The 58066-nt window shown below is 38.4% G+C and overlaps 1 protein-coding gene and 2 pseudogenes across 1 annotated transcript; 1 reads left to right on the top strand and 2 right to left on the bottom strand.

The window, feature by feature from the left end:
* Positions 1-16961: 16961 nt before the first annotated feature.
* Positions 16962-53685, bottom strand: LOC114615382 (vomeronasal type-2 receptor 26-like). Its single transcript, XM_028761121.1, has 6 exons — positions 53471-53685; positions 52220-52517; positions 45845-46654; positions 28795-29007; positions 25629-25752; positions 16962-17854 (listed from the first exon to the last, which is right to left on the bottom strand). The coding sequence occupies exons 1-6, from the start codon at positions 53683-53685 to the stop codon at positions 16962-16964; spliced, it is 2553 nt and encodes an 850-aa protein (XP_028616954.1).
* LOC114615426 lies at positions 21401-21516 on the top strand (annotated as a pseudogene).
* Positions 53686-55478: 1793 nt separating the features above from the next.
* LOC114615398 lies at positions 55479-57790 on the bottom strand (annotated as a pseudogene).
* Positions 57791-58066: the final 276 nt, after the last annotated feature.

Genomic DNA, 58066 nt, shown 5'->3' with positions numbered 1-58066 from the left:
GTACTTGGGCTTTCTGGCCAGTCTCAGCTTGCTTATTGCTTTTCTGGTGAGAAGGCTACCTGACACCTTCAACGAGGCAAAAACAATCACGTTCAGCATGCTGGTTTTCTGCAGTGTGTGGATTTCTTTTGTACCAGCTTACCTGAGCTCCAAAGGCAAAACCATGGTGGCTGTGGAAATTCTTTCAATTCTGGCCTCTAGTGCTGGCTTACTGGGCTGTATATTTCTTCCCAAATGCTATGTGATCCTTCTGAATTCGGGTATCCCTTTTAAAAAAAAGTTCTTTAAATGACTTCCTTCTTAAGACAAAGGAAGTTATTGTGATTTGCGTGAAATGCACTATGTAAGAATATTCAAAGGAGTGGTATGAAGTCAATGCAATTCACCAAACAATGGCAACTGCTATTTAATCAAGTGAACCTGCTATCCTTGGCACCAACTAGTCACAGTGAACGAAACCACCACAGGTTAGATAATTGCCAAGTGGAGTTGATTTTGGTTTGTCTACTAGATGTCCCTTTAAATTACATTTTCCTCATTTTTTAAACATAATGTAACAGTACTGGGAAAGACTAAGTGTAAGAATGAGAGTAAATCATTTGAGTGGAAACAAAAGTAACAGATGTTTAAAAACGTGCCTTTTCTCTGTTAGTCGTATGCAGGTTGGCTCTTTACATTCAACAAAATTAATTGTAAAGTAATCCTTAGTTCTGTAACAAAATTTTCATGGTCCCTGCTTCTCCCTTTTGAAGGCCTCATAAGCAAGGCAATGTAGGATGCAAGTTGGAGAGTTTTGCATGTGTTTTGTGCTCTTTTCTATGCTTAGGTAGAACAACATGAATGTGAGCTCAGGGAGAGTCCCAGGGGAATCACATACATGTTTACCCTGAGGATATACAACACATCAGTGGAAAAGAGGATCTCAGGAGACCGGAAACAGCACCCAAAAGAAGTTTTTTACTCTGAGTTAGGAGTTTCAAATTGTCTTCCCATAGTGAAAGCTGATATCATTTATACCAATTGGATTCTACCCTCAAGGAGGGAATGTGTATGATGGTAGATGTGGGCATGGAGAAGAGGTATAAAGCCAGGGATTCAACAGGACATGGTGAATCATGGAATCATGCATCCTAGACCCTGTGGCTTTTCAAGTATTTTCTTATATCTAGCCAAAAGCTTGCTTTAAAATTGATTGCCAGGTTCCAAGAGGAAACTCAAGTTGAAGCTTACAACATTGAGAGAAATCACTGCTACCATGGTCAAAATCATGCACAGAAATGGCAACATGGCCACAGTGGTTTTGTTTATGTCTTAGAACAAGATTTACTTATATCGTCCATACTTTTCAACTCAAGAGTGTTTGTACACTATAATGTTAAACACGGTTCTACTCTATGATCAAGAAACATATAAGGTATTCTTAGTCTACTTTGAGTCTCAATTATTGCTTAACTTTCATTTATTTAAACTTATATTCTATTAGACTGCATTCATTCTGTTCGTTCATGAAAAAAAGCACAAAATATTTCATTGAAATCTGCTTTGATATGGGTAAAATAAAGTTTGTTACAAATGTATTTCTTGATGGATATAGAAACACTTGTATTCAAAGTGTCTGAAACTATGTACTCGTGTGGTCTTAACATCTTAAAGAGGAAGACACTCCACTCTGAAAAGTTCCCTTGCAGACTGATACAGGTATGAGGAAATCCCTGTTTTCTAGAGACAGTTTCTCTCTTAGAGCTGTGTACCATCATGTTGCAAGCCAAGCCAACACTGACAGACAGAATACTTCCAGGACAGTTCTAGGTAGTTGGCAGGAATCGTATATCCAGGTTGACACTTATCTGAAAGATTAAGTAGCTGGCCATCAAATATATGTTGCTAAGTAAATGTTCAGAGATTCAAGTGTGCTGTAAATGGGCAGACTTTGGCAATCACTGTATGGTTAAGGGAGACTATTCATTATCCAGTAATCTCTTTAAAACAATACAAATTTATCACTTGATTTTGACTCGTAAGTACATATTTCCCTTCTTCAAGCATGTTTCCTTCCTTGCAGTTCTCCAGAGGGAAGCCTCATTGTAAGGTTTGTGTTAATTTCATTGTCCTCTCTGACGTATCATTTTCCATTCATAAATTATTCTTTGTTAAATTGTCAGTTTTAAGTCTTATGTAAATATGGCACACTTGATGAATTCTGTGATTTACTGCATTTCTTAAGCTTTCTTTAGGAGTTCATGCATATAGTGGTCTATAATGTAGCTATATATATTCAGTCTTTTCCACTGATGAGTATTAAATTTCTGTACATAAATTTATTTCAATAAGCACCAAATTCTCTTCATGATACAAACTGTAACATCATCATGACAAAATTAAAATAAGCTTTATTTGTGTATACATCAGAACTGAATCAGCAACTGTCAACCCTAAGAAAGAATTTGGGAGACTACATTTGAGACATTTTCTGTTCCCTTTTTTATAGGACAACACCACAAGGTGGGAGATCTTTTCATGCAAGCCTGGTTACAGAAGCAAGACCAGGCATGCAGACATAAACCTAGCATAATTGTCCTCTGAGAGTCTCCACCTAGCAACCAACAGAAGGAGATTCAGGGACCCATAGCAAAACATTAGATGGAGCTCGGGGAGTCATATGGATGAGTTGGGAGAAAGATTTAGGGACTGAAAGAAGATAGGGTCTTTACAAGAAGACCAACAGAGTCAACAAATCTGGAACATTAGGGCTCCCAGAGACTAAATCAGAACCAGAGGGAGCAGGGCCTGGACCTAGGCTACTTGCACATATGTAGCAGATGAGGATCTTGGACTTCATGCTGGTTCCCCAAAAACTGTAACAGGGGCTGTCCCTGAGGCTGTTGCCTTCCTGTCTATCTATAGATCCTGTGCCCCTAAATGGAATCCTTGTCTGGCCTCAGTGGGAAAGTATATGCATAGTCCCATAGTGAAGTCAGGAACTTCTGGAGTGTGTGTTGACATGTAAAGGGTGGCTTCCACTTTTCAAAAGAAAAGGAAAATGGGGAAAGGGAAATGCGCTTGCATGAGTGGAAACTAAGAGGTCAGCAGAGGCTGATATTGGTTGTAAAGTGAATAAATAAATTTGATAACATTTTTACTAGTCATGTACTATATACTTACATATACTATATACTTATACATCTATATGCTTATATACTATTTAGCATTAATATCAGAATTAATGTTTACCATTTATATAAAAATACTTTGAATTTATTCACCAACCCACATAGATGGTATGTTCTGAGATATTGTTATCTTCTTTTGTGTGAATGCAGTGAAAGTGATGATGGAGATCCACCAGTGGGAGGCAAACTGCCTTCAAGTCATTATCAACACTCAAAGTAGGCCTGCACATGCACATGTGTACAGTGGGGCTGAACCTCAGATAAGACAAGAGATTATCTTTCGCATTAGTTAATCCCCAGAAAACTTCCCATACTTCAAAAGCAATGCTGCCTATGTTAATGCTTCTTAGTGAATAAAAACTTGCAGTATTTATCAGATCTCAATTTTCATACAAATTTCAAGTAGACATCATGAAAAAGAGGCTAAGTACACACCACACGCACACACACACACACACACACACACACACACACACACACACACAGAGCATTTTCCCTCTTTCTCACTTTGTAGCACTTGTATCCTTCCATCCCTCTCTCTAAACTCCTTCTTCAGCACTATATGGTTCCACATGGTTCTGTTTTACTTTTCTGGATCTTGTGGTGACTCCAGGTTATAAACTCACAACTACAGATATAGAGCTAAGATGCACAAGGAAAAGAGAAAACTGTTGCTTTTGTCTCTTTTGGTCTTGGTGTCCTTGCTCAGTATGTTTTCTAGTTCCATCTACTTACCTGCATTTGTGTTCTTTCTATTGTGTCTTAGCTATGACATTTCCTCCCCCTTTTTATAAATTATTTTATTTATTTATATTTGAAATACTGTCCCCTTTCCTGGTCCTCTCTCTTCAAACACCCTCTCCTTAGCCTCAAAGAGGCTGCTCCCCTGCCCACCAAACTACTCATACCTCACCCGCATGCCATCCCCCTTTGCTGAGACAACAAGCCTTCACAGGACCAAGCACCTCCCCTCCCATTAATGCCAGCTAAGTCAATCCTCTGCTATATATGTAGCAAGAGCCATGGATCCATCCATATAAACTCTCTGGCTGGTGGTTAAGTCTCTGGGAACTCTGGGATCTCTGGTTAGTTGATTGTTGTCCTTCCTATGGGGTTGTAATCCTTTTCTGCTTCTTCAGTCCTTCCCCTAACTCTTCCATTGGGGTCTCTGGGCTCAGTCCAATGGTTGGCTGTCAGTATCTGTATTTGTCTTAGTCAAGTGTTGACAGAGCCTCTCAGAGGACAGCCATACCAGATTCCAGTCTACAAGCACTTTTTGACACCAGCAATAGTGTCAGGGCTTGGTATCTGTGGATAGGATGGATCTAAAGGTGAGCTGGTCTCTTATTGGCCTTTCCTTCAGTCTCTGCTCGATTTTTGTCACTGAGTTTCCTTTAGACAGGAACAATTCTGGGTTAAAAATTTTGAGGTGAGTGGGTGACCCCAAACTCAAGTGAGCAGCATATCTATCTACTGGAGGTGGTCTCTTCAGGTTCTAGCTCCCTACTGTTGGTTATTTTAGCTCTCATCCCCACAGGGTTCTGGGCACCTCATGTATCTATGGTGTCTGGGACTTTCTATTGTTCTCCCCACATTCCCAACCCCCACCCACCATTGTTACATATTTCTATCCATTCTCCTGGATCTCTAGACTTTTCTCCTGTCTCTTCCCATACCTGATTCTGCTACCCCTTCCCTCTCCTATCACCTCTCCTACCCAGAACCCCCTTCCCTCCCTCTGCCTCTTGTGATTATTTTGTTTCCCCTTCTAAGTGGGATTGAAGCATCCATATTCAGACCTTTCCTCTTGTTAAGCTTCATATAGTCTAGTTGTATCCTGGGTATTCTGAGATTTTGGGCTAATATCCACTTATCAGTGAGTATATACCATGTATGTGCTTTTGGGTCTGGTTTACCTCACTCAGGATAATATTTTCTAGTTCCATCTATGTGCCTGCAAAATTTGTGATGTTCTCATTTTTAGCAGCCCAGGGGACCCTGAAGGGATGGTAGGAGCTTTGCTTGTTCCTGGGCACCAGGCCCCATCGCTAGCCGCAGCTCCCCCCCACCCATAGATTTGTGGCCATCAGTCAGGTAAGGACAACACTGAATGCCCTTCCACATGTAGATAAGGGATCTCTAACATCTCAGACCAAGACAATAAGAAAAGAGATGTGGCCTGTGGTCATATAGGCTCAACACAAGAGATATCGATGCTAATGAGGTACCTAGAAGCCTGGAAGGCATAGCCGATAAATTTCCATTCCCAGATATTCCTTTCTGCAAAAGGTATTTAATCTCAGGCCCACTCTGAGAAGTGGGGTATAATTTTGTGTTTCCATTTTCCACCATGGCAATAAATGATTCAGAACCATGGACTATCTCTATTCATCGAGATCAGCCTTGGAGAGCCATGGAGAAGTTCTCTGCCTATAGAGTCTCTATTTAGTCCCTGGTAGAAGACCTCTTTGCACTCTCAGCCACAAATGCCACCAAGTCTGCCACTGCCTGTCAAGCCAAGGACTCTCCTCATGGGATCAACCAGAGCTTCTCTTTTACTCTGTTCCTGTCAGTATGTATACATGAATATACTAGCCCTTGGAGGCCAGAGTGTTGGATCCCTAGGAGCTAGAGTAAAGACAGTTGTAAGCTGCTTAGTGTGGGAGCTCAAAATTGAAGTAAGATCCTCTTCAAGAACTATATGCATTCTTAATTTGAATCCATCATTCCATTCCTATTAGTTTCTTATATATTTTTAAATATTGTACTATGTAGAACTACATATGTCATAGATATTTTATATGATTATATATTTAAGTGTATTGTAAACTGAAGGTCACACAAATAAGACATATCTATATTAAAAGATATAAGGCTGGCTGAATAATTTGAACTTCTTGATTGTGGAGCATTTGAACTGTGGCAGATATAGAACCAAATATTCATGGGATATCTTTAGTCTTGAGAGCCATACATGGCTCATCTCTGAGTTTGATTGCATATATATCATTTCAAAAATCAGTAAAACCTTATTAATAGACCATTGTCTTCTAACATCTCTAAAGCTAAGAGTGTTAGCAAATAACATCTGAAACCTGTCCCAGGATTTCCCCTGCTTTGGTGTAATAGGTCGACATGGTTTTCATAACAATATATTTGATAAATGCCTTGATTTGATTCATGTTTGATGTTTTTGTCATTGTTATCCTATTTTTCATTTAATTACTTCCATGTAGTAATACATTATCTGAGGGCAATTTGAATTCCTGTATCTAAGAGGATATATTACAAGAGAAAGATGAACACAAATATTTGGTTTCACAAGACACAAGGTTATTCAGAAATAAAGAAATGGAAATCTACATTTTGCTAAGCTTTAACAAGATATGGATAATCCTGGGGGTGGCAAAAATGTACAATTTAGGAAATAAACACAAGTTACTGCTAATAAAGCACAGGAACTTACAAGGGCTGAGCAGAGTGTTCTTACAGGAATAGAGCCCTTGAAACCTGAGAGTTTTGAGGGGACATGGAGGGTGAAGCTCAGCATTATGGCTTCATTTAGAGAAGGAAAGTAGATAGGAGACTAGCATAACATCTTGCTTTTACTACATTCTGATTTTCCAAGGTGTCATATTGGATTTGTTGTTGTTGTTGTTGTTGTTGTTTTACTTATTCACTTTGCATCCTGCTCACTGCCCTTCTCTTGGTCATCTCCTTGCTCCCCCCATTGCCAAAACAAGCCATTCAGTCAAAGTAAGAATCACTACTGGAGGAGTGAGGATGATTACAGGAAAGACAGAAAGAAGATGCAAGAGACAGATATAGGAAGGCAGCTGGTTAATACCATGCCAGCAAGCAAGCGTATTTTCTTAGTGTCTTCTAAAGGCAAGCAACATAAAGCATGACCAATTTCAGGAAGATAAACAATGACCACAAATGCTTGTATGTTGAGTTTATAGTACACAGTATCTATGTTTGACTAAGTACATTTCCTTTAGGACAGTCTCTCAAGGACATATGCATAAGCTGAGGAACTTGGCAGGTTTTAACACATGTCTTAATTAAAAAGAAAGACAAATGTTGGCAGGCTCATTCATAATTAATTATAAGCAAGAAGTCAGTTAATGTTAACTCTGGAAGTGCTCCCTACTTGTCCCCCCTTTTTTCTATACAAGTCAAAGCTGTCCCAGATATTGGTGCAGAAAGACTGTGCCTGTCTTACCTGTCCCCTCAAAAAGTTATGGACCTTACCTGTCATCGATATATGAATCCTAGCATTCATGCCCTGTCTTATGTTGATCCACCTCTGAGAATCTTACCCGGTTTTTACCTTTTGTTTTGTTTTTTTGTTTGTTTTATTTAAAAGATGCACTTAATCAGTCATCAAACAGAAAAGCTATTTTGGGTTGCCATCTGAAAACACAGCTTGTACCTATCATTGACATTCAAATAATCTTATATCCGTGGCCTGTCTTAAGTTAAGGTTTTCAAGATGATCTTATCTGTAACTGACTACCAACTTCTGCTAAGGAAGATCCTGGAGCTTGAGTGTGTTTAACTCTGCTTTGACATCTGTATAAGGTCTGATCATTTCTCTCAAAAGAACAGGTAGTCAACATGCCATAAAAAAGATAATAAAGTTAAGTCCCTCTATATCCAATAAGAGAAAAATGATGGAAAAATGGCCTATAACTTTTTCAAAATATTATTTTCAATGTTAGTGGCACTAAAAGACAAAGGCTTTGCATTTCTTAAACTTACAATGTTCTTATACAGGGCTAAAAAATCTAAGGAAATATTATAACTATGTCAAATACCTTGAAGGTGCCTATTTTCTCTGGTCTAGCTATGTTGACTCTTACTATACATTTTTGGAGTTATACAAATCCAGAGATATCAAGCATGACATTCCAAATGGCTTCTGACTTTCATTCCTTGTACCTAATCTCTCATGATCTGAATTATATCATATAATATGTCAATTCTTTATTCTATCCATCTATCCAAATCCTCTTGTATGCTCAGGGCATTGGTTACATTTTCAACAAGATGATTAACAAAACTAGCTGTTTGTATCTATTGTGCTAAAGCTAATGCAGAAGTAGCATCACTGGATATAAGAGTTATAAGAGCAACAAAATCAGCAATGATCATCCCAACCATATATTTGTTTCTTGCCAGAATGTGATCTAATTCTTCCAATATTTGTAGGCCTTTTTCAAAATACTAGGGTTCAGATAAATTTACATAATAACCATAATAAAAGCTGATTGATGTACTACCATTACATATTGATCATTATACAGTGCAGAAACACAATTGAAAAAAAGAGCAATTAAAACAAGAAACACTGAACTCATTATCAAAGCAAAGCAAAGGTAAAATTCCCAATTAGTAAAACAATAAGCTGAAGTAACACAGTATGTCACATTTACCTTAACCCTAGAACCTGTTCCATTTTTATCCACAGAAAACACAATATTATACAAGGCAGCTGCCAACTTCCAAATATGTCTCTGAAAATAACCAGAACCACCACTCTAAATGCCCACTGTCATTTCCTTTTGTCCAATATTGGGTTGATTTCTAGGCCAGTCCATAGTTGAGTTATAATAACTGGTCACATTAAAAAATAGAAGAGGATCATTATAACAGCTTATCCATTTGATTGATTTTCCAAAGGCTGGTTTCACAATCTGTGTGTTCTCTGTCCCACAAGGTCTAAAAGTCTAAGGCTGGACAGCTTTTCCAGTATGGGATGTAGGCATCCCCACCTTAATGCTTTGCACTAGTCTTAGAGATATTCTTTTTCCAAATCTGAGGCTACATAGAAACACATCCAGCATTAGTACTGTTTCTAATAGAACAAGTAGGTAGGCCCTGACTCGGAGCAGTGTAATTCACCAACTTAGAATTTTTTTTTTATTCTTAGGCCATAGCAATCTTAACAGCTGGGTATTGTATTTTTAGAGGTCATAAGTACTTCTTGCCTTGATCACACAGAAGGATGTAGCAAAGGCGGGTCAGGAACATATGTCCAATATAGATTCCCTGTTGCCATCTTTGTCTCACTATCAGCATGACTCACAAATTGCTGTGGCACTGTACTCCTTCAGCATCCTGTGAAAAAACTCAAACATGTCTTCTTCCCTGTATTAATACTGGATGGGGATTGTGCCATGTGTCAGTAATTGGGGCTTTCCATTTCACCTGTGCATAAGTATGCCAAGTTGTAGGATGGCATGAATACCGAGCAGCAGAGTCCCTAGGCATCCAAGTTCAAAAACTTCAAAATAAAATTTTGTGGTGAAGGAGTATACAACTCCCTGATTTTTATTTTAGGCAACTGATTTCTTAAAGCTCCATGGGCTCATTCCATAATTCCTTGTCCTTGTGGACATGTGAAGTTATGTATTTTATATAGATTATAACTTATATGTTTTATATTTAACTCCCATTTAATTCATATTTATTATATATGAACTATATATAATTATATTTAATGTATAACCTTTCATTTAAAGAATACAATTAATAGTTAATGCATATGTTTTATATTTACTACATATAATATATTGATGTATTTAAATCATTTTCAATGTATATAATTTATATTTAACTTGTATAATTTATGTTTTATGTGGGTAATTTATATATACACATGCATGTGAGAGCATTCATATAGTTATCATTTTAATGTTCATTTCTAAAGTGTATGATATATGTTAATTTATATAAATTATATTTGGGGCCATCTGCTGGACTGGATAAGAACAGGCGGGTGTACTTATCTGGAGTTCATTTGATCTGTGACATGCAGGTTCAAGAGTTAGGACTCTTGATTCCCTGAAGCTTATGTGAACTTTAGTTTGCAAAAGGCTGTACATTAGTATTTACCATGGTACTAAATACATATTTTAGAAATATATTTAACAAGTATCTGTTGGACAACAGAAGTAGACTCATGCCTTTGAGACCTAGTAAAAGCTGTAAGTTAAAAGATGCAGCAAAAGGCACAAAGCATGTTTTCCTCAGTCCAGAGGGCTAGATATATAGATTGAACAGAGATGTTTTTGGCATGATGAGAAACACTTTTAAGTTTATATTCACAAGGCAACCAAAGGGAAATTAAAATTTTGAGCTTGTGACTAAAATGTAAACTGCCAATGCTCCATTAGCTTATCAATTTTTATCTATGTTAAAACTCTGAACTTTGGAATAACAATAGCATGTGGGGGCATATGAAGCATTTCCATTTTTTTGTATCTTAAATCATTACTTGTATCTCTGTAACTTGCATTTATATACTTTAAAACATCTTTGTAGACTCTCCAACATTTATAACTTGCATTTACCAACATTAAACATCTTTCACCTGAACCATAAGTCATTGTTTTTTAATCATCATCCAAATTCTTTTACATCCTCTGACCTTCATCACTTGCATTTATCAACCTCAAACATGTTCCATAAACATTATCTTGGGAGGGCTCTGATCAGCTATGCTCAGCTACCTGGCATGAAAGGAGGGGTCTGCTGGAGCCTTGCCAAAGCTCAGGTGAACTGAAAGGAAGGGGGAAGGTGGATCTTAAGAGCTTTTTGATATTGTAAACCTCTAAAACTTTTTTTTTTTAAATAACAAATTCTGTAGAATAGCTTGAGGTCAGGGATGGTGATTTCTCTTGAAATTCTCTTATTGTTCAGGATTGTTTTGGATATACTCATTTTTTTGATTTTTCATATAAAGTTGATCATTGCACATATAAGGTCTGTAAAAAAATTGTTTTGGAATTTTGATGGGAATTGCATGGAAACTGCTTTTGATATAATGGGTATAATTTTCACTATGTTAATCCTACCTATCCAGGAGCATGGGAGATCTTTGCATCTTCTTGTATCTTCTTCAGTTTCTTTCTTCTGAGACTTTAAGTTCTTTTCATTCAGATCTTTCACTTGCTTGTTTAGAGATACAATATGTTTTATATTATTCCTGGCTATTGTAAAGTGTGTTGTTTCCCTAATTTCTTTCTCAGCCAGCTTATCATTTATATAAAATGGAGGGGTACTGATTACTTTGAGTTAATGTTGTATCCTGCCACTTAGCTGAAGCTGTTCATCAGCTGGTAGAATTACTTGGGTTGCTTATGTATACTATCATATCATCCACAAATAGCAATACTTTGACTTCTTCCTTCAAGTACTGTATTGAATAGATAGTGAGAGAATAGATAAGGGAGGGCCTTGAATTCTCCCTAATTTTAGTGGAAATCCTTTGTTTCTCTCAATTTTGCTCGATGTTGGCTATTGGATTGTATAGATTGTATATTGTATAGATTGTATATTGTATAATGCTTTGATTATGTTTAGGTATGCACCTTGTATACATGACCTCTCTGATACTTTTGACACAAAGGGATGTTGGGTTTTGTTGAAGGATCTTTCAGTATCTAATGAGATGATCATGTAAGGTCTTTTTCTTTTAGTTTGTTTATATAGTGGATTATGTTTTTGGATCTTCGTATATTGAACAATCCTTGTGTCCCTGGGATGAAGTTTACTTAATCAGGATGTATGTTGTTTTAGATGCCTTCCTGAATTCAGCTTGCATGTATTTTATTGAGTATTTTTTGCTTTAGTGTTTATAAGAAAATTTGGTCTGAAGTTGTCTCTTTGTTGTTGTGGTTTAGGTAACAGGGTGACTGTCACTTCATAAATGAATTTGGCAATGTTTCTCTGTTTCAATTTTATAGACTAGTTTGAGGAGTGTTGGTATTAGCCCTTTTTTGAAAATCTGGTAGAATTCTGCACTAAACCCATCTGGCCCTGGGCTTTGTTTGGGAGACTTTTAATGCCTGTTTGTATTACTTTAGGGGTTATAGGGCTGCTTGGATAGTTTACCTGATCTTGATTTAACCTTAGTAAGTGGTATGTATCTAGAAAAGCATCCGTTAAATTAAAATTCTCCAATTTTGTGGAGTACAGGATTTTCAAGTAAGACCTAATGATTCTTGGAATTTTGTCAGTGTCTGTTGTTATGTCTCTCTCTTCATTTCTGATTTCTTTATTTTGATACTGTCTCTCTGTTTATTTGGCTAAAATTTTGCCTATCTTGTTGATTTTTTCAAAGTACCAGTTCTTGGTTTCATTGATTCTGTGTATTGTTTTCTTTGTTTTTAACTGATTGATTTCAACTCTGATTTTGATTATTTCCTGCCTTCTACTCCTCGTTTTGTGCTTGCTTCTTTTTTTTCTGGAGCTTTCAGGCGTACTTTTTAATTGCTGCTATGAGAACATTTTAATTTTTCCATAGAGGCACCCAGTCCTATGATCTTCCCTCTTAGCACTGCTTTTATTGTGTCTCATAAATTTAGGTATGTTGTGCCTTCATTTTCATTCAATTCTAAAAACTTTTAAATTTATTTCTCTATGTATCCCTGATCCAGAGATTATTGAGTAGATAGTTGTTCAATTTCCATGAATGTGTAGGCTTTCTGGAGTTTCTGCTGTTATTGAAGTTCAGCTTTAATCCATAGTGGTCAGATAAGATACAAGGCATCATTTCAATTTTTTCATAGCTGTTGAGGCTTGCTTTGTGACCAACTATATGGCGAACTTGGAAGAAGGATCCATGAGGCACTGAGAAGAAGATGTATTCTTTGGTGTTTGGATGAAGTAGTATTATAAAAACAATTATTGTACTAAAAGTAATCTAAGATTCAGTGGAACCCAATATAAATTCCAGTGACATCCTTCACAGTATCATCTTAAGCAACATTAAAATAAAGGTAACATTAAAATACATGTATTAATATTATGTGTAAATTCAATTTTTGTAATTGTAAGACATATACAATGAAAATGGAATCAAATCTGGACAGGAGAACTAGAGGACTGATAGGAGGAAAAGCTGAAAAAAAGGGACTGAGGTCTTGAGGAAAACCATGTTCAACATGAATATGTGGTTCTATGAAGATATTTTAAAAAAGATACAGTGTCTGCTGTCTCTAATTCAGGGCTAAGGAGCAAGGGAAATACAGAACATACGTGCCCTGTACTTGAACTCCAACTGAAATTCATAAGGCTTCCCATTAAGATAGAAGCTGATGTCTGAAAAATACAGGTCGTATTTTACCAAATGCTTTTATTAGAAATGAATATAGAATTGTATTAAGAGATTTGGATGCTAAAGTTATTCATAGAGATAATCGTATGTTTTTTTCTCAAATAGAATATAAAATTGAATTTAAGAGATGTTAATTATTGAATAATATTTATTTATTTATTTATTCATTTATTTATTTATTGTTATATCCTGTGATGTAGCAGATAGAGACCAAGGAAAACAAAATGTTCAAGGATGAAGCCAGAGAACAACCATGAAAAGGAAATATTAGTTTAGATATAGAGGAAGCCCAGAAAATTCAGAAAGGATAAAAAAAGAAAACTAAATTTATATCATTGTGCAACTGTAGAATTTCCCAAAAAGTATAAATTACAATCTGATTATCATGTCAGCGTAAGTTAAAACAAAATGTATTTGTAATTACAATGTGATAAAAGTTAAGTGTGATGGCTAATTAATTTGTACAAATTATATCATTTAGATGCTGTAGTTGAGGCCCCTATTATTGAATATATTTTAGAAATAATTTTAGTAGGTCCTGAAAAATCAATGTTTCTTCCTACAATAATGTTTATAAATTGAAATTCTAGATAATTCATATGTACATATACCAGTAGACTCATCTAGAAATAGAAGAAAATTCACTTGCAATAGAAAAATGATAAAAGTCCTAATTCCTATCAAAAGGGATTCTGGTGCTTGTTGACATAATTTTATGTAGAGAGATTTAATTTTCATCAGTAGAAAAGATTGAATATAACTACATTCTAGATCACTATATGTGTAAACTCCTAAACCAAGCTTAGGAAAGGCAGCAAATCACAAAATACATAGGGTATGACATATTTACATAAGACAAGAAACTGACAAACTTTAGCAATGTATAATTTAGAAATAAGACTTAGTATCTAAGACAGAGCAATGAAATTAAGAAGACGCTTACAATGAGGCTTCCCTCAGGAGAATTGCAATGAAGGGAACATGTTTGCAGAAGGGGAACAGATGGCTTCAACTACCCTTATATTTCTTAAGGAAAGTGGTACAAAATGACTGTTTATATAGTGAAAAAATTTAAAGAATTTATGAGAGTTTATGACATTATTCTTCCATCTACTTATAAGTCAAAATCAAGTAAGAAATTTGTATTAAGAGAGATCACTAGATAATACATAGTCTCCATTAACCATGTAGTGAATGCCACAGTGTGCCCGTGTACAATACACTTGAATATCTGAACATTTAATTAGAAACATATATTTGATATATTGATAAACAGTTACTTAATCTTTCAGAAAAGCTCCAACCAGGATGTGAGATTCCTGCCATCCATCTGGAACTGCCCCTGAAGTATACTATCTGTCTCTCAGTGCTGTGCTTGGCATGCAACATGATGGCACATGGCTCCAAGAGAGAGACTGGATCTAGAAGACAGAGACTGGTTTCTCTCTACTCATGCTCTTAATCTGCCTGGCAGTCATTCAGAGAGGATAGCCTTCTTCTTTAAAGTGGTACGACTTCTCTAGTGCGTAGTTCAGACAATGTCAACACAAGTGTTTATATGCTCATCAAGTACATTTTGAACAAACTTTATTTTACCCATACTAAAGCCAATTCCAATGAAATCTTCTGTGCTGCTTTTATGGCTAAATAGATGCAACTCAGTCCAATATGATCTAAATTTAAAAACATGAAAGATAAGCAATCATTGAGAATCAAAATACCCTCAGGATACTTTATTCTAAAACATAAACAAAACCGCATTGGTCATGTAACCATTTCTGAGCATATTTTTGTTTACAATACAAATGTCATCTCCCCTTTCCCCATTTCCCCTCCCTAGAACCCTTATCCCTTCCCTCCTCCTCCTTTATGCTTTTTACCATTTTATACCATTTTAATCATATGTATGTATTAAGGTCAGTTCTAGGTTGAGGGACTAGCAATACATTAGATGCAAATAGTCAAGGAACAAGCAAGACAATAAACATAAATAGTCAAAGAAAAAGCAAGGCATTAAACCCAATTATGTGAACACTCCCGTGATCACTGTTTCTAAGGGATTACCCAGATGAACAAAGTATCTGAGCCTACTTCCCTGTCCTAACACAAGATAGTTTTTATGTCTGATGCCTACTTCCTTGTCCTAGCCTAAAATTTAGAATCCTGTCTGAAATTACTTTTTTTGTTCTAGCCTAAGATTAAGATTTTTACCTGAAATTATTTCTTTGTTCTAGCCTAATATCAGATTCCTGGCTGAAGCCTACTTCCTTGCCCTTGGCCATTAACAAGACTGAGCCTGTCTTAGGTCATTCTGGCAAGAATGCCTTCCTTATCCATCATGGAATATGCATTATCCAAAGCAATGCACTTCTGTCCTAGGTTGATAAGGCTCTGTACAGAATCTTACCCATCCTTGACTTGCCAGCCTGTTAATTTAATAACTTTGTCTGTGGGTCCATTTTCAGGTTGAAGCCATGTACTTTAGCTGCCAACATGTTGATGTTGTTAAAGAGAAGCTTTAAGATGATGGGCAGGAATAAAAGTATTCCCAAGACAAAAAGGGCTAGCATGATCAAGCTATATATGCCATTTTTGAAGCTTGACAAAAATAAAAATACTGACCTCAGGCCATGGGTAATTTTATCTGCAGTATCTACTACTTCAACGTCTGAGCATATTTTTGACCAAGGCTGCCACCCATGAGAAGTCCTCCCACTGTTGCCAAGCACAATTTGAATTTGACCCTTGGCATGATTTGGCAATCATGTTTAAAGCAAGTTCTTGGCTAGATAAAAGAAAATACCTGAAAAGCCACATGGTCTAGGATGCATGACTCCACCATTCTCCATGTCTTGTAGACTCCCTGGCTTTATACCTCTTCTCTTTACCCAAATCTACCATCAGACACATGCCCTCCTTGAGAATAAAACTGAAGGCATGTGAATGATATTTGTTTTCACTGGGTGAACCTGAGGAAGACAATGTGAAACCCAAACTGTAGTAGAGAACAGCACTTCCCATGAAGGCTGTTTGCTCATGCATGAGACCCTGTATCCACTAATGAGTTAGATATCCTCAGGGTAAACATGCCTGTGTCTCCCCTGGGACTCTTTCTAATCTCTCATCTATGTTGTTCCACCTGAGTATAGAAAAGAGCACAAAACTCTCCTGAGACTCTAAAACTTATATTCCATATTGTCTTGTTTGTCAGACCTTTCAAAAGGGAGAAGCAGAGACCATGAGCTTTCTGCCACAGAACTCATGGTTACTTTAAAATTAATTTGTACTGATTATAAAGAGTCGCCCTGAATAAGACTAACAAAGAGGAAACACCTTTTTAAGCATCTGTTAATTTTGTTTCTAAACAAATTATTTTCTCTCACTTTATCTTTTCCAGTCCTCTTACATTATGTTAAAAATAATGAAAAAATTATGATTTACAGACACTCACAGAAAGATATCTCTAGTTGGCAACTATCTAACCTGTGTTGGCTTTTTTCACTGTGAGTGGTTGTCTCCAATGATAGCAGGAACATTTGATCAAATAGCAGTTGCCATTATTTAGTGAAATACATTGACTTCACATTACTCATTTGAATCTTTATTTCTATATTGTTCATTTCATGTTTCAAATCACAAACAAGTCCTTTGCCTTAAGGAGGAAGTCATTTAAAGAACTCCTGTCTTGAAAGGCCACCTGACCTCAGTAGGATCACATAGCATTTGGGAAGAAATATACAGCCCAATAAGCCAGCACTAGAGGCCAGAATTGAAAGAATCTCTACAGCCACCATGGTTTTACCTTTGGAGCTCAGGTAAGCGGGTACAAAAGAAATCCACACACTGCAGAAAACCAGCATGCTGAATGTGATTGTTTTTGCCTCATTAAAGCTGTCAGGTAGCCTTCTTGCCAGAAAAGCAACAAGCAAGCTGAGACTGGCCAGAAAGCCCAAGTACCCCAGAACACAATAGAAAGCAAGGGTAGACCCTTCATTACACAAGAACATGATTTGCCCAAACTCTGACTGCATGTCAACATCAGGGAAAGGGGGATATGTTCCCAGCCAGACTGCACAGATGCACACTTGAATGATGGAACCACAGCAGACTATAGCATTTGAGAGTCGGGTCACCATCCACATTCGTAAGGTGCTTCCTGGTTTGATGGCTTTGAAGGCCACAACCACAATGAAGGTCTTTGCCAAGACTGCAGAAACAGCAATGGAAAATGCAACCCCAAAAATCATTTGTCTCAAGACACAGGTGACTGTGCTAGGTTGGCCAATGAATATTAATGAGCAAAAGAAACAGAGCATTAGAGAAACTAGGAGGAGATAACTGAGATTTCTGTTATTTGCTCTGACAATGGGTGTGTTCCGATAGTGGATAAATAATCCTAAAATCATGGCTGAAAGGGCAGATAAACAAATGGCCACGGAGACCAGAACAGCTCCCAGAGTATCTTCATGAGACAAAAATGTCATAATTTTAGGGAGACACTGATTCTTCTCCTTATTTGGATACTGATCTTCAGGACACTTGATGCATTCATCCATATCTGAAAGGGAAGCAGATTGGTTTGTTACATTCCACCTATCACTCTCCAGATGTAAGTATGGGGACATATATCTTTTGCAGAACAATTGTTGAATTTTCAAAGAAATGCTTGTGGTTTTATTCATTGAGTCATAATACTGAAAAACAATAGATAAATAAGTGATTGTTTTTCATGAGAGAAAAATACAGATACACCGTATCCATTTTATATTCAAAAAGCAATTGGACTTGAATAATATTAGAAAATCAGAAATCTAGAAGTGATGTTGAGAGGAAATCAGACAATATGAAAGTTATATTTGATTACATATGAAAGAAAAAAAAGATCATGTTGAGGCTTTTAGTTTTTTTCATTTTGTTCCTTTGTTTATTAAATATTTTTTTTATTTGAGAATATTATATATGTATATCATATATTTTGATAAAATATACCATGAATTTCTTCCATCTGCAACTACCTCTCTCCCTCAAACAATTTTTTTCTGCCAAGTTTAGTTGTTTATTTTTCCCATTAAGTTCACTTAATACTGCCTTTATGCATATCAATATAGGGCCATACACAATATCATGTGAAGCCTATCAGGATCACATATCTGAAAAGACAAATGAACAAACAAACAAACAAACGAACAGCTGACGATTTTTCTCTAGCAGCTATCAAGTGTCAATAGAGTCTATCTAGAAGTGAGTTTGTTGATCCTGTTCTCCATCCATTCTAGGATTTTGTCTGACTTTATTTGTATTGATCTGGGAGTTTATGTGCTCAAGGACCCTGTCATGTCTGACAATTTCTGCTTCCCTATAGATGTCCTCTCTCTTATTGTTGCAGTCTTTCTGCCTTCTCTCCCTCAATGATCCTTGGTGCTTTTATCCATGCAAGCTCTTGGTTGTTATTGTGGAAGGTGCCAGGAGACATCTAGAAGAAGCTAAAAACTTGCAGGTGATCTTCTTAGATGGTTTTAGCATAGACTGTAAAGTAAACACAAATTTGTCCTTCTAAACAAAACCGAAGAAATTACATATGAGGAAAGATTCCTGCTATTAATGATTTTTCTGTTATTATACATACACATAAAACACATATACACGAACACACACAAACACATATACATCACCAAGTATTAGGCCTTTGGTGGAGATTTCTGGAGATTAATGAAGATGTACTCTTCTGTAGTGATTCTATATAGACAAATAGATGATTTCTTAACTCTTGATGATTCTGTAAGAATTACTAAATTTAGACTGGCAATTATTTAGCCCCATATAATAGGACTGCTATTAAGTCCTCTCTGATATTAAAACTTCAATGAAAATTCTGATAGCCTTCAAGTGTCATCAGTTAATTGATTCTGAGATAGAAAGCAGGCATTTATAACTTAGAACACATTCTCAGAGGTTGTAAAACAATAAACCAAGGGTCATGAAAAAGGAACTAATGATTTAGTGAAAGTACAGAAGACAAAATATTGATTGGGTTTATCTATATAAAATGTCAATAATAACTTAGTTACAAAAATTATGGAGTTTATATTTCAATAAACTTATAGTGCGAATGACAGATAATGAATATTGAGTTCTAATGGATAGCTATGTAAAAAAAAATCCTTGTTGTAAACTTATAATTCAATTTATGATTAGAATTTATATTTGAACTTTTAATGAACTTTTGTAAGAAAAAGTGATGGTTGGAAAAAACATTGGAATGAATACCTTGTAGGCCACATTGACATTAAGGCAGGAAGAGAGAGCAAGATAGAAAGGAGAGAGACAGCAGAGTAGAATAACTTAGAAATTAAAAGGGAAGTTAGAAATTAAAATGGAACTTAGAGATAAAGAAGAACTTTTGAAGAGAATATTTTTGGAGGAGAGAATTTTTGGAGAAGAGCTTAGAAGTAGAGATTTACATCACTTTTCAGAGTGTATCTTTTTCTTCCTGAGGCTTTCCCTAGCAGGCTGGTTGTCCTAGCCTCTAAGTTACTGTAGATATAAGAAAAAAGGCTACTTTAATTAATTTCCTGCTGTTTTACTATGAGGTGCTAAATGTCAGAGGCTGCAGTTTCTGGCCTCAAGAGGAACTGAGAGAGGCAGGCCAGCTACCACTGCAAAGTAACTTAGACATAAAACAGGGAAATGTTTTATTATTAAAAAGCAAGCCTAAATACCTCACAAGAACAAGTCTTGCCCCTCCATGAAACTCTTTCTCACCTCAGCTACCTCCAAGAGAGAACAAGACTGCCAGAGCTGGCCTCTGACAGGAAGTCCTAGAAAGTAAACTTCTTAACATTTACTGAAATTTATGTTTAGAAAATGTGCCATTTCTTTTGTTTCTTTGATTTCAATTTTACCAAAGGATGTATCATTGTTTTAGAAATAATGCTGAAAGAAATATATTTTAGGTAATAATTTTTCTTAAAATAAAAATGCTCACTATGATGACTTTCTTAGTATCTTTCCTTGATTGAACTCTGATTAGAAATTTATTAAAGGAAAAATAATTTTGTATTTTACTATATATATATATATATATATATATATATGTATATTTAAGTTACCTGAGTTTCCAGTTTCCTGAACTTTTACAGAACAATTTAGTTATTTTCTACACATACTGTCTTTAAGAAAGAACACAGTGTAAAGGTAAGTCTTTGAATATTTAAGACAAATGAGGTGGAATGGGAAGTTTTATTCACTAAGCTTAGATGATATTCACTCTGAAAGACACTTGAATGGGACCCATCTTTTAATTAGAAAAATAATTACAGCAAGGCACCATACTGCACACCTGTAATTCTAGCACTCAGGAGGACTACCAGCCAGCCTGGTTTACATACCATATTTCTGGCAAAACCAGAGAGATTTTACAGTGAGCCCTTGTCTCAAAAGGAAAGAAAATAATACAACAGAAAATAAAATAAAACAAAACAAAAGAAAACAAAGGAAGGAAGGAAGAGAGGAAAACAATTGTGTATTCAACTATGAGTTTATATGTCATAAAAAATTTTCTAAAAATACCAGTATAGTATTGATCATTCTACAGTGTTAATTTCTCTTTCAAAGAGTAATTCTAACCAGGTATTTCCAATGGTATACATACACAGGTTGTTTTCAGAGATAGTTGTTTCTTCATGGTCATGATCTAAACTCAATGAGCTATCAGTTCTGCTCATTACCTCTTTGATTTTAAAGATATATCCTTCTACACATTAAGCTACACATTAGTGGCTTGAAGAAAAATGGTCCCACTGGGACTCCACCGCAGTGGCCCTAAAGTTTTCCCAACATTGGTAGATGTAAGACTATGAAGAAAAAGAGATTCAGACATATATATTTAGAAGCATTGAGCCTTTTGTGGTAGATCAGAAAATACTGCTATGGGGTGAAGAGGGAAAGATTCCCACAGCATATTAGTTAAAACTAAAGGCACCTTAAAAATATGGTATTCCTAGAGAGTATGAGGTAGATATATTTTCTTGTCTTTATATCTATCAATGCATTACTTCTCTAAGAAAATGGTGGTATTTGAACTTCATCAGAGTACAGAGCAAGGCTTGCTCCTATAGGGGTTGCAAGTGTGGCTGCTGTGTCACATCTGCATCAGTAGGTGGCAGAGAGGAGAGACCAAAGGCTACCTTCAGTGTTCTGACCTATGATTAGCCTAACACTCCTTGATGAAAAGAGAGGTTGAGAGACTGCCCTTCCAGTGTTACAGAGACTTAAATGGTTCTCAGGTCCTGGAGCAAGCAAGAGACTAGAAGGACCTTTTCTAGGACTGAAGGACCCAGTCCTGATGAGGAGGGAATTCATGATGTCCACCAGACTAGTGCTATCTTGCCTAGACAGTGAGCTAGCTTGAGGACACTGAGATGACCATGAGTCCTGCATTATGCAGGCCTGGGGAGGAATGGCAGACTAAGCCAGAGACAATGCTTGCCTGGCACCATAAAGCACAAGTAGGCAACAGCTTATGAGACCACTCCTAAGATGACTTCAGACGCTCAGAGACCCAGGGTACCACAAAGAGGAGAAATTAGGTGATAGAGAAACGGAAGAGAAAGAGAATAAATGGCTGTGGAGACAAAGAACTTGCGGGGTGCTGGGCTGGGAGAAGCAGCTGGGTACCTGGTTGAGCAAGTCTTGAACCCAGGACCTTTATCTGGACAGCAGGTGTTCGGCTTTTGCCCCCAGGCCCTGGTTATTTTCATTCAGCTTCGGCCCTCCACAGCCCCTCCCAAAGAGAGGTCTATGACTATCAGTCACAAGGAACAGTGCCTCAGGCTCTCTCACATGTATATGAGGTATCTCCAAGCTCTCAGACCAAGCCAATAGGCGTTGTCTGCTGCCAGACCTTAACCCACCCTGAAACTGTATATAAGGACTCTATTCTGGAGAAGTAAAAGGTATGTTTGAGAATCATCCTGGTGTCCGAGAGTTTCTGTCACAAGAGCTGTAACACTAGAGCTGTAACACTTGGGGAGAGATCTCCTCTCCTGGAACCTTCCTGGGGCACCAAGCTGCTTCCTTGACAGCTAGCTGGCTTCCTATCGGCCCAGTCTGGGCTGGATCAGCACTGAGAGACAGGCCTGGCTGGAGACCAATGGACAGTGGAGACTCCGGCAGAGGCAGCGGCAGAGATGGTAGCAGACCTTCCCTGCTCTCACTCTGTTTTCAGCAAGGAGATCATCATGGGACACCCTCCAGAACCAGGGACCCACAAGAACTTAGGCAGAACTGGAGACTTGAGGTAGTGAGAAACAGCCATCAGGGTCAAGGTGTTGCCACCTAGAACTATGATTGTGTCCTGGCCTGTGCAGCCATTGGCGGCCATATCCAGTTGTACGTCCCTGCTGCAGCAGGAGTCTGTTACAAAGACCAGGCTGATATCCCTGGTCTGAAGAATTTCCTAGGGACATGTTTGTTTCTAATGGCTGTGTAGAAATGGCCCCACCCCTAACCTGGACATTGTGGGAGTGCTAGCCCTGGGATCATGAAAACAGGAGAGCTAACTCCAGTTGCAGCTATATGCAGTACTCAGGAGTGTGGGCCCTGCAGACATCTAGAATTACAGGCAAATGATGTACCCCACCGTGGAAGACCTGGCCCTATCTCTTGTCTCTGCAATGGGGTAGATGAGGGAGAGATACACTTCTCACCTTTTGTCCTTCACCAGCTGCAGCACTCAGGAGAAAGATCCCTGTACCACCTGTGGGCAGCACAACAGAGCTGACCCTGGTGGTGGAGTGTGGGGCACAGCTGAGCAAACCCCAAGGGCATGAGCATGGCAGAACTGGCAAGCACTTGACTGCCATGCATTGACATGGGTAAGGGAGAGATGTTCTCTTCATTGCCTCTTATGTCTTATGATATGTAGGAATGCTGGCCCCAAGGTCATCACAGCAGAAGAGCTTTCCCTGCCCTTACCTGTTGCAACATTCAGGAGAACAGGCCTTGTGCCTGATCAGCACAGTAAAACTACCCTGGATGTGGGGGTTGCGGTTGAGCTAGCTCCAAGCGCATGAATGTGGGAGAGCCAGTTCTTCCTCTTACCTGCTGACCAGTTGTGCAAACCAGGAAAGACTCCCTCACATCCCTCTTGTCCCATGTCATCTATGGCAGACAGAAGAGCTGGTACTGGGATCATGAGAATGGGCGAATTGGTCACATTCCTCACCAGTTACAGCACTTGGGAAAAATAGGCCCTAAACATTACAAGGGCAGCAGGTTTAGACCTGTCCTTTCTAGTAGGAGTTGCTGTTATGCTGGCCCTAAGAGCATGAAAGTAAGAAAGTTGGTGTTTTGATCAGCTCTGATAGTTTTCAGGCCCAGATACATTGCTTTGAATTTGCTCACTCCCACCTCTACCCCACTATGAATTGTTGGAGTACATGAAGGGGCTGGTCCTACATATCCAAAAGTACAGGATCTCATGACACTGGACAACAACAGGATATCTGAGAGGGGTCCCAGTGAGGTTCCAGTGTTAGTAGAGTAACAGAACACAGAGGCTCAGAGCAGACCAGCAAGTCTTTGCAATGAACATCAGCAAGCACAGATGAGTGGACATAAGGGTATAACATGGGACTCACTGTGAAGCATTACAGCTTCCACAACAAGACCTTTTGTTGTTGTTGTTGTTGTTGTTGTTGTTAGTGGTGGTGGTGTTGATGATGATGATATTGATGTTGTGGTGGGGGAGGTTACAAGGGTAGATTGGACACAAGGGGGTAGGAAGATGATCAGGATTGGTTTATATGATGTGAAATTCAGAAAGAACCAATACAAAGTCAATAATAATAACAATACAAGTATAAAGAATAAGTACTTGGTAGTGCTTGTCTCTAAGTCCAGCACTCAGGAAGTAGTCGGGATGACCACTACTTTGCTACCCAAAAAAGCAAAGAACATTATTTTACATAGACTTTTGTAAGTAAAGATTTCATTCGGGTGATTAAAATGGGTGTGACTAAGCACCTGCTTTGAAATAGATGTTACATGTGAGGTAATGATACAAAAAAACTGGAAGGCCCCATTGTTGCTTTGCTCTGGGGAGAATTTGCAATTAGAAACATTTTGAGGAAGAAGTGACAGCTGGACAGTCAGAGGACAGTAGAGAGAGCATCCACATATAGCACTCACAGCCCTGCATATCACATCACTCATCCTTTGGGATCTCTCAGGGCTTCGTTGTACAGTGACCTCATGCAAGCTTATAGTATCAGGGAATACAAAGTGAGAGCTCTGGCAAAAATCAAAGTAATTCCAAAGTAATGGTATTAAATCACAAGGCAAATATAAAATTTACTGTTTCTATTTTTCACCATAGGAAGTGTCTCAATCACTGATCTCAGGGTACCAGGGACTCAGTGTACCAGATTCCCAGAATCCCAGAGTCCTAGACTCCCATGGTCCCAGGGTCCCATGGTCACAGGAAAGGAGTGCTGTACCTGCCATCAATGTCACTCTGATATAATGTTTTAGCAGTTTCTCTTATTTGACAAGTCTATACTTTGTCTAAGCTTTCTCAAGGTTGTATGATCCTAGCAATTTATGTAGTTTCTCTGAAGTATAATTTCCTTGTAAATAAAATGTTGACTATTATTAGTATTTATTGTAAGCATGAAATAAGGTCATGCTTTGTAATACATCTCATAGTTTAGGGTATACCGGGAGGACTAATTTTTTACAGTTTACAGAAAGCACTCACTTTACTCATTAGTACAGCTACAGCTGTAATAGATACATTAGTGAAAATCAGGGATACAAAGAAAAGAAACTTAAAGTCAATGCAGCTGTGCAGAAGACAAAACTTGGTAAGATACAGGAGCTCACTCCAATGGTCTTAATCACCAAGGAGGATGAGCCTGGAGGATTGTTACAACCCAGGAGTTTGAGACCAATGCATACAGCGTATCAAATAAAACAAATAAACAAACATCAGTAACAAAAACGTCTGAGTCAAAATCAAGAATTTTTGGTTTTTGTTTAGTTTTTGAAGACAGGGTTTCTCTGTGCAGCCCTGGCTGTCCTGGAACTCAATCTGTAGATCAGGCTGACTTCGAACTCAGAGATGAACATACTGAGAGTGAGGATTGAAATATTTGCAACCTCTACCCATCAAGAACTTGTTTTAAAGTTAGATACATAAATGTAACTGTGTCTACAGGTGATGCACCCCTATCCCATCATGCATCATTTCCACATTCAGAATCATTTCTAGAAATGTCCACACTCAGAACCATTTCTAGAAATTTCCACATTCAAAATTATTTTACAAATACCTGTTTCATTTGCAATCTCTCCATCTGGACATGGGAGACAATCAAAACAACAGAATGGTTTCCCTTCAACAGGTGTTTTCCTAAATCCAAGTGGACAACTTTGACTGCAAACAGATACAGGAGTCTGTACAGGGGACACAAGAGAAGGGAAGGCAATCAATACATGATATTCAGTATTAGCATCCAGATGGCAGATTTCAGCAGGTCTTCTGTAGACTATAACAACTAACAACTACCATGCTTTTAGAGAGTGTGAACACAAAGTGTCTCTCTCTCTCTTTCTCTCTCTCTCTCTCTCTCTCTCTCTCTCTCTCTCTGTGTGTGTGTGTGTCCTCTCTCCTTTCTCTCCGTTTGAATGCTTGCTTTATTTTATTTCATTGAATTGCTAATTTTTATCTAGCATATTTTATGATATTTAATACAGTTTTAAGTTTGCATATATTTTGATTATATTCTCCTTCCCCTCCTCCAAGTGTATTCAGATCCTCTCCTCATCACTACTCATCCAAATTTAAATTCTGTCTCAGAAAACAACCCAAAATCCACCCAAAACAACTAACCACCCAAAACCTAGAAGATAAAAAATAAAAGCATAAAAAGAGAAAGAAAGGAAAACAAAACCCCAAACTGTAACCAAATAAATGTGTGTGTGTGTGTGTGTGTGTGTATTGTGAATTCCCTTCTTGTGATTCCCAACTACTAGTGAACATGAGACCTGCCTTGGCATGGTTGATATACCGAGGGTCTTCCATTGGAGAAAACTTATTTGGTCTCTTGAAGACCATAATGTTCCCCACAACTAGATATCACCTCTTTAAATCACATAACAGAGATGCTCAGGGTGAATGGTTCCAACAATAAAGGGATGAATGTGCATATAGTTTTAAATTTAAAATCCAGAAGTACCTGTCGCAGGATATTTAATTACACTGTGAACACACACAATCAGATTGTGTTATTTATTGAAAAAAATCTGGTTTTAGTTGTGGTATGACTCCGACCTTAGAACACATCTTTAATCCCAAATAAAAAGGTCAAGTTAGTTTGCAGAAGGAAGCACCCATGTTTGAAAGTAAATTCAAATTGATGAGTAGACAAAGTGACAAATCAGAGAAAGATTTGACATAATGAGTCAGAGATAGGATACATCAAATTCTTGTAAGAATAGACAGGAAAGAGAGGCAACTTGCTGGGGTCCTAGCTCCTACAGTCAGGTACTGAGGTGGGACACAGTGATAGATGAAAGATAAAAGTTGAGGACCTTTGGGCATTAGCTCTCTCTTCCTGGTCTGGGTTCCAGAAATTGATGGCTTCATGTGATTTAACTCTCTCTTGTATTCTGGGGGTAGAAGCTGGCAGTTTTTGGCAATTAACTTTATTTTCCTCTTCCTATGGCAAAAGTTGATGACGTTTTGAAATTGACTCTTGTTGACAGTAGCAGAGGATTAAAACAAACACACATTGGGAGAAGCAGAAAGGGACTACACCAAGCTTTTATTTTTGCTTTCAGTTCTTTATAGCTTTTTAGTTAAATAGTCTTCTATGTTAGAAAAGAATTACCTCATACAGAAAATGTTAAACAAAAGGGAATTACAGCAGAAAAGAGATTGTAAATTCAAAGTGGTATTTTATTATATGAGCTCCTTATAAGTTCAAAGCAACAGTTTTATATGGCCTTGCTTTTTCACAGTGAATACCTGTGGCCAATTTCTTGGATCTAACATAGAATAAATATCTGTTCCTTGATCATTAATTTGTTCCAATCCTCTGTTTTTTGTCTTTTTTTTATGCTAGCACAATTAGTCCATGAAACATGAAGGTTTACAGAGCTCTATTTGCAATTTTTATTCCATAGGGTACTTGAGAATACATGTATCAAGCTCTATAAAATCATTATCAGCAATTAGGACATCATCAATTCATCTAAACAGCATTACTACATGAAAGTCCATTTTCATATTGATTCTACGGTGAATCTGCCCAGCAGATTAGGTAAGTACCCAGGAAATCATTAAGCTATGTAATAGTGGCAGGAAAAAAAGGATGCAATCCTGAGTCAAAGTCTCTGTGGTCTTTACCTCTCAGAGTGTGCCCATTGTAGCCACACAAAAATGTGGGCTATCTCCAGAAAATTTTCTTGCTTACCATAACCTTTCCTAGATGTCTTCTGTTAACAATGTAAGGGAACAGTACATGAGGCATGGGGGTAGTAGACAGAGGTGTGGGGGTAGTGGGTAAAGGTCAGGCTGCAGAGAGAACAAGCTAGATGCAGGAAAAGACAGAACCAGCTAGAATTTGAAAAGGAGCCAAAAGATTTGAAGATATTGCCAAAATTAGCATGAGGCCAAGCAGAGCAAATTTAATAAGAAACTGAGAGAAGTCAGATTGAACCAGTCAGCTTAGAGAGGAGTTATTTTTAGAAATAATACCTTAATATTCTGATAGCTGAGTTGAATCATCCAGCCAGAGCTCAAAAAGAAGTACAGAAGGCAAGCTTATTCAGCATTAAGTCTCAAAAGCTTTAAACATTCGAGGCATAGAATACACTGTAAGGAGTCTAGAAGCTTCCAGAAATAGGCCTAGGTTAGCTAATAAAGGCAGTAAGCCTTGGAGATGACAATTAAACATCAAGAAAATAAAAGTTATATATACAAAAACCCATTTGCAGAGACTATTTTTGTCCACATGACTTTATTTTATTTCTGTACCAGAGGCAGTTACTTCCACTAAAGACCTGATCTCTATGATCCATCTAGAAAACTTCCCATGGTGTTGCCTTCGTTTCCTTTCTAGGTAGCCATGGGTATAACTGATCATTACAAGGATAGACCATCTGAAGAATTAGTCCAAAATAAATCTGTTCGTCTTTCATTGATTCTTTTTTTTTCCATGGTTATTCCAACACTCCTTTAATAAATCTAAATATATTTTTAATTTATATTAAGTGTCCTTTTTAAATATACTGTAACTATGTTGCTTGATTTACTAAAATGTTTTTTGTTTACAATTAAAACTGCAGGCAGAAAGTTCTGGTATTTCGGCATTGAAAAGGAAAATGTAAGGGCACTCTCAGCCTGATGGCACTCAGCATGTTAACTGTTAACCCTGTTCTCTGATGAATTCCACTCTGAGAACAGCAAACAGCTCTGACTTCAAAGATACTCACCTGACTGTGGTGTTCACCCCAAGTTATGTGTTTGTAATTTAGGGAAAAATGTTGAACACTGTGAGATTCAAAGACAAACTCGCCAACCTTCACTTGAGCTTTCATACCGCTCTGCAGAGACTGGTAATTAAAGATGTCAAACTCAATTGGTGAGCCTTCCTTGTTCACGTCGGTGTTTCTACCAAGTTGACCATTTTGTAAGAATGGATGCAGCTAAAAGAGAAAATATCATTTAAAACTTGCACTTTAAGTCACTAAGATGCAAAGAAACCTGGTTACTTTAACTGCCCTCTCTTTCACTAAGTGTATGTACCTGTGACTTTCATTATTTTTCTACTTATTATAGGGCTAATACATGCCAGAAGAATGGCTTTATGTAGACATTAGCATAGTCATACGCTATTTATCAACACTATTACCACTATTCAAATTTGAAAACTGAGCTTTTCTCAATGGCTCAGTGATGAAATGAGGAATCTAGCCATCAGATTCCATTTTTTATAAACAGCAATTACAGTTTGAATGTGGAGTTTAAACATTTTGCATAATAGCTTTTTAGGAATAATACCCTTTTCTTTCACTTGTGATAATTCCAATAAAATAAAATTTGCAGCTTTTAAACATAAAGGTTATAAATAAGGAGGAACAGGAAAGCAGGACACACGTTATTTAGAAATGGAGAGAACTGTGTGTTGGAGAGCTGCAAAGATGGATGGGAGTCACAGAGAATAGATTGGGGGTAAGTTAACTAAACTTAAAGATATACGAAGAACTCACATTAAAAGCTACAACATTAAGCCAATTAGAAAGAAAATATAATTTAAGAAGAGATTGAAGAGAGGTATTACAGTTTATTATGTAAAAAAAGAGAAAAATCCCTACAGCAGATGAGTATACATTCAAAGTTAGTTAGGAAGCCCTCTAAAGTTCTCAAGACTATGCAGGTTATGATCACTGCCTTTGATTACCCATAACAAGCAGATAGAAAGACTCTAAACAAGCAGATAGAAAGACTCTATTGCTGAAGACACCACATACCCAGGCAGCAAGATACAGTAGTGAGGCTGGAACTAAGCTGAAAATTTCCACCTTGTCATTTGTTCTGGTTGTTTTTGTTATCTGTCTGTCTGGCATTGTTCATAAAGCCAGAAGCTACACTTTAAGATTCTGGGTAAGAAAGTCAGGAGAAGCCTTTACCAACAGTGGACCTTACATCCTATAATACCAACTTCCCAGACACAATGCACATACTGGAGTAATGTTAGCACAATTTTTATGGGGATAAACAACTGCTTACTGACTGTATTTGAGGGCTTCTTTACAAGAGGAATTCATGCCCATTACTGCAAACCTCTTAGAGGTCCATGTCTGGAGAGATTAGAGGTCCTATGGATGGGCCTACTACATCTGTTTTGCTAAGAAGGCATATTATTAACTTGCCTCCTACATATTTACACACATAGAATAGTGCTATTGTTAGGTTGTATCAGAGAACTTTCTCTTTGCCTACAATATCAGTGCTTGAGGAAAAAATGACTATTGATTGCTCATATTGAAATGGGTCAGCCATGTGACTGTTCCCAAAGCACAGGAGATACTGTGAAACAGGGGATCGAGATAATGCAGGAAAAAGATCCTGGGGAGGAGGTCCATGAAATGCTGTGTTTTAGGTGTAACTTGGTCATGGCATTCATGAGCATATGGCAGCTAAGTTTGCCTGTACAGAACCAGCATAAGATTGAGCCAATAAAAATATTTAACCAAAGATGAGGAAGGGGGATAATGAGGTCCTCACATGGACAAATTAACAATGAAAGGATTATGGGGGAGAGGAAGTCATTGTTGTCAAAGATTTTGTCACTTTTGAGTTCCTTCTGCTCCGGTGTGTAACTGCATACTCATGCCCATATGGAAGGTCCTGTGGATCATAAATCCCATGGGTCATAAAGAAAAACAAAACAAAAGACATGAATGTAGGTAGGGGCATGGTGGGAGGCTGGAGGATCTGTGAGGATAGAGAGAGACAAGAGAGAGAAGAAAATGGGTGTGAACAGAAGGTATTGTGTACTTGTATGATTGCATGTAGCTGTCAAAGAATAAATTACTTTAAGAGACCATGTAGGATCCATATAAAAAATATCTACCTCTAACCTTGTAGTTTAAAATAAAAAAGAAAACAAACAATTCTCTGATGAAATAAATTATTTACTTTTAAGGTTGAATCAGCAAAATCATCTTCTGAAAGTGAAGAGGAAATGAATACGATCTGAGATAAAAATACACAAGAGTAAAATTTTTGTCATGTCCCAGCTTTGTAGGAATGTTGAAGGAAACTTTCAGAGAAAAGGATAATTATATAAGCTAGAAAATGAAACTGACACTTCCAGTTTACATCTGTGTCTGTGATCTGACCCTGTGTTACAGTCCTCAACATCCCAATCCTGCCCAGAAAAAGTGTGTCTCCCAGGCATGTTGACAAAGCCAAACTTACAAATGAGACCGCCACTACAGACTGAATAGTTGTTCCAAATGAGACTTCCCTGAACCCTCTGGACTCAGGAACCACAGCACAGCTAGGGACACAATACTTCTGGTTTCCATCTATGCCTGGGAGACTGACCCTGTGCTATAGCCCTCTGCACCCATATCCCACACAGAGAAAGCTTAACCCCAGGGAATGCTGACACACCAAGTCTCCCAGGCTCACAGAAGGGACAAGCTCCAGTCAGAAACAACAAGCCCAGCAGACACCAGAGATAACAAGATGGCAAGAGGCAAGTGCAAGAACATAAGCAACAGAAACCAATGCCGCTTGGCATCAGCAAAACCTAGTTGTTCCACCACAGCAAACCCTGCATACTCCAACACATCTGAGAAGCAAGATTCTGATCTAAAACCATATCTCATGGTGATAATAGAGGACTTTAAGGAGGACATAAGTAACTCCCTTAAAGAACTACAGGAGAACACAGGTAAACAGGTAGAAGCCTTAAAGAGGAAACATATTAATTCTTTAAAGAAATACAGGAAAAAAACAACATAACAGGTGAAAGAATTGAACAAAACCATTCAGTATCTAAAAATGGAAAGAGAAACAATAAAGAAACCAGAAAGAGAACTATCCATGGAGATAGAGAACCTAGAAAACATATCAGGAGTCATAGATGCAAGCATCACCAAGCGAATACAAGAAATAGAAGAGAAAATCTCAGGTGCAGAAGATACCACAGAAAACATTGACACAGCAGTGGAAGAAATTGAAAAATGCAAAAAGCACCTAAATTAAAACATCCAAGAAATCCAGGACAAAATGAAAAGATCAAACCTATGCTGATAAAATTATCCATGTCTTGAGGTCAGTATTTCCATTTTTGCCAAACCTCAGCAATGGCATATATAGCTTGATCATGCTAGCCCTTTTTTGTCCTGGGAATAATTTTATTCCTGCCCATTGTCTTAAAGCTTGTCTTTAACAACATCAACATGTTGGCAGCCAAAGTACATGGCTTGAACCTGAAAATGAACCCCCAGACAGTTACTTAATTAAGAGGCTGGCAAGCAGAAGACATGTAAGATTCTGCACAGAGCCTTACCAACCTAAGACAGAAGTGCATTGCTTTGTATAATGCATATTCCATGACAGGTAAGGAAGGCATTCTTGTCAGAAGACCTAAGTCAGACTCTGTCTTGTTAATGAAATAGAAAAGGAGGAGAGGCGGAGAGCCTTTGGGGCTGCTTGGCAAGAATCTGACATGGGCCAAGGATAAGGAAGTAGGCTTCAGGCAGGAGTCTGACATTAGGCTAGAACAAAGAAGTAATTTTAGACAGAAATCTAAATTTTAGCTATAATAAGGAAGTAGGCTTCAGACATGAAAATGACTTTGGACTATGACAGGTAAGTAGGCTCAGATATTTTGGTCATCCTGATAAGCCCTTAGAAACAGTGATCATGGGAGTGTTCATCTAATTGGGTTTAATACCTTGCTTGTTCTTTGACTATTTGTGTTTATTGTCTTGCTTGTTCCTTGACTATTTGCATCTATTGTATTGCTAGACCCTCAACCTAGAACAGACCTTAATACAGAAAACTTGTAACCTAAAGACAGAGATGCTCATAAACATACAAGAAACCTACAGTAAGCCAAATAGATTGGATCATTAAAACAAAAAATCTGCCATCATATTACAATGAAAACCCTGAATGCACAGAACAAAGAAAGAATATTGAAAGCGGTAATGGGAAAAGGTCAAATAACATATAAAGGCAAACTTATCAGAATTACACCAGACTTCTCAACAGAGACTCTAAAATCCAGAATATCCTGGGAAGATGTCATACAGACAATAATAGAACAAAGATGCCAGCCTAGGTTACTATACCTAAACTCTCAAATTACCAAAGATGTCCAAACCAATGTATTCCATGACAAAACCAGATTTACCTGGTATCTTTCCACAAATCCAGCCCTACAAAGGATAATAGATGGAAAATACCAACACAAGGAGGGAAACTACACCCTTTGAAAAGCCAGAAAAGCAATCTTTTAACAAACACAAAAGAAGATAGCCACACAGACATAATTCCACCTCTATCAACAAAAATAACAGAATGCAAAAATTACTGTTTCTTAATATCTCTTAACATTAATGGACTCAATTCTCCAATAAAAAGACATAGACTAACAGACTGGATACATAAACAGGACCCAGCATTTTTTTGCATTCAAGAACCACACCTCAGTGACAAAAACAGAAACAACCTCAGAATAAAAGGCTGGAAATTTTCCTCCCAAGCAAATAGTTGCTAGAAACAAGCTGGGGTACTCATTCTAATATCAAATATAATCAACTTTCAACCAAAAGTTAGCAAAATAGATTAGGGAGTAAACTTTATACTCATCAAAGGAAAAATCTACCAAGATGAACTCTCAATTCTGAACATCTATGCCCAAGTGCAAGGACAGCCATATTTGTAAAAGAAATGTCACTAAACCTCAAAGCACTCATTGAAATGCACGCAATAATAGTGGAAGATCTCAACACCCCAGTCTCATCAATGGACACATCATGGAAGCAGTATATAAACAGAGATAAAGTGAAATTAACAGAAGTTATGAACCAAATGGATTTAACAGATATTTATAGAACATTTCACCATAAAACAAAAAGAATATGCTTTTGTCTTAGTCAAGTTTCTATTCCTGCACAAAACATCATGAACAAGAAGCAAGTTGGAGAGGAAAGGATATATTCAGCTTACAATTCAATATTGTTGTTCATCACCAAAGGAAGTCAGGACTGGAACTGAAGCAGATGAGGAAGCAGAAGAAGATGATGCAGAGGCCATGGAATGATGTTACTTACTGGCTTGCTCATTTGCATCCTTATAGAACCCAAGATGACCAGCCTAATGATGGCACCACACTTGATCATAAATTGAGAAAATGCCTTTACAGCTGGATCTCAAGGAAGCATTTCCTCAAGGGAGGCTACTTTCTCTGTGATAACTTCAGCTTGTGTCAAGTTGAGACACAAAACTAGCCAGTTCAAACTTCTTCTTAGAACCTTATTGTACCTTCTCAAAAACTGACCATATACTCAAACACAAAAGAAGCCTCAACCAATACAAAAAGATTGAAAAAATCCCATGCACCCTATCAGATCATGATGGAGAAAAGCTTGTCTTCAATAACAAGAAAAACAACAGGAAGCCAACATTCATATGGAAGCTGAACAACTCTACTCAATGGTAACTTGGTCAGGGAAGAAATAAGAAAAGAAATTAAATACTTTTTAGAATTTAATGAAAATGAAGTCACAACATACCCACACTTATGGGACACAGTGAGATCAGTGCTAAGAAGAAAACTCATAGCTCTGTGTGTTTCCACAAAAAAAGAAAAAAAAAAAACTGTAAAGAGCATACAATAGCAGCTTAACAGTACATCTGAAAGCTGGAGAGCAAAAAAGAAGCAAATACACTGAAGAAGGGTTGATGGCATGAAATAATCAAACTCAGGGCTGAAATCAACCAAGTAAAAACAAAGAGAGCTATACAAAGAATCAACAAAACCAGTTTCTAGTTCATTGAGAAAATCCACAAGATAGATAAAACCTTAGCCAGTCTAACCAGAGGGTACAGAGTCAATATCCAAATTAACAAAATCAGAAATAAAAAGGGAGATGTAACAAAAGAGAATGAAGAAACTTAAAAAATCATCAGATCCCACTACAAAAACATATACTCAACATAACTAGAAAATCTAGGTGAAATGGATGATTTTCTAGACAGATACCAGGTACCAAAGTTAAATCAAGAGGAGGTAAGCCATTTAAACTGTCTTATAACCCCTAAAGAAATAGAAGCAGTCATTAAACTCTCTCAACAACAACAACAACAACAACAACAACAACAACAGCCCAGGATGACATAGTTTTAGGGCAGAATTCTATCAGATCTTCAAAGTAGACCTAATACCAATACTCTTCAAACTATTTTACTAAAAGAAACAAAGGGAACACTGATAAATTCATTCTATGAAGCGATAGTTAAGCTGACACCTAAACCACACAAAGACTCAACAAATAAAGAGGACCGACCAATTTCCCTTATGAATATCGATGCAAAAATACTCAATAAAATTCTAACAAACCTTATCCAAGAACTTATCATAATGATCATGCAACATGATCCAGTAGACTTCATCCTAGTGATGCAGGGATAGTTCAATATAGGGAAATCTGTTAATGTAATCCACTGTCTAAACAAACTCAAAAAATTTGATCATCTCATTAGATGCTGAAAAAGCATTTGACAAAATACAATACACCTTCATGTTAAAAGTCTTGGAAAAATCAGGAATTCAAGGCCCAGACCTAAACATAATAAAAGCAACATAGGGCAAACCCATACCCAACATCATATTTAATGTAGAGAAACTTGAAACAGTTCCACTAAAATCAGGGACTAGACAAGGCTGCCCACTGTCTCCCTATTTATGCAATATAGTACTTGTAGCTCTAGCTAGAGCAATTAGACAACAAAAATAGATGAAAGGGATGCAAACTGGAAAGGAAGAAGTAAAGATAACTATTTGTAGATGATATGATAGTATTCTTAAGTGACCCCCAAAACTCCACCAGAGAATTTCTATAGCTGATAAACAACTTCAGCAAAGTAGCATTCATCTACTCAAAAGATAAATGGACTGAGAAATAAATTAGGGAAATGAGACCACTCACAATAGTCACAGATAATATAAAATATCTTGGTTTGACACTAATCAAGCAAGTAATAGATCTGTATGACAAGAACTTCAAGTCTCTGAGGAAAGAAATCGAAGATCTCAGAAAATGGAAAGCTCACGCATGCTCATGTATTGGCAGGATTGACGTAGTAGAAATGGTGATCTTACCAAAAGCAATGTTCAAATTCAATGCAATTCCCATCAAAATCCCAACTCAATTCTTCACAGAGATAGAAAGAGCCATTCTGAAATTCATCTGGAATAACAAAAACCCAGGATAGCAAAAATTATTCTCAACAATAAGAGAACTTCTGGGAGAATCACCATCCCTGACCTCAAGCTTTACCACAGAGCAATAGTGATTAGAAACCACATGACATTGTTACAGAAACAGACAGGTAGATCAATGGAATAGAATTAAAGACCTAGAATTGAACCCACACACCTATGGACACCTGATCTTTGACAAAGAAACTACAACCATCTACTTTCAAACAGACAGCATAATCAACACATGGTGCTGGCTCAAATGGTAGTCAGCATGTAGAAGAATGCAAATTGACCCATTCTTATCTCATTGTACAAAACTCAAATCCAAGTGGATCAAGCACCTCCACATAAAACCAGATATACTGAATCTAATAAAAGAGAAAGTGGGAAAGAGCCTTGAACATATCTGCACAGGAGAATTTTCCTGAACAAACACCAATGGCTCGGGCTCTAAGATCAACTATAGGCAAATGGAATCTCAGAAAATTTAAATGCTTCTGTAAGGCAAAGGACACTGTCTACAGGAAAAAACAGCAACCTACAGATGTGGAAAAAAATCTTTACCAACCCTACACTCAAAAGAGGAACAATACTTACTATACACAAAGAATTCAAGAAATAAGACTTCAGAGAACAAATAACCCTATTAAAAATGGGGTACAGAGCTATACAAAAAATTCTCAACTGGGGAACCTCAAATGGCCAAGAGGCACTTAAAGAAATGTTCAACATCATTTGTCATTAGAGAAATGTTAATCAAAATGACCCTGAGATTCCACCTCATACCTGTCAGAATGGCTAAGATCAAAAACTCAGATAACAGCAGATGCTGGTGCTGGTGGGATTTCAAGAGGGTACAACCACTCTGGAAATCAATTTGGCAGTTCCTCAGAAAACTGGAAATAGTTCTCCTTGAAGACCAAGCTATACCACTCCTGGGCATATACCCAGAAGATGCTCCAACATATAACAAGGACACATGCTCCACTATGGTCATAGCAGCCATATTCATAATAGTCAGAAGCTGGAAACAACCCAGATGTTCCTCAACAGATGAATGGATACAGAAAATGTGGAACATTTCTACAGTGTGATACTACTCAGCTATTAAAAAAGAATGATTCCATGAAATTCACAGGCAAATGGATGGGACTAGAAAATATCATTCTGAGTGAGGTAAACTAGTCACAAAAGAAACCACATGGTGTATACTCACTGATAAGTTGATATTAGCCCAAAAGCTCAGAAAATCCACAATGCAACTCACAGAGCATATGAAGCTCCAGAAGAAGGAAGACCAAATTATGAATGCTTCATTTCTATTTAGAAGGGGAACAAAATAATCATAGGAATTAGAGGGTGGGAGGGACTTGGGAGGGAAAAAGGAGTGGGGAGAGAAAAAAGTGGGAGGAGATGGGAGAGATGTAGACTGGGTCAGGAAATTGAACAGAGGTGTGTAGCAATAGGGCATGAGGAGCTGGGTCTAGTCAACAGAAAGTCCCAACACCAGAAAAACAAGGGGCCCCAAGGACCCAACTCCAGTCAGAAGAGGAGAAGAAAGAAGAAGAAGGAGGAGGAGGAGGAGGAGGAGGAGGAGGAGGAGGAGGAGGAGGAGGAGGAGGAGGAGGAGGAGGAGGAACTCAATCATTCAACAGAGGATGCCAAGAATAGGCCATTGTCCTTCACAAACTTAAAATGTTTCTTCATACCAATGGAAACAATCAAGTAAACAAATGAAGAAATGTCCCAGAGAATGACAGAGAAGCTTTGAGAATGACACATTTAATATAAGACTACATATGGAATATAGTAAAAACTAAGAAAAACTGAGAAACCATAAGAGAAATCATACAGCTCAGTATGTGCTAATGGAATAGCAATTCCCTAAGGATGAAAAATATATAACCAATAAAGATATGAAAAAGGTTCAACATCCTTAAGCACCAGGAAAATTCAAATTTTAACTTAAATTCCATCCCACAGCCCAAGGATTCATTATTAGCAAAACCACCCATTTCTTGATTCCTGTGGAAGTACCCTGCTCAACCAAGGCAAAACCTGGCAAAACTTCAGGTATACTAGCTGGTCACAGACTGCTGCCAATCTCTTAGTGCTCTCTCAGCCTCCTGCCAACTGTGCCTCTCCTCTTTATCACCATATTCCGGCCCCCAACTTCAACAGAGACCCAATGCTGAAACAGAGACTATGATAGCCACCAGAACACCATGTAGTCCTCAACCTATGGACTGCACCCATTCTGTCAGTGCCTTCCCATTTTACACAATATCTCCTTTTCCCTCCTCCTTTCCATGCTCGAACCCCCAACTCTAGCATAGATACCATGCTCAACAAGAGACCATCAGAGCCATCAAAAATCCAGTCTACAATTCAAGCAGAGAATCTCTACTCAACCACAGGCAACATAAACCAGAAGACCAGAAAGGAATCAGTGACCAAGGTACAAAACACCCATCCCAGAAATCAGCACTTAGACTTACAACTGTCCCAAACACAGCTGCCTATATGTCAGTGTGAAAACAATCATCAGTCAAGGCAGTATGTCATCATGAGAGTCTATTTATCCTACTCCAGCAAGCCCTAAATATTTCAACACAGAGGAAGCTCAAAAATATGACTTTAACTTGATAAAGACAACTGAGGTCCTTAAAGCAGAAATGAATAAATCATTTGAAGAAATCAAGGAGAAGACAAAAAAAGAGAGGAAATGAATAAATCCTTTAAAGAAAGCCAAGAAAAAACAACTAGTTGAAGGAAAATGAATAACTGCACAAGACCTGAAAATGAAAAGAAACAATAAAGAAAACACATATTGAGTAAATTCTGAAAAAAAAAAAATCTAGGTAAACAGACAGAAACTCCAGACACAAGCGCCAAGGACAGAAATCAAGAGATGGAAAAGAGAACTTCAGGTGTTAAAAGTAGGATACAAGAAATAGATACATCATCCAAAAAATGCTTAACCTAAAAAATTTTCTGAGAAAAAAAAAATTCCAGGAAATATAGGGCACAGGGAAAGACCAAATATAATAGAAGTAATAGGAATAGAACACGGAGACGATTCCCAGGTCTAAGGAGCCAAAAATATTTTTAACACAATCACAGAAGAAAATTTTCCTAACCTTAAAAAAGTGCCTATAAAGTTACTAGAAGCATGAAGAACACCAAATAGATTGGACCATACAATAATCAGGACACTTAAACATATAAAACAAAGGAAGAACAATAAAAGCTGCAAGGAGAAAAGACCAAGTAACATATAAAGGTAGATCTATTCAAATTGCTCAAACTTCTCAGTGGAGACTTTAAAAGCCAGAAGAGCCTGAACAACTGCACTGCAGACTCTAAGATATCACAGATGCCCAGATTACTATACCCAGCATAACTTTAAATCACCATAGATGGAGAAAAAACAAGATATTCCATGATGAAGTCAAATTTAAATAATATCTATTCACAAATCCAGCACAACAGATGGTGTTAAAAGGAAAACTTCAACCTGAATAGGTGAACTGTATCCATAAAAACACAGGAAATAAATAACCTCACAGTAGCAAAACCAAAAAAAAGGAAGTCAACATACAAACACACACACACACACATACACACATATACACAGGCACTCACACATACCACCACTGCCAGCACCTAATAAAAATATCATTGAAAAATCTCAATATCAGTGGATTCAATTCTTTAATAAAAAGATATAGGCTAACAGAATGGATCTGAAAACAGCATTCAACCTTCCACATAGCATGTAAAGAAACACAACTCAACATCAAATATAGTTGTTATCTCAGAGTAAAGGACTGGGGAAATGTTTTCCAAGCCACTGAACCTTAAACTCAAGGTAGAGTAGACATTCTAACATCGAACACAATAGGCTTCAAATGAAAATTAATCAAAAGTAATGAGGAAGAACATCTATAATCATCAAAGAAAAAATCTACTAAGATGATGTGTCAATTTTTAACGTTTATGTCACAAACACAAGGGTATCCAAGTCTGTTAAAGAAATACAACTAAATCTCAACTCACGCATCGACCGCACACATTCCTCGTGGGAGACTGCGATACCCCACTCTCACCAGTGGGTGCATCATGGATGAGTCACTGAGGCAACGACTCAATGAATACTGGAACTAACAGACGTCATAAACAAGATGGATATAGCAGTAGGAGGAGAGCTGAAGGAGATAAAGGGGTAAAATGAGAAAATGTAAATTCAAGATATCATTATTTATAGATGATATAATAATATATATAAGCAACCCTCAAAATTCTACCATGGAAGTCCTATGACTGATGAACACTTTCAGAGATGTGGCTGGGTACAAGATTAACTCAGTAAGTTAGCAGACTTCACATATACAGATGACAAAGAGACTAAGAAAAATCAGGGAAGCAACACTCCACAAGAGCCACAAAAAAATGCAAAGTATTTTGGAGTAGTCAAATCAAGCAAGCAAAGGACTTGTATGATAAAATTTTAAGTCTTTGAAGAAAAAAAAAGAAGATATCAGAAGATCGAAAGATCTCCCATGCTCATGAATCAATAGAATTAACATAATAAACAGTAAAAGAATTTCCAGAGGTATCACCATCCCTAATTTTAAAGTGTACAATGTGCTATAGTAATAAAACCACATAAAAGAGATGATTGAGCAATAAAATTGAATTTAAGACCTAGATATAAATCCACACACCTATGGATACCTTAAAGTGTCCATAAAGTCTTTTATAAAAGAGCTAGAAATATAGAATGGATAAAAGAAATCATCTTCAGAAATGGTTCTGTCTAACTGGATGTCTTCACGTTGAAGAACGCTAATAGATTCATGTTTAACGCCCTGTTCAAAACTCCAATTGACAATCACAGCATTAAAATCGACACGCTGAACTTGATGGAAGAAAAACTAGGGAAAAGCCTTGAACATACTTATAACTGCTTGTATTGTTAATGCTCATTATGTTTCTCCCAAAAAACTGTTTAGGCAAGAACACCCACACACACATAGCTTCTGGAAACCTGCTCCAGTTGGTTCTGATTGTTAAATTAAGATGCTGACAGCCAATGGTTGAGCAGTGCAGACAGAGCTGAGACTTATAGGATTCTTTGGCTAGGGACAGGGAGAAAGGAGGAGAAAGATCCACCATGCTGGGAGAGGTAGAGAAGTAGAGACGCCATGCCTGAGAAGGTTCAGGACAGGGGGACATAACCACCAGGTAGCAGCCAGGGGATTGTGGCCCAAGAGGACTGCCCAACTGGGTCCAGGGAAGCCAAGGTAAAATACAAAATGTAATCAATGATAACTTGGGATTTTCGAAAGGAGGTGGATTAGCCATATAGAGGTTAAGAAATGGCCCAGCTATTGAGCTGTTTAAGGCATATTACAATATAAAGGTTGGGGGTATGACTTTCATTCAAGAACTCAGAACGTTGGGGTGGGTAGCTCAGAACATGCTGCTGTGATTTATTTCATGATTTTAATTCTACACATATTGGCACAGGAGACAACTTCCTAAATAGAGCATTGGTAAGGCAATGAATAAATGGGATCTCATGAAACCAAAAAGCTTCTGCAAGGCAAAGGACAACTTCATTAGGACAAAATTGCAGTCAAGAGAAAGGGAAAGGATTTTTACCAACTCTACATCTGACAGAAAGCTAATATCCAAAATATATAAAGAACTGAAGATACTGGGCATCAACAAACCACTAATCTAATTTTAAAAATTAGGTACAGAGCTAAACAGAGAATTCATAATAGATGAATATCAAAGGGGTGAGAAACACTTTATAAAAATATTCAACATCCTTAGCCTTTAGGGACATGAAATTCAAAACTACTTTGAGATTCCATCTTACACGTGTCAGAATGGCTAAGATCAAAGATACAAGAGACAGCTCCTGATGGAGAGGACGTGTGGCAAGAGGAACACTATTGCAATGATGGGGGGAGTGCCAGCTTGTACAGCCAGTACAGAAATCATTATGATGGCTCCTCAGAAAAGTGGGAATTAATCTACCTCAAGACTGACCTATACCACTCTTGGGCATATGCCCAAAGGACATTCCATCCCACCTCAAGGACATTTGCTCAATTAATTCATAGTGGTTTTATTTATATAGCCTGAAATTGGAAGTAATTGAGATGTTTCTCAAATGAAAAAATGGGTAAACAGAGTGTGGCACATTTACCACAATGGAGTACTACTCATCTGTTAGAAAAATGACACTACGAAATTTGTAGACAAATGAATGAAACTAGAATTATCAAGAGTGTGGCATCCTAGACCCACTTTAAAAAAAAAACATGGCAAGTACTTACTTATATGAGTTATTAGCTGTAAAGGATAAATATATTACAATCCACAGACCCAGAGAGGCTAAGTAACAATGAAGGCTCTAGGTGGGGGTTTGGGGGGTCACATACCTGGAAAGGGAATCTAGAATAGATTTTGTGGGTAGAATAGGAGATGGGAAGAGATGGGAACAGGAAGAGAAAAGTTTGGGGAGAGAATTTCAGAGGGAGAGAGTACAGAGAGTTGGGGGAGACAGAGACAGAGAAACAGCGAAAAAGAGTCAGAGATAGAGAAGGAGACAGAGAGAAAGACAGAGATGGGGGGAGCTTTGAGAATATAGGGACTTTTCAGTTTACTCTCTTGGCTTCGTCTTGGGGTTGAAATATGATCTCCTGCCTCTGTCTCCATGCCTAATGCTTGCTGCCATATCTCCTTGCCATGATGAACTCTTGTCCCCTGGAACTGTAAGCCAAACCCTTTCTCATATGTGTTTACTTGGTCATGATGTTTTGTCACAGCAACAGGAAAATAATAAACATACACACACATTTGCACAAATATGCACACACACATACATAAAAATTGAAGACTCGGGAGTAAAGGCAGACCTGTGTAGGGGAACAAATGTGAGTAATACAAGTGGTGTATTAGTTATTGTTCTGTTACTGTGATAAAGCACTATGATGCAAGCAACTGACAGAGGAAAAATTTATTTGGGCCTATGGTTTCAGATGGATCAGAGTCTATCATGGTGAGTAGCACAGCAACAGGCATGGGTGATGTCATAGGAAGTTGAATGTTCACATTCACAACTGCAAGATGAGAAGGTGAACCTAAACTAAGATAAAGGTATACAAATATCAAAACCCTTCTTCATTAATGTATTTCCTCTAGGAAGACTGCATCATCAAACTCCCCCTAGTGAAATGCCATGGGAAACTATTGTTCAAATCCTAAACCTGTGGGGGACATTTCTCATTAAATCCACCACACCTCTGGAGGGATCAGAAAGCGGAGTGAAGGAATTAAGGGAAACATAGTCAAACTAATATTGTATACACTTGAATATAATTATCCTTATGAAATCCAATACCAGTACAATAAATGTATGTCAATAAGAAAAGTAAAATGATGTTTCTAGTTATTTTACTAATTAGAACTAAATTTAACCAATTAGTTAAAATATCCCTATGGTAAAACATGTCAGACATTGATAAAAGATACGAAAGAGACATAGAAAGATAATAGCTCAAGGATTAGAAGACTTATTTGTTTAAAATACTTCATTATGTAAAAGATGCCACAGATTAGGGCAATGTCATTCAAAATTTAAATAATGTTTTTCTCATTGATTATCAAGGCCTAAATTCCCCACAGGAGAGGAGAGCCACAAAGAGGACACATACCTTTTCAAACTTGATCAAGGAAAACAAAATGAAAGCATTCCATTTTCCATTCCAAATAGCTTTATAAAGTTACAGCAGTATAAGCATGGCCTATAACCTGCACACATCACAGAGGAGCTGAACAGAAATCCAGAAACCAACTGAACACACGAGACACCAAGAACACACAAAGGGTGAAGTGTAGTCTATTACAGAAATTCTGTTGTGAAAGCAGGGCATCAACATGTAAATCACTGCAGTTAGATTTTTGTCTGTTTCATATATCAAAGTAAAAACAGATTTAAAACAAAACAAAAAAAACACCTCTGAATAAAAAACTTCTAGAGTAAATCAGAGAGGGAAGCCATCAATATCATTGGTCCTGATGATATTTTCAAACACGACATCAAAAGCTGTCAAAGAAAGCTAAGATCAACTATCTTAACAAAGAAAGCTTCAGCACAGCAAAGAAAACAACCAACAGTGTAAGAGGACAATTCATGGAATGGAAGAAGATATTTGCAAACAAGACACCTAATGAAGAGTTGTTATCCCAAGTTATAGGTAATTAATGAAATTATTTAGCCAAAATTTTAAATAAGAAAAAGTGTCTGCTAGATATTTTTTCAAGAGAGGGATACATGTGGACATGCAGTGTGTGGAAAGATGTTTAATATCACTGATCTGAGAGAAAGGCAAATATAGCTCACCATGAGCTGTAACACTTTCTGTGTGTTAGGATGCCTAATGCCAAAATTCAAACACACAAAAGATTTATGTGAGCTAAAGAAATAAAAAGCCCTTAGTCTAGTAATAACATCCCACTCTTGTGTGAGAAACTTTAATTAAAGCCACAGGATCTCACCTACAAAAAGCAGTCATGAGAGTGAGAGAGGGCTGGTTGCAAAAAGTCTCCAACAGGAGAGGGAGAGGCAGGAAATGCAATGGGGCAGGGGTAGAAAATGCCCAACATTTGTTATTTAAATGTTTGAAGGTACCAAACAATAATGAGGAAATTTAAACAATCTCAAAAAATAAGTGTTGACAATGATGTAGAGGGAGGGACTCAGGTTTGAAGTGATAAGCAGGTGCAGAGGGGTAAACACGTGGGAAGTTGATGTGTCATGACTAGTGCCTCTCCATTCAATCCAGCTTCATTTTAAAGAACCTGCTTTTGTTTCAGTTTGGTTTGGGATTTGATTTGTAAGACTAGGTCTGTCTATATATCTCAGACTGGCTTCAAACTCATGATCCTCTGTCTCAGCCTCCCATAAGCTGGAGAACAGTCATGGATGATATTGTCTAGCCGTATAGAAGCTATGTGTTCTCCTAGAATCTGTTTATCAAAACAAAACAACCTATTGGCATCAAATGTATGTAAAATCTCTTAAAATATGCAATATATATACTTGTACAAGTCACTTGACTTGTATATTATAATTACTTCACATATCATTAAAAGCAATAATAAAAGTACATGTGACAATTAAAGGGCATAAGTATTATTGCTTGAATGTGCTTAAAATAAGATAACCATTTTTCAGCACCATGTAGATATTGTTTTCTGATTGAAATATTAGTTCAAATTTGAACGTTACCATGTGTTTTTTTTTAATTTTTTCTCTATCACTATTTCTTTGTGCTACTTTATGCTACTGAAATAAACATGAATAGTTTGAGGAAGGACATAGTAGCATAAAGAGATATGCAAACATAAGAAATATTTCTCTGACACTAACTACAAAAGATCATGAATCAAAATGCAGAACTTACAAACTCAGGCCCAACATTCTAGGAAAATACAAGACCAGTTATTTCTACCTTCCATGGGAGAGGAGCCCAGGGTACACCTTTATCAAGAGAGCTTCTTTCTGCTCTGAGTGACAGCTCCTCATGCAGTGCCTGGGCAATGGCATACACAGCAGCATGGACTTTGTAGCTCGAGGGTGAGGTATTCATATCCCAAAGATGCAGAGGACGTGTGCTCAGGCTGCCATTTTGCTCACATTGACTTAGTTCTCTGTCTATATCCTGAACAAAATATGGACACTCAAATATGATCGACCACACATCCTGGATAAAGGTATCATGAGGGTATTTTCTAGGTTGAACACTTCCGAGAAAATCCTTGAATCCCAAAATTTGATCCATGCGAACAGAAAATGATAACCCTCCACCAAAGTATGTATAACCTAGATTTTGTTCAAAGGGCAATGTGGTGATATCCCAATCAGAAGTTGTGATCCAGACATTACCAAAAGGAATATTGCAGAAGATGTTATAGACAAATCTCAGAAGAGAATATGTGTCACCAAATGCAATGATAACACGTGTCAGTGTGAATCTTTTCATAAAAAGTCCCCTGTTTACTGTGTCCTTGGCAGGAAATTCTGGAACCTTTTCTGCAAAAGCAACACAAAGTCCACGGTTGGTCATCTCCTCTGTGATGTCCCTAAGGAAGAGTTCTCCCCTCATATCATCTGGAACCACTAGGCCAACCCAGACCCAAGTGAAGTATAGCAGCAGTTGAATAATTCCCTGATACAGAGCTGTGGTGTGCGTAGGAAACTGGTAAGGAGACTGGAGCTGGACTCTGGTCCCAAGACTCTGGTCAAAAGTAGCATAGCTGATCTAAACAGAAAGAAAGTTACTACTTAAGACAAGACAATTAAGTTTATTCTCAAATAATTTGGTTCACAGTTTCTCTTAATGAATTCTCCAAGAAATTAAACAGTTAACTTTATTACGACACTATTTTTTCACCTGTGACCCATCATTTTCCTCTTACTGCTCACACGAAGCACATCTTTTTCTTCGCACTTTTGCAGAGCAAACCAAACATGACCACAGAGTGTCTATCTCCTGCTTTTAGTTCAGGAAACACTAACCAAACAAGAGCATTGCAAATCTGTTTCTTCTCATACCAAAACTTTCATCTTCCTGATAAAGGAAGTGGAGAAACATTAACACTAAAGGTCTTTTTACTTGAAGTCACAAATCCATAACTAACCAATAAAGAAGAATCTATAAAGCACTGAAAAATCCACTAGTGAATTCTCTATTTCCCCCAAAGTTACTATGTCTTTTGTCTTTCTGTAATGCTTACTCTGTAGTCAGCTATGTTGCCAGCTACTCTAAAATAAGCTTGCTGAGGATAGAAGGCTGACTATCTATCTCAATAATTGCTGTAAAGTCTCTCCTTTAACAGGCTCTCTGTTGAGCCGGGCGGTGGTGGCGCATGCCTTTAATCCCAGCACTTGGGAGGCAGAGGCAGGCGGATTTCTGAGTTTGAGAGTTCGAGGCCAGCCTGGTCTACAGAGTGAGTTCCAGGACAGCCAGGACTACACAGAGAAACCCTGCCTCGAAAAACCAAAAAAAAAAAAAAAAAAAAAAAAAAAAAACAGGCTCTCTGTTAACCCCTATTTGCTAAACTTTTCACCTGAATTCTTCAATTGAGATGTGTACACAGTCATTCCTATGCACTTTAGGGCATCTTCTCTGCGGTGTGGAGTGTGGGGTGGACTAGATCGTTAATTTCCTAATCTGCCATATCAAATGCCCAATTATCAAATTCACTTTACTTAATCTAATATTGGCATGAAACAATCCTTTTTCTTAAAAATGTACATTTTAATGGGTTCCCATGATCTTTCTTTGATCAAGGGAAAGTATTTCCAAGGTTTGGCAAACACTATCAGTCTGCCTTATTGAATTGTTTAGCTCCCGCTACACAGCTGGTATCAATATTCCAGTGTCCCATGGCTCAGATTAGGACTTGATCTCCCTTTCCACACAAATTCCCTCAATAATCTCCTAACATCAGATGTCCACTAGATTATGCCCTAATCCACTGCTCATGCCCAGGCTCCAGTCACTGACTTCTCACCACATATCTGAATCTGAGTGTTCAGTGAACACTTCACTTATTGAATCCAAAATCATGATAATTGAATAAAGACACTTAATATATGGTAATTGTCTGGGCTAGAGGGATAGGTGGGGAGGAGGAGGAATAGGAAAGAAGAAATCACAAAATGAAGTAAACATGAATACTTTGAGGAAGGAAACAGTAGCCTAAAGAAATATTCAATATTAATAAATGTACAAAAGTAAACAAGTTAAATAGACAATACATGATGATATCATGTTTTATATCAACACACTTTGATAATGGGTTCATGAGCCCCGTGAAACTAAATTAATTAATAAAACATAATTTGAGTTATGATTTTTAATCAACATAACTTTGTTAATTAAACATATTTCTAAAAATATGAGTGAATTATTTTTAAACAATACATTAAAAAATATGTTTGAAGTGTGACAAATCACATCCAAAAGATGAGGCAAGGGTCTGTGGTGGAGAGAGCTGTTGTTCTGCCTCCAGGACAAGGCCAGGGTTCTTTCAGGTCTCCAATTCAGGTGTTGTTTTCAGGAAGACAGCTGGTCCTCCAGCAAGATGGCTGCCAAAGCAGAAGAGCTATAGTTTGTCACTCCCTATGACTCAGAGGGCTGTGGCAGTCTGCCCTCTCAGGAGAGAACTGTTCATCTAACACTGACCTACTGTTGGGTGCTGAGACTAGGGAGTAACAGCACATCACAGAGTTGGCAGCACCTGAATAGGCCTGGATGAGGCTGCCTCAGGAGGCATGTGTGGAAATGGAAGGTTACAATGGCAACAAACTGAAGAGTTAGGAGGAGGCTTGGCTCAGGCAGTTTATGGAGGGAGGATTTAGTTCACTGTCTTGCTGAGTAGAAGCTGATCTCAAAATCAGACTGTAACTGTGGAGTCTCAAAGGCCAAAGCCTGAGGGGACCGAAGAACAAAGTATAATGTTATACATACATGAAGATGCCATGATAAATCCATTATTTTGAACACTAACTTAAATATATAGATATAGATTAGATACAGATATAGAAGATATATAGTATGATATATAGATATAGATGACATTTGTATAGATGAAGAAATAGATAGCTATAGATATAGTTCATGAGTCTGGGGAGGTGGCTCAGTGTTTTCTCTACAAGCATGAGGGCCTGGGTTAGAATCGTCATCATCTCCCTAACAAGTCAAACATAGCTGCTTGTGCTTGTACCCCAAGGTAGAGACAGGTAAATCCCAAGATTTACCTTGCTGACTAGCCAGTGCAAATACCTATATATTCACACACACACAATGAAAGATAAAATGAGAGAGAGAGAGAGAGAGAGAGAGAGAGAGAGAGAGAAACCATTATGTACCTCCATGAGTTCATAATTCCTCTGTATTAGAAATCAAAGCTAATAAGCAAAATGACATGACATTGGATGTCAGTCACACTGCTGTGTAGAGTGACCAATAATCACAAATTACCACAGAGCTCACATAATCAGGTAGCCGCAATAAGACAATCAACTTTGAATCTAAATAGAACCTAGCAAACAGGCATTTAGAGGAGAAATTTTTAAATGTGGGGGAAAAATTGTGAAACATTAGAAAAAAAAATCCAAATAAAGTTGCTGAAAGTTAAAATGCAAGTCGGTCAAATGAAAACCACCACTGAGCAACCTTTATAAAATTTCTTTAACTCAAGGATGCACACTGGAAACTGTGAAAGTGAAGGAAGAAAGAAAGATGTAGACTTAGCATACAGAAGACCCAGCACAGGGAAATGTTCGAGAACAGACATACAGCATGTGGGCTGGCAAAGAGAAGACATGGAGAGAAAGGATTATCTGCCATATGTAAAGTTGGGATGATCTGCATAAATTTGGGATTTATTTACATACACTAAAGATGATTTACTTATTCTACACAGAGATACTCAAATAAAAACGACAACTTGATAAAGGAAACGAGACATGTATAAAACAAGGTCAGCAGCACAGCACTGCCAGCTCTGCAGGTCACACTTAAGACTTGTTCCAGTGGATTACAAAAAGAAATCACAAAAATGCCGCAGGACTTTGTAAGTGTGTTGAAGTTGTGTTGGGCCATGTACATAGCTATCAGTGGACACAGGCTACTACTGGCTTCCCATAGGTTGAAGAGCAAAATTTGAATTTGAGCTATTAAAAATGAGGATATCATGAATTTTGCAAACAAATGGACGGAAGTAGAAAATATCACCCTGAGTAAGGTAACCCAGACCCAAGAGGACACACTCAAAAGGTATATACTCAGTAATAAGTAGATATTAGCCAAAAAATACAGAATACCCATGATACAAACCACAGACCATGAGAAGTTTAACAAGAAGGAAGGCCCAAGTGAGGATGCTTCAATCCCACTTAGAAGGGGGAACAAATTATTCATGGGAGACAGAGGTAGGGAGGGAAGGTGTAAAGGGGAGCAGGATCAGGTATGGAGGGAAACGAGAGAAGCCCAAAGGCCAGGAAAAGAAACAGAAATATGCAGCTATGGGTGCTAGAGGGCAGAGAGACTCTCTAGAAAGTTCCAGAAACCTGGGATGTCAGAGGCTCCCAAAACACCATGGAGGTGAACTTTGGAGAAAAAACAAACAGTGAGGAGATAGGAGCTGAAGAGACCAACAGTAGTAGATAGGCAAGGCCCCCAGTAGAGGGATGATATCCCTAAACTATCCTCAAAATTTTTGACCCAGTATTGATCTTGTCTAAAAGAACTCAGGGACAAAAACAGAGCAAGGGCTGAAGGAAAGGCCATCAAGAGACTGGCCCACCTTAGGATCTAATCCATGGTTGGGAAGCAAACCCTGACTCTATTACTGAGGCCATGTTGTGTTTGCAGACAGGGTCCTAGTATGGCTGTCTACTGAAAGGGTCTGTCAGCACCTGACTAAGACAGATTCAGATACTTACAGTGAACCACTGGACTGAGCCTAGGGACTCTAGTGGAATAGTGCAGGGAAGGACTGAAGGAGCTGAAGGAAATTGCAATGCCACAGAAGAACAAGAGTAGCAACTAACCAAACCCTTCAGAGTTCTCAGGCACTCAACCACCAACAAAAGTATATATATGGAATGGTCCATGGTTCCCTGTACTTATATAGCAGAAGACTGAGTTATTTGGCATCAGTGGGAGTAGAGGTACTCTGTCCTGTAGAGGCTTTTTGCCCCACCAAAGGGGGATGCTACGGGGTGAGACCAGCATGGGTGGATGGGTGAGCGCCCTCTTAGAGTCAGTGGTAAAGGAGGATAGGATAGGGACTTCACAGAGAGGAGACCAGGAAGGGGGCAGCATTTGAAATGTAAATAAATAAAATAATCAATTTTTAAAAATTCACTCATAAAAATCTCATAAAAATAAAAATCTAGATCGAGCATAATGGTGCATACCTTTATGCCCAGTTCTGGGAAGCAAAGGCAGAGGATCACTGTAAGGCTACTCTGGGCTACATAGGATGTTCAAGACCAGGTAAGTTGGCATGGTGAGAACCTGTCTCAGAAATGAACAAATAGGTAAAACTTAAACCTAAAAAAAATCAACATGGGAGCCTAGTTCATTTTACTAAGATTAACGATACTTCATTGATGATATCAGGGAAACTGTCCATGCTGGATCACTGTTATATGCAAATTAATATATTTTTAGAAGCTCTTTTCAAGTTTTTAATTAAAGAAGATCAATTTGACTTATAAATCTATATTTTTGACTCTATAGCACTGCTTATAAGAAACCCTTACTGATCAACAGAAAGATTTTTAAACAAATACAAAATTATAAAACTTTTGTGCCAACAGAACAAAATTACAAACAGCCCCAATGTCCAGTCAGAGTAAGTGTGACCCACGGTTCTTTGCAAAAATAAATGTTATGTGGCATTTTGAGCTGATATCACACAAAAATAATCTGGAATCTGTCCACGCTAGGTACAGTAAAAGTCTGTGAGTAGAATTATTAGAGTCCTCATGCTTTGTGATGTGCTAAAGCTACATACAAAAGAAAGACAGTATTAACAATGGTTTATGGAAAAGGACATTTTCTTGGAGTGGTAAAAATACAGGTTGTCATTACATTTATTTTTCAATTTTGAAGGTTTGGAAACCTAATTTATTATTATACAAACATGGTTTCATCTTATGAATAAATTATTCTTCATAGTTAAGAATGATCACTAAATAGTAAATTTTTAAGTAGTTCCATACCTCATCAATAAATGATAAATGGATTAATTAGCACTTATTACTATGTTACTATGTATAATCTAAGGAACCATGATTCTTTGCATACCTGTGGGACATTGTAGAGACTTAGAACTCGGGAGATCTGAGTTGAAATTCCTGTTGATATGCCTCCTATCACAGCAACCAGCTTATCAGTCTTCTCAGGCCTGCAGCTGTAGTTAGGAACTGGGGGACTCTCTCCTGAGAGCAGAGCCATAGAACTCTCCATGGCCTTCATCTCAATAAAGTTAACATTGAAGAGATAGAATCCCAGGGACATGTTGAATAGAACATTTGGGTCCTTGTTGATTTTTTCTACAGCAAAAACCATTGCCAACATGTGCTGATAATGTTTAGTGAGATCCCTAGGAGGAAAAATTGGAAAGATCATTTTTTGTCTTTTTTATATTAATGGTCAATTAAAATATAATCACATCCATTACCTCCCTCTCTTTTCTCCATGGAGCTCCTCCCATGCTTCCTCTCATATTCTGGATTTTTATTTATAACAATCTATGTCATGTAAAGATTATAAATGATATCCCAAAAAACAAGCAGGATATTATATATTAAAAATGTGGAGAAAGTAGCCATAAAAAGAAAATTCATAGCACAATTGATTATCAGCTTCATAATTTCTAAGAAAGAATTTTTGTACAGAGTCTCAGTATTCAGTCCAGGCTTGACTGAAACTCACTATTGTAGACTAGGCTAATTTCAGGCTCACAGAGATCCACCTGCCTCTGCTTCTCAAGTTCTAGGATTAAAGGTTTTCCCCACCACATACTATCAAATGGACAACTTTCACTGATTACTGTCCAATTTGTGTCTGAGAAAGTAAAATGGAGGAGTAAAGAATGTGAGAAGTAACAAACATTAAAATTTAGTATTTCAAGTGTTCTTCAGAAATAGGATAAACCTCAAGAAAATACACAGTGCTTGATCAAGCATAAAAATTCAAAAGATAGTATCAAGTTAATTTAAGTAGGAGAAATAAAGTGTTCTCAGTATAATACACTAAATAACTACAAAGAAAAATTGTTATCTACTTCAAAGTGCTTTCAACACCTTCTTACATGAGAGACAGATAGATTTAGAGATTTAGAGACTTAGAGACTTAGAGACTTAGAGAGAGAGAGAGAGAGAGAAAGAGAGAGAGAGAGAGAGAGAGAGAGGGAGAGAGAGAGAGAGAGAGCGCCCCCAGTAAGTTGAAGACAGGAGACATAGGAGGGGAAGCAGTAGAGGTGGGTGAGATCAACATATATTGTATACATGTTTGAAATCATGAAGCAATTTTTTAAAGAGAGAAGCCACTTACGCATAAACAATATCTGCTGTAGAGATTGTATCTTTAAAGCCAAATTTACTTGTGATGTCTCCAGAGGTCACTCTAAGGGAAAAGAGTCCTCCAATAAGAAAATCCCCATCTTGATAGTAGCCAGGAGAAGCAGGTAAATTTAAAGAGAAACAAGAAATTTGTTCCTGGAATACAATCAGAACAATCAGGAGAAAGAAAGCAATGAGTAATTTCATACTAACATTGATAAATAACTGGTAAACCCTAGAAATCTTCTCAGTTGAGAATCCTGGACTAATCAACCCCAATAGCACAAGAACAAAGTGATAAAACATGTGTCTGTCTGGTCCTTGTGAATCAAGGTTATAAGGCATTATTTTGTGCTGGTACAGGCCCACCTGTATCCAAACACTCCCTCAGTTCCTGTGTGTATAATCTACTTTGTGCCTACTTAGCCCATGATTATGTCCCCTTCACAGAGTGACTGTGAGTCTCCAAGGGCCCAGGAACCTCTCACTTGTCACCTGAGGACCCTGATTCTCAGCAGGAAAACATAGAATTAAGAACACTTGTGAAGTCCACCAAAACACCTGTGGGGTATGTACCCATTGTGAGCTGAGATCTCTCAAGGTCCCAAGGTAAAGGGAGGTGAACCAGTGGAAACATAATTAAGTCATGGAAGGTCATTTGAAGGAGGCATCAAAGAGTGGAAGGGCTAGATTCTTAATTACTTAACATCAGTGTCATTTTAGAGTGTTTCTGTGAGGCAAAGCCAAAGCCTTACATTAGAAAACATTATTTCTGATCATTATATAGGGTCAGTTATCAGCTTGTATATTTTTAACATCTTGCCTTATATGTGCTTATGAAATGCAATGATTTGAAATATGCACACATTGTGAAAATTAAATATAAAATTTTAATTCACATAGATTTTTTTCAAGCACTGGCATTATTTCAAATTTAGGTACTCTAAAGTAAGTGAATCAAAGGATATTACTAGCTTCAAAAAAAGTCTATTTTATATGAGGTCCAATGTGTTACTCTTTTTTTATTCTTTAATCCTTTTTTGAAACTAAATACATCTTAATAGAAAACAAAATACAAAATAACTCTTTTCAGAAAACAGAAATATTTAATCCTTTAGCAGACATCAGAACTTGCTTTGTCTTTAGAGCATGGTCGATACTTGTGTGTGTGCACGCATGATTCATCGACACTGCAGTGAGATGGACTCAGGTCATGAGGGAGAAGATGACCAACAAGCCACATCTTGGAATAAACAGTCATCTTTAAATCCAGCATTTCTTAAGTCTATCTTGTGACTTATTCAAGATTACTCTTTATCATAATTTTGTTGATGGTGTAGGGATGGAACCCTGGGTAACTGGTGCAGCGCTGAGGCCCACCCTCTGCCCACCACAGTGCTTCTCCCCAGGGTACAAGTGCTGACAGAAGTATAGCCAATGGATGAACACCTTTGCCACCATTACTGCAGGAGCCCATGCTCAGGAGCTACCTGCCTGCTCACAGAAGCACAGCATACAGTGCCCCTTTCTCCTGATACACTGGGCCACCAAAGTCTCAATTCCCTGAACCTCAAAATTCCAAGTATTATAGCCAGTGCCAGGAGTCACTTGCTGCCAGTGCTAGGTTTTCTCTTCTCAATAATAAAATTATTAATTATAATAATAAAAATCCTGGTTTTATCCTTATGGGAAAAAAAGACTGCCAGATCATCCCTTCCTTTCCTAGTTCCTGTCCCCACTTCCCTCAAGGGGCAGGCATAGGAGAGTCTGTCTATAGCTGGTACAGGAAGAGTTCTGCAACTGTCCACCCACTGGGAAGAGACAGATGCAAATGCAAGGAGCCTGCATGAAGCAGGAGGCCTCATGCCTGGGAGCATCCCAGCTCTCAGCCTGAATCTTGAGCACCAGGGTTGTGCTGAGTGCATGTGTGTGTGTGTGTGTGGAGGGGGGGAGGCTCGTTTGCAATCACTGATTCAGTTTTAGCAAGTCCTGGACTGTGACTAGTCTTCCAGCCCCACCCAGTCTGCCACCTGGATAAAAACTTGACGTTCTTGATTCTCTTGAATGATTCCAGTCACCAGGAGGAGGTTGCAGGCCATGAACTGTACACTCAGGATGCTGCTCATCTGCCCAGTGTACACACCCTCGAGCTGACCCGAAAAGCCGTCAGCAGATGTGTTGCAGCACGTGCTTCTGATGTCCCAGACATGCATAGTGTTGTCCATGAAGGCAGAAGTGATCAGACTGCTGTCTGGGCTAAAGGTCAGACTGGTGATGCTGTCTGTGTGGCCTCTCAGTTCTTTAAAAAGTGTCCCAGAGGCCAAGTCCCACAACTTTAACCGCTGGTCCTCACCAGCAGATGCCAAGTACTTACCGTTGGGAGAAAATGAAAGGGAGAGGGTGTTGGGGGTTGGGGGGGGAGAGGCTTGGTGACTTGTAAAGAGTGCCACTGAGTTCCCCTGCTGGTGGCTCCATAGTGTAGGACTTTCGGGTCTCGGTTTGAACTTAGAATTCAGGTCTTGGTTTGAATTTAGAATTTACTGCCCCAGGTGTATTCTGGGCGGAGTATATTCCTTAGTCAGAGGACACTTGCTAGATTAACTTTCAGAGGAAGAAGGGAGAGGCTGATTAACATTCCTCAGACCACAGGGGAGGGAACCCACCTGTGGGTGAGGAGGGCACAGAACACTTAGACACATTCCAGGAGAGGGGCCCAGGATGGGAGGTGGTCAGGACCCGGGCAAACTTTTATGACACTCATTGTCATAAAAGAAATGTGTGAATCTTAGTCACCTAGAGACTGGACCTGGGAAGGTCAGCCTTTGTGGTCCTTTGTGGTTGCCCTGGTGAACTCTGTATAAGAACTGCTCCCAGCTTTTGTTCAGGGCTCTCTTGCCTGCATTTGAGAGAGTCCCAGTGCACTGGTATCATTAAACCTCATGTTATTGCATCAAGTCCCATCCGTGTGTGTTCTGTGGGAGCGTGTCCCCTGGTTTTGGATCTTAGAGCCCAACAATAGCCTAACAGTTTTGTCAGTGGAACCTGTAGCTAAGTAGTTTGAATTAGGGTGGAATTTGACACAGTCCACATCTGCCAGATGTCCTGCATATATCCTCAGTGGGTACTTCTGATCAAAAGACCACAGCCTGGTGGTTCGGTCATGGGGCCCATTGACAAAGTACAGACTGTAGGGGTTGATGTCTACGTCCCACACAGGGTAGACATGTACCTGATACAGCACAATGTTGGTGAAGTTTCCCAGGTCCCAATACCTGATGGGTATATCTTCAGAATAAGAGAGCAGCCCTGAGCTGTCTGTGAGGAACTGTGGGCTGTATACTGGGCCACGGTGTCCCCAAAGGATCTTCATCTCTGTGCCTGTATTATCCTCTTCATTCTCCTCCTCCTCCAGAGTGTCACAAGCTAGATGGATTCAGGATGTGAACACCTGTTGGGGCTCTGATTTCAGCTTTTTGGATCGCAAGCTCCAGAGCTTTATGCAGGAGTTGTCAAACCCAGTAGCCAGCAGTTTGCTATCAGAGGAGATCTCTGTAGTATTCAGCAGCTGTTCTGTGTTATAGACAGCCTAGAAGCAGGTGGTGGTGAGGGAAGGAGGTCTATCCTCAACCCACTTGATACTCTCCTGCAAGACTTCCAGGGCAGCCTCGTTCTGCAGAATAGGGTTGGGCACATCTGGTGGCTCCAGGCTGCTGCTCTCACTGCGGGAGAAGCCACCGCTGGCATACAGCTGGTAGTCTGCCCTCTTGGCAGGCTGCACGTCCAAGTGAATGTGCACAGCAAGCACCTTGCACAGGGCAGTGTTGTTGTCGCTTTGGAGGTAGCCGATAAGGTAGTTGTAGCTGTCTTCCTGGAGACAGACTACATATTTGTTGTCCAGGAGTGCACGAAGCTGGAAGTTTGACAGAATGTCCTGAATGGTCTGCGTGGTTTGCAGCTGCTCAATGATGTCCTTCTGACTTGCATTCTGCAGGAACATTCCATGGAAGTGGCTATAGAAGCTTTCCACGGTGCTCTTGGGGCCGCTCTGTACCAGGTTGAGGTGGAGGAAGACAAAGAGAGGGTAGAGGAAAGCCACTTCATGGCTGTACTGGCAGTCAGAATCAGCCAGAAAGCTCCTCAGTTGTCCAAACTACACTTCATATTGTTGGGGCTATGCCTGGCAAGGGGCTGCAGACACCGCATTGGTACAACCAGATTCCGATTGGACTGTGAGGTTGGCCGCCACTTCCTCAGGGGTCTGTGAGAGTCTCTGGCCTTGCTTCAAAGGGCTTTCTGAGTCCACTGCCCACATCCCCGAGCGCCCTCGTGAGCTCTCAGTTGGCTCCAAGCGGCAGGGCCGCTGAGTATCTGGGCATGTGCAGCCGGGACCACCACGTGCAGGGTCTCTCCTCTTTAATCATTTTTTATAGTCCAGACTCCACCCCTCTTCTGCTCTGCCCCCTGACTGCTCCCCATACTATACCTACTGCTCCCCAATTTTAATCTTCTCTCTCTCTCTCTCTCTCTCTCTCTCTCTCTCTCTCTCTCTCTCTCTCTCTCCCTCCCTCCCTCCCTCCCTCCCTCCCTC

The sequence above is a fragment of the Grammomys surdaster genome, unplaced genomic scaffold (assembly GCF_004785775.1).
Source record: "Grammomys surdaster isolate TR1022 unplaced genomic scaffold, NIH_TR_1.0 126660, whole genome shotgun sequence".
Classification (NCBI taxonomy): domain Eukaryota; kingdom Metazoa; phylum Chordata; class Mammalia; order Rodentia; family Muridae; genus Grammomys; species Grammomys surdaster.
Note: the sequence above shows the minus strand (reverse complement) of the source record. Positions and strands in the feature narration are given on the sequence as shown.

Excerpts from the sequence above, each read along its gene's own strand:
- LOC114615382 (XM_028761121.1), bottom strand. The coding sequence starts at position 53,685 with ATGAAATTACTCATTGCTTTCTTTCTCCTGATTGTTCTGATTGTATTC. Across the intron at positions 52,518-53,470 it reads ACAGCAGATATTGTTTATGC|GGATCTCACTAAACATTATC; the intron begins GTAAGTGGCTTC and ends TTTTCCTCCTAG. Across the intron at positions 46,655-52,219 it reads GTCTCTACAATGTCCCACAG|ATCAGCTATGCTACTTTTGA; the intron begins GTATGCAAAGAA and ends CTTTCTGTTTAG.